Source organism: Silurus aristotelis (genome assembly GCF_946808225.1).
Source record: "Silurus aristotelis genome assembly, chromosome: 19".
Classification (NCBI taxonomy): domain Eukaryota; kingdom Metazoa; phylum Chordata; class Actinopteri; order Siluriformes; family Siluridae; genus Silurus; species Silurus aristotelis.
The window spans coordinates 5,804,506-5,876,594 of NC_139592.1; the positions used below are offsets into that span (position 1 = coordinate 5,804,506).

At 36.3% G+C, this 72,089-nt stretch overlaps 3 protein-coding genes across 6 annotated transcripts in view; 2 read left to right on the plus strand and 1 right to left on the minus strand.

Moving 5' to 3' along the window:
• Positions 1 to 400: 400 nt before the first annotated feature.
• On the plus strand, positions 401 to 29,731 carry b4galnt1a (beta-1,4-N-acetyl-galactosaminyl transferase 1a). The gene is made up of 22 exons (XM_083521160.1): positions 401 to 577; positions 1,217 to 1,416; positions 4,558 to 4,725; positions 5,658 to 5,764; positions 6,102 to 6,139; positions 6,770 to 6,950; positions 7,210 to 7,311; positions 7,418 to 7,605; positions 10,214 to 10,354; positions 11,071 to 11,308; positions 11,439 to 11,646; positions 17,591 to 17,690; positions 19,494 to 19,708; positions 22,041 to 22,208; positions 24,135 to 24,241; positions 24,831 to 24,868; positions 24,991 to 25,171; positions 25,411 to 25,512; positions 25,608 to 25,795; positions 25,935 to 26,075; positions 27,391 to 27,628; positions 27,744 to 29,731. The coding sequence occupies exons 2-22, from the start codon at positions 1,220 to 1,222 to the stop codon at positions 27,953 to 27,955; spliced, it is 3,258 nt and encodes a 1,085-aa protein (XP_083377286.1). The 5' UTR covers positions 401 to 577; positions 1,217 to 1,219; the 3' UTR covers positions 27,956 to 29,731.
• A 12-nt stretch (positions 29,732 to 29,743) lies between these two features.
• slc26a10 (solute carrier family 26 member 10) lies at positions 29,744 to 39,974 on the minus strand. Of its 2 annotated transcripts, XR_014538135.1 has the most exons (19): positions 38,723 to 39,956; positions 37,165 to 37,275; positions 36,644 to 36,801; positions 36,322 to 36,486; positions 35,750 to 35,902; positions 35,573 to 35,655; positions 35,310 to 35,457; positions 34,826 to 34,939; positions 34,644 to 34,721; positions 33,738 to 33,833; positions 33,532 to 33,638; positions 32,845 to 32,914; positions 32,052 to 32,231; positions 31,902 to 31,956; positions 31,722 to 31,810; positions 31,541 to 31,595; positions 30,403 to 30,509; positions 30,091 to 30,308; positions 29,744 to 30,046 (listed from the first exon to the last, which is right to left on the minus strand). XR_014538135.1 is itself a non-coding variant. In XM_083570598.1 (18 exons), the coding sequence occupies exons 1-18, from the start codon at positions 38,979 to 38,981 to the stop codon at positions 30,270 to 30,272; spliced, it is 2,067 nt and encodes a 688-aa protein (XP_083426724.1). In that variant the 5' UTR covers positions 38,982 to 39,974; the 3' UTR covers positions 29,744 to 30,269. The 2 variants fall into 2 exon arrangements, 1 of the variants encoding a protein (XP_083426724.1); XM_083570598.1 differs by having other exon boundaries at positions 29,744 to 30,308; positions 38,723 to 39,974.
• Positions 39,975 to 68,311: 28,337 nt separating this feature from the next.
• sp5l (Sp5 transcription factor-like) overlaps positions 68,312 to 72,089 on the plus strand; it is a 4,150-nt gene continuing 372 nt past the window's right edge. Inside the window, exons 1-3 of one of the 3 annotated variants that reach the window (XM_083570754.1) lie at positions 68,312 to 68,412; positions 70,084 to 70,256; positions 71,046 to 72,089. The exon at positions 71,046 to 72,089 is cut by the window's right edge and continues 372 nt beyond it. In XM_083570754.1, coding sequence (XP_083426880.1) covers positions 70,203 to 70,256; positions 71,046 to 72,089 — 1,098 coding nt within the window. In that variant the 5' untranslated portion in view covers positions 68,312 to 68,412; positions 70,084 to 70,202. Of the gene's footprint in view, positions 68,413 to 70,044; positions 70,257 to 70,798; positions 70,848 to 71,045 lie in introns of those variants that run through there. The other 2 variants (XM_083570753.1, XM_083570755.1) reach the window with 2 other exon arrangements.

Consider the following 72,089-nt stretch of genomic DNA (forward strand, 5'->3'; position numbering starts at 1 on the left):
TTTGTGTCAATTTTTTATCCTTATAGAAAAACCAATCAAAATAAACAACAAACCTATGCAGAAAGAAAGAAAGAAAGAAAGAAAGAAAGAAAGAAAGAAAGAAAGAAAGAAAGAAAGAAAGAAAGAAAGAAAGAAACAAACCGATCTGCAGATACCGATATGAAGGATGCCTTGACTTCTCTTTTACCTCAACTTAAGAATTTACTTTCTGTTTGTTTGATTTTTTCAGCTTATTTGACTCAATTGCAAAAAAAAAGAAGAAGAAAATATGCAAAGCTTCAAACTGGGGGAAAAAAACGTGATGCATGCAGCTTCGGCAACGTCAAGAGCGTTTTATGTCTTTTTTTTTTTTTTTATCATCTTTTGATAACGTAAAAGCCGTTCTGACCCGTCTTTACATCTGTTTTGACGGCGCCTACCACCCAATACCGTAAGTGCACGATTAGACGCGCAAAGCAAAAAAAAGAAGTGCAGCTGGCTAAACCTCAGTAACCTGCAGGACGCATCTGAATATTCTCATCTGAGCGATGTGGGGAATAAAGGTCAAAATTAATCGGGTGTCGGTATAAATATAAAGGTAAGAAAATACCGATGTCTTTTATTTAATGTATTTTTACTAGCCAACTTTTTTTTTTTTTTTTTATTCTAAGATTTGACCTAAGAGAATTCTGCCGAATCAGCCACTGATTGTGTTAAAGCGCAACGTGACTTCGCCTGAAACACGCATGTAGTCCATGCTTTTTTCTTACAATTAAAACTTAGTTAATCTTTACAAGAAATGTTTTTCCTCTTTGTGGTTGAATCTCATAACGACATTTTAAGGAGGGTTCCCGCTCGTTTAACCACAATCTTTCTTTTTTATATACATATAAATACTTAAAATCAAACAGACTAAAGTAACACAAGTAATGATACAGTATATAAATTATTTAGATACAGCTATTCCCAAAGTAAAAAAATGTTTTCCCCCCAAATAATGTACTTTTATATACATAAACTTTAACCAGTCAGTGTTTTTGTATTCAGGTTCAAGAGTTTCCCACATTTAACAAACATCAAAATGCAGTTTACCTGCACTGACAGGTTTGATGTTTTAATAAGTTGTAGAGCTGCAACATTTTTTGTGGTTTACAGAACACTGTTTTTTTTGTTTCTGTTTGCTGAATTTATAATCCTGCACAGACTCTTTATTCTTCCCTGTCTGTGTGATTTATAGGTCATGATGCGTGTACGGAGATTGAGACGAGTTTTGGTGGGTTTTGTGATATTCGGACTATTATGGGCTGTTTTTTATCACTGGAACCCAAACAGTACAAACAGTAAAAAAAACCTGGACTCGGCTATAAAGAAGATAATGGAGCGTAATGAACATTTCAAGAATAGTGACCGGATACCCTATCAAGACAGTACAGCAAGGTGAGTAAACTCAGCACTTGATAAACACCATTTGGTCAAATGGAGATGGTATCTACTTTTAAAAATATTTCAAAAACTTGTTGATGTTCAAGAATATGATAATGCACAAAATGATTAGTTACTAAACGCCTTAACCAGTATAAGTTGATGTCGAGGTGCAACTTGAGGTTGTTTGTTTATTATACTGTATGTTTACATATAATACATGCTTATGGTCATTTTCATTTTAAATGTTTGTATAATAAATATTATGTCAATAGAGTGTGGTGTTATGACAGAATCAGGGGTACATGATTCTTAGTACCACTGTGATTTTTGTGTTGTCTATAGAAGCAACATGTCTTAATGATGGGATTCTATGCTTTTTAGCTACATTATGTATTTGTATTTATTATAATGAATAATATTATTAACTATTAATTGAATTATGTTCAAACTTAATTTTGTTTTTTAAAAAAGTACTCATCGCTATTTTTGTTTTTTTTAACTGCTTGTCTCCATTTAGTTTTGTATTTCGCTTTATAGAAGCAAAGGTGCAAATTTTCACATCCTGCCTTATTTCTGCGAATTGGCTTTTCTAACCACTGTCTTATCCAAAAAATAAAGGCACAAAACCGTTTTCTCTCATATTGCTATGAAAACAGGTTTTAAAAAAATTGCCACTCCAGCCACTTTTTGGTGTAAAAAAAAATATATATTTCTTTACCATATACAGTACCAGTCAACACATTTTCATTCAGTAGCTTAAATGCAAATTTCACACCTGGGACTTCAGCGGTGTTCTATCTAGGCCTCATATATACACGTGGTGACCTATTTACAGAATAAGCTCACATCATTTACCAACGTTGTTATCAACATGTACAGTGTGGTTAAACATGAATACATTGAATGAGGAACACAAGACACTTTCTGTGCATTCTTATTATTATTATTTATTCACTTCTAAATGCTTATTAATATGAAGGCTTGTTTGTGATCAATATGTTATTCATAACGGGAGCAGCCAGAAGAAGAAGAAGAAGAAGAATTTTTTGTTATTAATGTGGTTTAAAAATTAGTTTTTCATAAATGTTCAAATCAATGGGCAACTTGATACAGTAACATAAATAACTGCTGAACACAAACCCAGGTTATTTAAAAATTTGTTGACCTCAAACCGTGGTCTCTTAATTTTTTTACAAAGTTAAAACCTGCAAATTAGCTTGAAGAGTCATTGATAGCAGATAATAAGAAATAATTCTGTGTAGGCCTCGCGGTCTCCTGACCTCAAGACGGTGTTACGTGCTTTGAGCAGAAGATAGACCTCCCGGTTGATCCAGGCTTCTGATTGGGGAACACTATGATGTTCTTTTGTGTGGTCACCCGATCCACACACTTGTTAATCCATTTAATTTGTGCCAATGTAATGATTACTCAATTTAAAAACATACAAAAAAAGGTTTTTGCATTATTTTGATTTGTGGCACTATCATCAACTTGGAGGAGTACATGTCAACAGTGACCAGCTACATCGGCAAGTGCATTGATGACGTGACTATCTTTAAGACCATCACCACACGCTCCAACCAGAAACCGTGGATGACCGCCAGAGTGTGTGCACTCAGAGCAGGGGACAAGGCGGCTTTAAAGACAGCGAGGTCTGACCTGTCCCCTGCCATCAGAGAGGCGAAGCGTGCAAATGCTAAGAGTATCCAGGACAGCGGAGACACCTGGCGCATGTGGCAGGGCAACCAGGCGATCACGAACTACAAGACAACTTCACCTGCTTGTGACCGTGACGCCTCCCTCCCAGATGCGCTGAACGCCTTCTACGCCCGGTTCGAGGTACAGAACAACATTGCGGCGAGGAAGGCCACCCATCTTCCCAGTGACCAGGTGCTTTGTCTAGCCACAGCTAAAGTGAGGAAAACTCTATGCAGAGTTAACCCCCCAGGAAGTCTGCTGTACCAGACATCATCTCTGGCAAAGTGCTCAGGGAATGTGCAGAACAGCTTGTGGATGTCTTCACCGACATCTTCTACATCTCCCTGAGCAGCGCCGTTGTTCCTACGTGCCTCAAGATGACGACAATCACTCCTGTGCCGAAGATGTCTACAGTCTCCTGCCTTAATGACTATCGCCCCGTTGCGCTCACACTCATCATGATGAAGTGCTTCGAGAGGCTCGTCATGAGGCACATCAAGACCCAGCTTCCACCCTCACTGGACTCCAGGTAGTTGGTGTATCTTCCAAACCGCTCCACAAATGATGCCATCTGAACGACCCTTTATCTGGCCCTCACCCACCTGGACAACAAGGACTCATATGTACAAATGCTGTTCATAGACTTTAGCTCTGCATTTAACACAATCATCCCTCAGCACCTGATTGAGGAGATGAGCCTACTGGGCCTAAAATCCATTTCTTCAGCACCACCCAAATTACATCACCTCATTATTACAAACTGTTTACATGCTGTTTTTGCACATCCTCTTGACTGCTGCTATTGTTTTTTTGCACAAACCATTTTGTTTACATTTTGTTTAATTACATGTACACTCCTGTACTCAGTTCTCTCTTACACACCAAACTTTGTAATATACAGTAGTTGCACTGTCTGTTTTGCGCTTTATGTGGCGAGGACACTTACTAGTAAATGTAGCACCAGGGCTCCTGGAGGACCGTTGTTTCATTTCACTATGTACTGGGGACATTACTCCATAAGTTTTGTGGTTTAGTCAGATGCAACTTTACAAACCGCACCCATGTCGCCATGTTTTTTGTCTGTTTGTTTTTGTAAGAGAGACTAGGCTTTTTCTGGCAACCCTTCTTTTACTAATTGTATTGTCATGAACTTTAACGTTTAGCATACTAACTGAAGCCTGTAGAGTCTGAGATGGCACTTGAGTTATTTGCAAATTTCATTACTATTTCATTACAGTCTGGTTACATCTGCACACCCTGTAGTGTTGCACCATGATCCTACACATGGAACCAGATAACTTGTGTAAAAATGGGGATGATTTAAGGCAAAATAAAAATCAGAAAACATAGGGATTTTATAAAGCTGTCTGGTTAACTCATTGAATGTGTTCTTTCTTTAAGCAGTATCAATTCAGTTTTTTTCTCTCTCATGTCAATATTTTCCATTTTACACAGCGGAAATGCATGTGTTTGTGAAGCTGAATCAGGGGGTCTTAATGTTCCCTTCATGCACCTTTTTTTTCCCCGTGTGGGGGCTGAGCAACTGCACTCTGCATTCAACATCTCTGAGCTGGATGGAGTTAAACAGCGGCGACAACACGAATACCAAAATTTCCAGCGAAGGTGAGGTGATGAGTAGATGTACAACATTTTTCGTGTTTTTTTTATTAAATTGCCATTTCACATATAAATAGATAAATGAAATGTTTTCAAAAAGACTATAAAATCATTATCTCTATGTCCCTCTTATTTATAGCCTAGTCTCTTCAACTGGTTCCTTATTTTGGGATCGTTGTAGAAAATGTAGGCATGTTTTTATAAATCAAATAAAAAATTGCTCCATTATTTTGCATAAATAGATCTGTTTTCTTAGTAGAGGCATCAGCGGGTGACAGAAACATTTTCCATTTTTTTCCCCAGAATACAGACACGGGTTTTGACTAAAAGCTTTTGTGATTGGATACAACAGCTGTGCGTTTAATTGACTTATTCATGTCAATCGATTTGTAGATTTCGTTCAATAGTTGTATTAGCCTTGCTAAGACAAAGGCACACACAAGTCTAAACTTTACTAAATGGCTCAGAGTAAGGATATTGCATCCATTTTTCAGTTTATTTAACAATCATGCAGCTCTTACTACATTTCACTATGTAGCAACCCTTTTTGTTTTTTCAAAATCTTATCCGTTATTGGCCAATGTGTTACTTGCATAAGATACACGAGTTTGCTTCCTTAGTAGGTTGTTAGATTTTTAGGTTTACGAATCAGATTTTGCCTTGCCTTCATACTCTGTGGTCATTTGTTTACTAGATCAAAAGGCTTTGCATGTTGCCAAGTTTAAGGGTCAGAGACTTACAATTGTACATGGGTATAAATCAGCATTCAAGCTTTTGTCTTTTCGTTTTCTATCCGATATTCAACAGATAGATCTTATAACTACCCTATATAAAGTGGTGACTAGTGTGAGAGGGTGGATGAGTGTGTAATTTGTTTCTTACAGTGAAAAGTGTGCTCCTATTCAGATTCCAAATGCTGTTGCTTTTTGGGCTTGCAGATCACATACAGCAGCAGACCTTCTTATTGTTGCAGAGGCAAACATTCCTCTTCAGTACCCCACCCAGGGTTTAGATGTCCGGCCTAAAATGTCAACTTTAATTCCTGGTAAGAGCTGCAATTTAAAAATATGCCTCTAAGTAGATAATTTAAGGTTAATTTGTATGTTATTTTATATTTACAGCTACATTACCAAGAATGTATAGACACTATTATAATGAAGTCCTTCCCTGATAGTTCAAAACTAACATTCATTAAGAGTGAGGAATAATAAAGACTTATTTCTGTTTCCTGCAAAGTGATTTAAGTGTGTTTAATGTTGCATATGTTTATTTACACTGTAGATACCTGCTTGCTTAGTAAAGGGTTTTGTTTGTGTTTTGTTTCTATTTTTTCCCCCTAATTGTCTCTTTGCAAATGTATTAAATTTTTTTCTTGTTCTAAGGTTTGGGTCTGAAACTTAATTCAAGGAGCCATTATGTAGTAAGTTTTCCAATTGTTCATCCACTGTTTTTGTAGTGGCACAATTGAATAATGCGTTTTTTTATTTACACTGATCAGACATAACTTTATGATCACTGACAGGTGAAGTGAATAACAGGGATTATAGCTTCATCATGGCACCTGATAGTGGATAGAATATATTAGGCAGCAAGTAAACATTTTGTCCTCAAAGTTAATGTGTTAGAAGCCAGAAATTGGGCAAGCGTAAGGATTTGACAGACTTTGACAAGGGCCAAATTGTGATGGCTAGACAACTGGGTCAGAGCATCTCCAAAACAGTAGCACTTGTGGAATGTTCCCGGTCTGCAGTGGCCAATATCTGTCATAAATGGTCCAAGAAAGGAAGAGGTAAATCGGCAACAGGAGCAAAGGGAGCAAAGGTTGGCTAGTCTGGTCCAATCCAACAGGCGAGCTTCTGTAGCTCAAATTGCTGAAGAAGTTAATGCTGTTAATGCTCGATGGGTCAGGACTGTTTTGGCAAAAAATACATTGTTAGGCAGGTAGTTATAATGTTATGTCTGGTTGGTGTAAGTAAGGTATTATAATTTAGACTAACATTTAACAATGCTGCAATAGTAACATTGACCTAACTGAACTTGTTTGCTGTAGGTAAATCTGACTGCTACCATGGGCACATTTGATGTAGCAGTCTTGTTGGATGAGGTGAAAATAAGCGAAAAAGGAAAAATGCAAATAAGCATCACCAGTCCAGTTTTAAGTGCACTTAACAGACAGCTGCAGTTTGTCACATATACAAATACCATTTTTCATCCTAATACTGCAGACATAGGTGAGCTGCCATGTTGAGGTTTTTAACCTTTTTTTATTATAATAATGATTAAATGATCAATTTATTTAAAGCAGATCTAAAAAATCTAAATCTACTCTCCTCTACTCATCTGTCTCAAAAAAATTTAAATAAAAATTTAAATACTTAGAATTTATTCCCAACATTGTCTGGTTTCACATTTAAATTGATTCTGAAAATTTTTGTCATCTTTAATAAATCCCATTTCTTTCGCTCTCCCTTTTTTTTTTTTATTATCCAGTGCAATTTGAGACTGATGGATTCCAGGCAACCTTCACCATTAAAATCCGACATGAACTCACTCCAAAACTCTATGATCCTGGACCTACTGGAGCTAAAGGAGGTAATTCTCACAGGTTTTGACATATCACAAAGCACATAGCAATTTTTTTCTAAAGCAACACGATGTTTGTTTTTTATACATTTTCTTTAACCTTCTTTGCTTCTAGAATACGACATAGGCTCACTGGTCACCATTGCCACAAAAGCATTCTTGCGTTATGACAAGCTTCAGGATTTGATTGACAGCATCCGAAAGTTCTATCCAACAGTCACGATAATTATAGCAGATGACAGCGAGCATCCTAAGCCTGTAACTGGCCCTTACATAGAGCATTACACCATGCCTTTCAAAAAGGTAAAGAGTTTTACTGTTGTATAATGTGAGAAAATTTTCAACTAAAAAAAATGACTTTCAAATGATTAAGACATTTAAAAATGAAAGTATTAATTATACCTACTGCTAATCCATGTCAATTTTCGCAAAATGTCCCATGCTTTATTTCATTTAAATCAATGTGTGTGTGTACAGTATCGCACAAAACTGAGTACACTCCCCACATTTTAGCAAGAATTTTATTATATCTTCTAACGGGACAATACTATGTGGATTAATTTAGAGATATGCATCATTTTTAATACACAATACTACAAAATAGTGCTATAATAAAGGGCACAGGCCAACAGATATGTGAAGTGTTTTACTTTATATATACTAGGGAATGTATACACTAATTATTGAATAAATTCACTTGTCTTTGATGTGTTGACTAAATATGGAATTTATCAACAAAAGGAAGAGTGAAACTTCAAATTTCCTTTAGTCATTGTAAATACCTAAACTTCTAAAATATGAGCCATATTAATCTGTAAGCTTAATCACACATGTTTTAGTGATAGTATTTATATGAAGCGGGATTGTAGGCAATGACTCAAATACACTATGCTGTATATAAAACCTTGAATACATTTTTAATTAAACCTTAACTAAATGTTCAATTTCAATTATTTGGGAGCTACAATGATGATAAATTGCATTGCATTTTGAGCAGAGAAGCCTCAGAAACTGTTGAACATAGTGAGCATGAGTGCTTTGTAGTTTTTGTGGTGCAATGGGGGATTTTTTTTTTTATTGGGGTGGGCAGGTGAAAGACATTTCGCAACTGAGCTAGAGCTCAAAATGGGTGACTTCCTGGTTTGTGCTAGGGTAGTGGTTTTTTTTTTTGTTTGTTTGTTTTTTGACAGCTAGCTACTTCCTGCAAACCTGTAGCTCAAGACTGCAGCCTGTGAGCTGAACTGTGTGTACTGTATTTTAACAATGCATCAACATCAGTTGCACCATCATCATCATCATCATCATCATCTTATCCGAGGCCGGGTCGCGGGGGCAGCAGTCTAAGCAGAGATGCCCAGACTTCCCTCTCCCTAGACACTTCTTCCAGCTCTTCCAGGGGGACACCGAGGCGTTCCCAGGCCAGCCGGGAGACATAGTCTCTCCAGCGTGTCCTAGGTCTTTCCCGGGGTCTCCTCCCAGTGGGACGCGCCCGGAACACCTTCCCAGGAAGGCGTCCAGGAGGCATCCGGAACAGATGCCCGAGCCACCTCAGCTGACCCCTCTCGATATGGAGGAGCAGCGGCTCTACTCTGAACTCCTCCCCCTATAGTTGGAACACACCCTCCGGTCCCCCTTCTTAAAAAGAGGGACCACCACCCCGGTCTGCCATTCCAGAGGCACTGTCCCCGACCGCCACGCGATGCTGCAGAGGCGTGTCAGCCAAGACAGCCCCACAACATCCAGAGACTTGAGGTACTCAGGGCGGATCTCATCCACCCCCGGTGCCCTGCCACTGAGAAGTTTCTTTACTACCTCGGTGACTTCAGCTTGGGTGATGGACGAGTCCACCTCTGAGCCCTCAGCCTCTGCTTCCTCAATGGAAGACGTGACGGCGGGATTGAGGAGATCCTCGAAGTATTCCTTTCACCGTCCAACGACATCCCCAGTTGAGGGCATTGGTAGGGCACTGCTTCCCTCTCCTGAGCCGCCGGACGGTTTGCCAGAATCTCTTCGAGGCCAGCCGATAGTCCTTCTCCATGGCCTCACCGAACTCCTCCCAGGCCCGAGTTTTTGCCTCCACAACCACCCAGGCTGCAGTTCGCTTGGCCTGCCAGGACCTGTCAGCTGCCCCAGGTGTCCCACAAGCCAACCAGGCCCGATAGGACTCCTTCTTTAGCTTGACGGCATCCCTTACTTCCGGTTTCCACCACCGGGTTCGGGGATTGCCGCCTCGACAGGCACCGGAGACCTTACGGCCACAGCTCCGAGAGTCCCCAGTCGGAGCTCTGTCCAGCACCCCTCCCAGAGACCCCAAGAAGGCCGGGTACTCTACACTGCCGTTTGGCCCGTAGGCACACACGACAGTAAGAGACCTATCCCCGACCCGTAGGCGCCGGGAAACGACCCTCTCATTCACCGGGGTAAACTCCAACACATGGCGGCTGAGCTGGGGGGCTATAAGTGCTTATCAGTTGCACCATTGTTCTTAAATAACCCTCATGCTGAATATTTCAATAATTTAAATTAGGGTGTTAATCATTTGCTTATGTCCTCTAAACTTTGAGTCAATATATTGGATTTCTAATGTCTTGAAACCATTGAAAATGTATACATTTTCTAGTACAAGTTTGCTAGTGTTTTTGAAAGTTTGCAACATTCACTCTTTCCATGCTTCCCCATTGCAGAACCACACAAACTGTCTTTGAATTAAAAGGAACTGATTTCAAATTATGTTTTTAATGAAATTAAGGATTTATGTTTAATTGGGCAGATTATTTAAAATTTATACATGCTAGTTTCTAGTTAGCTTATTTTCTGTAATTACTAGCCTGTAAGGTTTGCACTGTGGTTTGAATGAGTGGATATATCTCAAAGTTTACTGATAACCTTTACCACATAAACGTTACCACAGGGTTGGTTTGCTGGACGTAATCTCGCTGTGTCTCAGGTGACGACCAAGTACGTGCTTTGGGCGGATGATGACTTCATCTTCACCTCCAGCACAAAGTTGGAAAAAATGGTGGATGTGTTAGAGCGCACCAGTTTAGACCTGGTAAGAGAAACACTTTGACGTTTACTTTTCCCTTTTGCTTTCTGAGCTATTCTAGTAACTTATGCTAAACTAACTTATCTGATGCCAATTTGCTTACATTTGTGTACAACGAGCACCTGTTTTTCCTTCTTTTGACTGTGCTATTGAGTCTGTCTTTGTGCTGCCTCATAGTAAATTAGATCATTGATAAAATGACATTGAATCTTCAATCAATGAATTGAAATTAAATGCAGCAGGTATGTTTGCTAGTTGCAAGCATAGCTACATCAGGCCCTGTTCACCTAAACATGTAATGTCAAGAAAACAGAGAGATGATTACATGCCGCATGTCAAGCAGTTTAATATAATGTTATGGTTGTAAGATATATTTTTGTTGTCTTGCTCGTTGTCTTGAATGTGAAGTCCCTTATGTATGTCAATTATCAAATATTTTATGTTTTTTTATATTTAAAATTAATGTTTGCTAACCAGGGTGATATTTATGTGCTTTTTTGGCTGAAAAATTACCAAATTTACCAAGTGTCCAGAATGAATCATTATAATGTGACATAATTACAGTGCTGTTTACATACTTTAATTTTGGCTCAATGTAAATAGGATATTTTTGCAGGTTTGTTAATGTCATCATGTCTTACAAAGGCTTGTAAGATTGGGTGTCTCAAATGTCACCCATCTCTTTATTTCAGTGTGCTTTTTTTGTGTTTGCATGCACCCAGGTGGGAGGGGCAGTCAGGGAGGTAACAGGATATACTGCCACCTACCGCCATATGATCTCAACAGAAAAAGGAGGAGAAGATGGAGACTGTTTACACATCAGGAGGGGCTACCATCATGCTCTCGAAGGCTTTCCTAACTGTGTGGTCACAGATGCCGTCATAAACTTTTTCATGGCTCGCACTGAAAAGGTGCGACAAGTGGGATTTGACCCTCGACTGGCACGCGTCGCACACCTAGGTAAGCATCAAATATGATGTGGTTTTGATGTCCCATTTACTGATCGTCATGTATATCTGATGTCATGCTGTTGATAAAGTGACTGAAAAGAATTTACGTTTATGTTTGTGAATATCTCCTCCCAATTTAGAGTTTTTCATTGATGGCCTCGGTGTTCTTCATGTCGGTTCCTGTGACGATGTTATAATCAGCCATGCATCAAAGATCAAAGGGATGTTGCCATGGGGACAATCAGATACTGACAAGGCCTATTCCAAGTTTAGATATGTCAACTATTCAAGCAAACAAAATACACTTTTTTACTTTAAGAACTACTTCAAATGCCTAACTAGTAACTAATAACGAGTAACGGTTAATTGTGGGGCCTAAATCTTTTTGCACTATTCGGTATTCGAAGATTATTCTTATTCAATGTAAAATGCCTTTTACTTTAGATGCCCTGTCATGATCACTTTCTGTGCCGCGTTTCAAACACTCTTAATATGTTCATGAGAGTTTTTAAATATCTACGTATATTTGTTCACTTCCATCAAAGGCTCCAGATCATCCCAGGCACCTTTATAGTACATGTGTTAACTGTCAAAATGTGCAAAAAAAAAATTGCCTAATTTTGAGACATGGCCTAAACAGTGTCATTGTGCGTGTGTCACAATGTTTATCTTTTGTCTTATATGTGTCTAAAAGTTAATATCAAGATAAAATAACATTCTCGGAGGAATCAAAAGGGGTTATTAGTCAAGTCAATTGTTAAATAGAATTATTAGGAGTAGAGGTCGACCGATATGTGTTTTTCTCTGGCCCATGCCGATATTTAAAATTTAAAGATGCAGATTCTTTTGGCCGATATGTTTGACCAATTTTTCTTTTTTTTCCCCACCTTCATCTGTTTTTTTACTTGGTGCACTTTAGTTTTTCTGTGCGTTCAGCACTGTTGTTTCTTGTCGGACAGGGTCAGATTTTTTTGGCCGATTCTGCATGTAGCAGAGCTTGTCGGCGAGAAAGGGAACTCAGATTAAGCATATATGAAGTATATCAAAACAATTTACAGCAGCTTCGGGTATTTATAATAAGGTAGGTTTTACACTACCTGATCCGTACCGGAAATAGTTCTTTCCTAGTGATTCTCTTTCTATAAGTTCACATTTTTGTGAATGTAGACACATTTGTGCACATGCGCAGTACAAACAGAGTTTTAGGTACATATCGAGTAGCCACATTTCTTGCGTCTTGTCCTTGCAACTTCCAAACGGATTCAGACTACTGCCACCTGCTGTTATGGGAGATTTCTCTCAAGCAAGTGCAAAATGTACTAATAATCCAATAATCACCCTAAATTGCAGCACAATCGGCCGTCAATCTGTCAACCTCTAATTACTAAAATTAAAAAAAACATAAAAGCAACAATTTATGACAACAATTACAACAATGGAAAATGCCTTAAGTTTGGAAGAAGGATAATCTTGAAGCTCTCTTTCTTCAACACATTTTTGGGTAGCATTAGAAGTCTGTCTGGCTGTTAGATGTTCTAATGTCTGAACCACCTGGAAGATGCAATCCCTTTTAAGCAATCAATATATTAAAACTTTGCTTTCATGACATCATCAATCTCCATCAGGGTGCTATTGAAACTGACGGTTTACAAAATTAGCGTAATCCAGAGTTACCTATTTTTATCTCATTCATACAAATGAGCAGCTATGCGGTTAGGGTACTTGATCAGACGCACAGGAGTGGTAGCTTGGTGTGGCTGGGATTTGAACTCATGACCACCAGGTCTATAGGCCAATACCTTAACCACTAAGCTACTACTCTGCCATATTTAGCTGTGCAGTACAGTACAGTTATGGAGTAACAATGTGCTTCTGGGTCTAAATTTGGGCCCTAATGTGTGTAATGGTGTTTAGGTATTTTACTGGTGTTAAGTATTTTTTTTATATCGATTGTGTTATATGTTGTACATATCAACAATCATGTCTCTTTTGTACTGAAGTTATTTGAGGGGGCCCCCATACTGCCCCACCCATTCATTTATTAAAGGTTTAAAGGGTGTATTCAAACTCATTTTTATACCGCAGAGAAACATGCAATGAAAGTTATTTAAGACTGCATGCAAATGGATAATAATATATGCAATTAAACTTTAAAAAAGTATACAAAATACAATACCTTAATCTAACTTAATATAAAATGTGTTGCCATTCTATATTCTTAAGCACTTTTAATCAAAGGCCCAACTAACTAATAATATTAATAGTAAATAATATTATGCATTTATATATATATATATATATATATATATATATATATATATATATATATATATATATATATATATATATATATATATATATATATACAGTACAGACCAAAAGTTTGGACACACCTTCTCATTCAAAGAGTTTTCTTTATTTTCATGACTATGAAAATTGTAGATTCACACTGAAGTCATCAAAACTATGAATTAACACATGTGGAATTATATATGGAATTATATACATAACAAAAAAGTGTGAAACAATGTAAAATTCTAGGTTCTTCAAAGTAGCCACCTTTTGCTTTGATTACTGCTTTGCACACTCTTGGCATTCTCTTGATGAGCTTCAAGAGGTAGTCACCTGAAATGGTCTTCCAACAGTCTTGAAGGAGTTCCATGAGAGATGCTTGGCACTTGTTGGCCCTTTTGCCTTCACTCTGCGGTCCAGCTCACCCCTAAACCATCTCGATTGGGTTCAGGTCCGGTGACTGTGGAGGCCAGGTCATCTGGCGCAGCACCCCATCACTCTCCTTCTTAGTCAAATAGCCCTTGATGCCTTCAGTGTGACTCTACAATTTATATAGTCATGAAACTAAAGAAAACTCTTTGAATGAGAAGGTGTGTCCAAACTTTCTGTACTGTATGTATATGTATATACATATTGGGTCAAATTAATTTTTCTTACCAGACAGTTCTTTTGTCAGCCTTAGATCCCCCAGCCAGAGAAAGGTAGAATAACAATTGGGTGCCTAATTATTAGGGCCACTTTTGCTCAGATATACTGCTACTCTGATTCACACTTGCTCTTTTTCCAGATGAGAGGCTCACAGGTTTTCCACTGCTACTTTCTTCATTTGGGAGCAAGTTCAAATAAAATATTTTAATAATTACAAAATATTCTAATAATGATGCATTGTATAGCAAGCACCATTAATAATGCTGATATTTAATATTTTGACAGGGTTCAGAAATAGGGCTAATAATTGCCTTGCTCTAATGTGAAGGATTATATGTAAATCATATCTGGTAGGTAACAAATTTTGTTAGAATATAGGTGGGGGGGTTTTGTTTTTCTTTCCTCGTCATAAATAGACGTGATCTTAAAGTTCATGTGAATGTGCACAATGAGATTTTTTACTTCTTACATGTAAAAGGCCACAGTTGGGGAAAGCAGGAAGATTAGCTGCTATGGAGGTTGCTATCCCAAATGCATGGGTTTGCGGAACAGAATTACCAGTTAGCCTCAATTGAAATTGTTGCAAATTTGTTTCTAGGTACCTTCAATTTTGAACCATTAACACAAGTTACATGACTATATTGTAATTAAGCTAGCTAGACCCTGACATTCAGATTGGTATCAGGACAGTTCCTTGAAGGTTCTTATCACCTTTTTAAGTTTGAGAAAGATCAGATAAACTTTTATATCAGAGTAAAAAAGAGAAGGAAACTTTAAAAAACCAAAGGCAAGACTTCCCAGCCATTATCAAGTTTACTCTTTCTCATGCAGGCCTCATTAGCCAAATCAACTTTAATATTTCTTCTATTTACATGATCAGTTAGAATGATCAAGCTAGCTACCTAGTCATCAGCGGAAGCTAGTATTGACTAGCTACATATAAATAGTCTCATTAACTAAAAGGTGTCCAAACTTTTTTTTTCCTGAGGGCCATATACAGAAAAATACATGAAGGACTGGGCCACTCTACGTATACTGCTTTACTTTTAATGCACTAATATTGGTCAAATAAATCAGATTCAGGTCAATTACGTTTTATAATTGAACATGTTTGAAAAAAAAAAAAGCCTCCGTCACAGCTCTCCATTAGTAGATTTTCATTTTATTTTTTACAAAAAGTTTGGCAGGTAGTTCTCTCAGTGAAAAGCTCAGATTGGCACGTTTTTTATTTATTTATTTATTTATTTATTTATTTATTTATTTATTTATTTATTTATTTATTTATTTATTTATTTTATTGTTCGCCTTGTGGATGCGCTGCCTTGTTCAAGGCAGTATAGCTCCACCTAGTGTTGAAACTTAGAAGTACAATACATTTAAGCGCAAATATTATGAGGGCCATAGAGCATTATATTTTTAGACTTTGACGGATTAGACTTAGACTTCGGGCCAATTAAAAATAGATGATAGTAGTTTGGACACCCCTGCATTAACCTATAAAAGGTTTCCTAGTTGGTAAAAGGTTATTTGCTAGTGGTGGTTTCTGTCATGGTATATAGTCCCTTAAGTTGTTTTTTGATAGATTGCATGAGCTTGAGATCTTGGCTGGCCCTTCTTCAGGACAAGTGTTACAGTAGGTTTTTGAAGACATGAATTTGTGGTGTGTGATATGATGTCTCAAATGGGATACTTTGTGCTCTGTGTTAATTTCTAATAAAATAAGTAGATTTTTATTCCAAATATATAAAATGTTAATCTTGGTCTCAGTTAAATTACATTATAACAAATAACATATTTAGTCTAATCAGAGATGGCAAAAGTACACATGTCCTTTACTTAAGTAGAAGTACAGATACTCATGTTTTAAAATACTCTGGTAAAAGTTGAAGTACTGATTATACTTTTTTCCTCAAGTTCAAGTAAAGAAGTTTGGGCTCTGACGTACTTAAGTAAAAAGTAGCCATTATTACTACCTGTTTTAGTGTCTGGTAACTGGACCTCACATCATATTAATATTAGGGCTGTCAATCGCCTAATATTTAATCGTACATTTCAATCTGTTCTAAATGTACCATATATTAATACTTTGTTTTTAATACTCTAAGCAACATGACCATGCATACATATTATTTTATTATTAGTGAAACCATACTCAACATAGAGCATGAAAACAAAAAAATTATTGTAAATGTTTTAAAGTAATTATAGTGGTTTAAATTACGTAAATCATTAGGACACCAAACTGAACCTTTGCTGTTTCCACGCACCTTAATGAGGTGATACCAGAGCAACTGTATCTCTTTTATACCAATTACATAATCAGAAAACATTTGTTTTCAATGTGAACTGGTTTATGTAAAAGACATTTTGAGCTTTCTATACATATATTTATGATTGTGATGTTTGTGAAAGTAGATGAGCGCCCCCTGTCTGTTTTCTTTATTTTACAACAGGACAGTGTTTTGTTATTCTTATGAGTGTGTACAAGAGAAAGTAGACCTTTTACAGATTCAGATGATGTATTTCTCTTATCTGTATGTAGCGCCCCTAGCGTTACTGGCTATAATGGGGTGGCTAACCTGAGTTCTTTTTAATAAATATCTGTGCAGAGTACATGTGCATGTACAATCTTTTATAACAGTAATTTAAGTACATTTCGGCATTATGAAGAAAAATGCCACAAAAAACTTGCGTTTATTGACCCCAGAGGGTAAATTGTGTGAATCATGGCGGATTTTTTGTGCTGATTTGTCGCTTGGCCCATCAGTAACGAGTCTGGTTGGAAAATGTAAGAAGTAGAAAGTACAGATATTTGTGTAAAAAAGTAAAAAGTTGACCAAAATAATGAATGAAGTAAAGAATTAACACCAGAAAAATCGACTTAACTACAGTACCAAAGTATTTGCACTTCTTTATTTCCCACCTCTGTGTCTAATATATCTAAATCTAAGCTCTAATACACCTCTGGTTATTGCTTTTCAGTGTGGATAGCATGGGTTTTAATTCTGAAGATTTTCTTTATAGACTATATCAAGTTGGTGTTTTTAAAATGTTTTGACCAACTATCAAAGCACACATTGTTGTACCTCAATTAAAACGTATATATTTGTAAATTTTTTTGCAGCAGCATCTTCTTTTTTCTACGCTATATCTGTTGCAGTCAATTAACATTTCTTTTTTAATAATTGTTTTATACAATATGTGTCTCTTCTTTTGACATGCTTTCTATTTGTGTACCGTGAGAATGATCTCACTTAGGGCCTCATTAATTCACAGGCTGGCCCTGCTGCTGTACACATCAAATATTAACCAGGTCCAGCTGCTTTTTATAGTACTGATTCAGATCACTTAGCAGTGGATTACTTCCTTTTAACACACCTTGTTGCATTTTGTTCCTCGTGTGTCGTTCAAAGCTAATTTCATTGTTTAAGATTTCCCTGCGAACTGGACTTGTAAGTCATTTCTTTAATTTTCAGTTAGTTAAGTTAGACATTAGCTAGTGACATTTTATGCAGCACAGTAGAGTACATGTCTGGTGACGAAGGCTTGGGAGAATTCAGAGAGAATGCACCATATGTACATATCGAATTTACATTTCTATGCATTTGTTTGATGTTGTGGAAATATTTTTTAGAATTGAATTTCAAAGGTTTGAATTTCTGACATATTACTTACAAAGAAAACTGCATGGAAAAACATGCTTGGCCGAACAGGACACTAAAGCGATACAAAAATTATATATATGTCTATAGACTGTCATTGCATATATGTCTAGCACTGAAGAATGGCATGCATGGAAAATTACAAAACGGTTCAATTCTTTAATAGCAATGTGCTTTGTTAATTTATTAAACCTTTAGATTTTCGTTTTTGAAAAAATAAATCAAATGGGCTTTCATGATAACAACAGAAATACCAAGCACATATACAAAGCGAAGCCAGAGGTGTATTTTGGACCATGCACCAATATTTGACAACTGTAGTAAGAAGTTTGTTCCCTCCCAAACTCTTCCTGTTTGTTTAATCACAGTGTAAGTAATTCCAAGCTGGTTAAAGTTCAGCTGCAGCCATAAAACATGAATACACGCAATGTAAAGATAATTTTGCTTAAAGAAAAGTGTATATGTCAACGCCCAAAACTTCATGACCTTTGAAATTAAATGGTAAATATAGTAATAAATGGACTATTGCAGTGGGTGCATTACAACAAATATCAACATTCTACCTCATGTACCTCATTCTTTTTCTAATAACCTTTTGTGTTTAACTTTTTATCTGCACCTTATACTGTATTCTTTGTGTGTGTGTGTGTGTGTGTGTGTGTGTGTGTATATATATATATATATATATATATATATATATATATATATATATATATATATATATATATATATATATACACACACACACACACACACACACACACACACACACACACACACACACACTGAACAAAATTATAAGCGCAACACTTTTGCACAATATTGTTTACAAATCTGTCTAAATCTGTGTTAGTGAGCACTTCTCCTTTGCCGAGGAAATACATCCACCTCACAGGTGTGGCATATCAAGATGCTGATTATTGCACGGGTGTGCCTTCGGCTCGCCACAATAAACATTTGAGTGAAATAGGGCTTTTGTGTACAATTAAAAAGTCTTAGATCCTAGAGTTCAGCTCATGAAACATGAGGCAAAAACAAAAGTGTTGTGTTTATAATTTTGTTCAGTATATTCATATACATTGCTATTTGCACTTCTGTATTTGTACTCGGCACAATGACAAAGTTTAATCTAATCTAATCTTCACACATTTTTTGGGCACAAAATTAGCAACCATTTCATTCTATTATTATATTTCATTTATGTTTTGTGGATTAACACAAATAGATTTATTTTTATATAAATTATACATTTATTAGTTATTATATATTAACATCATTTAAAAAACATTTTTTTCCAAATAATGAGGCATTTAAACTTTGGAGTTGGGAACTTTACACATGGGCATGTGGGTGTTACTATGTTCAGTTTTAATATTCAGTCTGTTTAGCATCCCACAGATAAAAGGCTGGCATGAAACTGTGATGGTGCTTGGACAAAAATTGGGTCATGACATTAACAGATTTGCAACACGTTTTGTGAGAAACAGAATACTGACCCATTTTTTCGCTAGTCTGTACCCAACAAGAAAAGGTGAATGTTTGCTGAACTGTTAATTTACAATTCATCCACTCCATTATCTTTCTGATCTGTAGGTCATCATGCTTGTGCAGAAGATAAAGGTTTTGCTGGGATTTGTCACAGTTGGACTGTTAGTCACTGTTCTTTTTTATCACTGGAGCCCAAGTGCTTCAACTGTTATATACAGTCAGAAAAGATTGGATTCCTCTATTGAGAAGCTTCATGAACGTAATAAACAGTTGAAAAAGGATTTCCCTATTCCCTTCCACCTCAAAGACAATACAGAACGGTGAGTAAATGAATGCAGAATCCAGCATTTATTTTTTCTATCAAATATTAACATTGTAGGGTGGAACTCCATAAGGAAAGGTGGAATTTATGGTTGTCTATCAATCATAAATCTTTAGAGCCTATATAACATGTTAGGTCCCTAAGTATTTTGACAGCCACAGGATTCTCCTACTTTTTGTCCCTCTACATAATCACATAATCCTCCTTGTACTAATCGCCTACACCTTTCCCCCTACTACTAATCACCTACACCTCTCCCCCTTCTACTAATCACCTACACCTCTCCCCCTTCTACTAATCACCTACACCTGTTTCCCTCCTACTAATCACCTACACCTGCCCCCTCCTACTAATCACCTACACCTGTCCCCCTCCTACTAATCACCTACACCTGTCCCCCTCCTACTAATCACCTACACCTGTCCCCCTCCTACTAATCACCTACACCTGTCGCCCTCCTACTAATCACCTACACCTGCCCCCTCCTACTAATCACTTACACCTGTCCCCCTTCTACTAATCACCTACACCTGTTTCCCTTCTACTAATCACCTACACCTGCCCCCTCCTACTAATCACCTACACCTGTCCCCCTCTTACTAATCACCTACACCTGTCCCCCTCCTACTAATCACCTACACCTGTCCCCCTCCTACTAATCACCTACACCTGCCCCCTCCTACTAATCACCTACACCTGTCCCCCTCCTACTAATCACCTACACCTGTCCTCCATTTACCGGTGTCCCCTTTATAAGGTCCCTGTTCCTCTTCACTCACTGTCCAATCTACCAGTTACGACCATAGAGCACACGGACTTCCTACCTCTCTTGTTCCCTGTGCTTCCATGCTCCTGGCTACGTTCTCTTTAAGCACTCAGTTAAGTGTACAATTTGCTCCAGTCACTTTTCAATCTCTTCTGTGTGTATGTTTAAACTGAATAAAGACATTCCGTTTTACTCCCGGTTTCTGATGCCTGGTCTATTCATGACAAATTTTATGTGTCTGACCAAAAACAAATTACATACATTGTTCTTTTTCTTTTACATAGTTCCTGTTTGATTGGAAGTTTTTGGGCAAACTAAGCTAATCCGTGCATCCATGCATTAGCCTGGAACCCATGGACATTCCCAACTGCTGGGTTTCTTTAAAGGTCTTCTAATAGTATAATGTGATTATTCATTCTAATATTAATAATTCTAGATATTATGTTTTATTCTAACACCTGGCCCATACTCCGTTATACCAGACTGACCAGAGGTTTTTCTTACCTGAATTTGAACCACTTCTTTGTTTGATATTTCAATAAATCTTCCTTCGTTATTCTACTGTTCTACACAAAAACCCATATAGTCTAACACTATATAAAGTCTTACATTACTTTTATGCCTGGTCTTCCTTATAAGTTCATATAAGCTCAGCTTTGTTTCATAGACAGCTACTTTGTGTTTTTGTTTTGCTATTCTCTAGCAACTTTGTTGGCATCTGCCATTATTTCTTTTGATTTTGGCATGCTTTATTATGGGTGTATTTTGACAAGATGTTTGCTGATTGTGTATTTCCTCATAACAACCCTGCCTGTTTTTACCACAATTATTGTTTACAAATCTGATGCACTTGGATCAATACAACCTTGCCATAAATACTCAGTTACAATTACTTGTTATATTATGTTTTATAATCTTTTATTATCTATAAAAAATAAATAAAAAGCCTTATTTAATTACCTTGTTCAGAAAAGGGATGTGCACACAAACAAAGCAGTGTTGCTACAAATCGACCATCCTGAAATCGTATTTTCCTTTTGTCAAATTTGAAAATCCATTAACATAGAGCATTCTCAGAGGCTCACCTTGAACAATCAGGTTATGACATCTAACATTTTAGCTCATGTCAGTTTGAAAATTGGCTCAGGTATTAGCAAAATTACATTAGCAAAATAAAAATTTAACTACTGTATTTTAAAACATTTTATTTGAGCTAGAAATAAGGCAACTGGCTAGGTCGTCTCCTTGATATAAATCAGAAAGCAAAGATCTGCCATATGCTGATCTACAGTATGTATTTGCTGATGTCTGTCTAAACATCTGTTTTCCTATAATAATCTATCAGAACTAAAAAGATCACATCTACCTGTAAGTGTGCTTAGCAGACCTGCACAATGATGCTGCATTAGGAACATTGCAACCCCTTCACACATTTGATGTCATTGTTAATGATAAATGTCACATTAACACTTTATGTTGTGATTCAAGTCTTTAAATTGCATTTGTTGCTTTTTTTTTTTAATCCAAAACTATTTACAAATATATTTGATATTATATGATGCAGAAGAAATGGATGTGTTTGTGAAGAAGACGCAGGAAGGATTAATCTGCCCTTCAGTGACCTGTTTTTTCCTCGAGTGGGTGCTTCAGCTTTGCATTCTGCATTCAAAGAATCCGAGCTGGAGGAAATCAAAAAACGCAGACAACATGAATACAACAGCTTTTTGAGGAGGTGAGGGGGTTGTGTTTTTTTTTCTTCTATACCAAATCATTCATGCACATAGCATGTATAGGAGTTGTAGAGTCCTGTGAATTCACTTACATGGTATAATGTTGTAAAAGAATACTATATAATTTGAAAACTACATGTTTTCCTGAATAAAAAAAATAGCTTTCCTGTGCATGTGTCTCAAGCACATTTTAGTATTTTGAAATCAGGTTGTAAATAATTTGACAGTTTCTATGAAAGATTTAAAAATTATTAAAGTTTAAAAATAAAATCATATCACAACATATGGTTCATTCACAAACTGTTACCACAAAGTGTGAGGCACACAACTGTATAGGATGTATTTGGATGCTATAACATTAAATTGTATTATTTACTTTAATTAGGAGACACAAACCTGTATGACAATGCCCCAGTGTACAATTGCAGCTCCATGAAGATATGCTTTACATGGTTTGGAGTAGACGATTTTGAGTTGCCTGCTATAGAGCTCATCAGCTACGTCAGTGACTGACTTTAATAGTGCCTCTGTAACTGAACGGGCACAAATATCCACAAACACACTTAAGAATCCTGTACAATAAAGCCAACCATACCAACCTTATGGTCATACAGTGCATATAAAAACGCTACACAACCTTATGTAATTGCAGGTTTTAAAAACACAAAGACAGATTTAAGAGAGATGAGATGAGATGAGATGAGATGAGATGAGATGAGATGAGATGAGATGAAATGATGAGAATCAGTCCTCTGTAATCATCCATGTTCAGGCCGGTGACAGGTTGCTGAGCTAAACATAAAGTCTGCAGTGTAGACGGTAAAGAGGAATGGAGCCAGGACCGATCCGTGTGGGGCCCTGGTGTTGCAGACAACCATGTCGGACTCACAGTCAAGAGTCCTTTTGTGTCGGTTTGTGAGGTAATCCAGTATCCTGGATGGTGGATAGATGATGGTCCACCCCATCATGGTTCAAATAACAAATCTCATAAATGGCTTGTTGCATCTTTAATGTGATCTTCCAACAAACAAATATCCAGAGCAAAATATAAATATTGAATAATTGTGAACATTTTGAATTAAAAACGTACAATATGCTTAATGCATAAGTCTGCAGACCCCTTCATAATCTGGGGTGCAACTGTTCTCAGAGTTAACTAGTCACATTTAAAATCAGGCCTTTGGGTAAATGGCATCCACCTGCCAGCAATTAAAGTGATTCTAATTCACACCAGATAAAATTCAGCTGTTGCTGTAGTATTTGCTTGAATGTTTGGGGTTGCATTCTACTATGAGCCATGGGCCACAAAGAACTGAGAAATAAACTGTTGAAAAGTTCAGTAGAAAGCTATAAAATAATTTTGAAAGCACTTAATGTATGATGGAACCCTGTCAAAATCATCATCAATAAGTGGAGAAAATGTGGCACATAAAAACATTGCAAAGCTGCAGCTGACTCTCCAACATTGATGAGAAGGTGAGTAGAAAACTCATCAGGGAGGGTACTGGTTACTCCTTTTATGTGACTTCCATCTCCTGTAGTGTGGGCTGTGGGGTAGGCTGGCAAGATAGAAGCTGTTTCTTACAAAGATGTAAATGTGGTATGGTCTGACACCACCATGCTTTGGGGCTTCTCTTCAGCTGGGCCAGGGGCAGTGGTCAAAATAGATGGAAAAAATGTCAGAAGGCTAAAATGGAATTTCACATATCAACATGACAATGACCCAAAGTACACATAAAAATATAACATAACAATAACATGGTTTCAGAAATGGATAATCATAGTCATGGAATGGCTCAGCCAGAGTCCAGAACTCAATCAAATGAATAGATAAGAATTCAGTTGTAATCTTGTTGTAATGTGTTTTTATAAAGTGACCAGTGCTATAATAAATTTGATAGACATGCTTAACATTTTTGGTCATGCAGGTCAAAGACAGCATCAAACCTTCTAATCATTGCTGAGGCAAATGTTCCTCTTCAGTACCCCACCCAGGGTGTAGAGGTCCAGCCTACAAGGTCCACTTTAATTCCTGGTGAGAGCCACCAATATATACCTATCTATGAATAAATAGTTATTTGTGTATAAATGTGTACATAGAACAATGTTTACCTATGATTTTGTGCTATATTCAGAGAACCCAGTTTGCAGTTGTAATTTATGCTTCTTATTAAGGGAGACTGCTAAATTGCTAAAGTGTTGATACATCACAGGTTTATGTTAATGCACTCAAAACATAAGTGTTTCCATAATGACAGTTCATTTACAGGGATGTTTAGTGGATACACCACATAATGATGGATAATAAAAAAAATAAAAATAAAACATTTTATTATATTCATGGGTAAGCTTTCTGTAAGCAGTTTAAGCTTTCTGTAAACATGTTGCAAAGTTTGTTTTAGGGTAAGTTGTGAGGACAGAGGACAGAAAATTGACAAACTTATTTTAAGCTAAATTTAATTGACAAGCTGAATAAAAATTTATATATATATATATCAGCTTGTCAATTAAAATCTTTATTATTATTATTAACTAATAGTTGTAAGCTGTTGTAAGAGTACTAAACATTTTCCTAATGTACTAAACTAGTCCCAATGTGGTTTTTTTTATTTTCTTGTCCCCAGGGTTGCTTCTGAACCTTAAGTCAATGAAGGTTTATTCAGTAAGTTTTCCAATTCCTTTGCAGTTTTCCTTTACATTCCTTTGTATTTATTGAATTCATATATGCATATTTAGGCGACTGTAAAAGCAGCTACAGTTCTGTTGATTTCCCTATTGTTGTAGGTAAATCTGACTGCTAGCATGGGCACATTCAACGTTGCATCCTTGGTGGATGAGGTGAAAATAAGCGGAAAAGGAAAGATGCATATGAGCCTCTCCAGCCCGGTTCTAGCTGCGCTTAACAGACAGCTTCAGTTTGTCACTTATACAAATAACATTTTTCATCCCAATACTGCAGACATAGGTGAGCTACAAGACTTTTAAACAAACTGGTTTGGTTTATTAAATACTGTACCAGTGATATCATGCTGACTGAATCCAATTTAATCTTTCCACCCTTCTGTCATTTCACAAAAAAATAGTTTTATGTATTTTTTATGAGATTGAATAATACGTTTTCAAAAGTAAATTTGTGAAAAAATGTGTTGTCTTATAGTAATCCCATTTCTTTCGATATCCAATTGTTTTATTCTTATAATCCAGTGCAATTAAGAACTGGTAGATTTCAGGCAACCTTCACCATTAAAATCCGACATGAACTCACTCCTAAACTTTATGATCCTGGACCTACTGGACCTAAAGGAGGTAAGTCACACAGGTCCTGCTATAACATGTCATTTTTTACACAAACGTGAAGCAGATAAAAATGATTAATTTTTACATCTTTTCTATTCTTCTAGAATTCAACATAAGCCGGCTTGTCACTATTGCTACAAAAACGTTCCTGCGTTACGACAAGCTTCAAGTTTTGATTGACAGCATTCGACAGTTCTATCCAACGGTCACAATAATTATAGCTGATGACAGCGAACATCCCAAGCTTGTAACTGGTCCTTACATAGAACATTATATTATGCCTTTTAAAAAGGTAGTGTCATTGGTGTACTGTATAATATAAATAGTTACTTGATCTTTAATAGATTATTGCAAGAAAATTCATTTAAAGTTAATTGAATAGAAGAACCTTATAATTCATAAAAAATTTTTTAAACGAATCTTTTGAACAGGGTTGGTTTGCTGGGCGTAATCTCGCTGTGTCTCAGGTGACAACGAAGTATGTGCTGTGGGTGGATGATGACTTTATCTTCACCTCTAACACAAAGTTGGAGAAAATGGTGGCTGTATTAGAAAGCACCAGTTTAGACTTGGTAAGAGGAATGAGTTGATTGCTTTTTGATGTTTCTATGATATGATGTAGGTGGACAGTGCAGCTGTGGCTGCAGTGAAAGATGATGAATTGTGTTCATTGGTTTTCTTGCTTTAGTAATGGCATTCATTCTCACTGCATGAGATACCTTTCTGTTATGCAGCGCTCTGTTATACTGCATTTCTGTATAATATTAAAGGTATCTATATCTATAGCTTTATCTATATCTTTATCTATAGCCATGGCTTTATAATGATGTTATTAAAAGGTGGATTGACTCAGGTTGGACAACACTGAAGGACTGGGAGTGAAATGCATGGCTTGCAACTATTTTGTGGAGAAGTGAAATGTAGGCAAACAAAGAAAGACAGGAAAGCTTTGTTTAACATGGCTATATAAGTTCACTTTACTGGTTTTTATGCACTCATAAATAAAGAAGAACGACTGATTTCACAAAATGTAGTTGAGTAAAAAGTAAAATATTTGACTTGATGTAGTAACTTCAATTGTAGTGAAGTTGAAGTACAGATACGCGACGAAGCTACTTAAGTACATTAACCAATTACAATTACTTCATTACTGTCCACCACTGCATATATTAAATCATAAATGTAGTTGAGTAAAGGGTAAAAGTTACTCAGTAAAACTAGAAAGTAGCCAAAAAAATATAGTTGCAAAGTACATTTACTCAAATACTTTAAACTGGACACAGCACATCTGAGAGACATTTTATGAAATGAAGGAAATGGATTATTGGGAATAATTTAATACATATTCATAGAATAAATATATAAAAATGCAATTAGTGTGGGTTGGTTTTTTTTTTAATCAAATTTAGGCAGCAGAGAAGGCTTTGCTGGCCCTGATGGCTCACCACCACTATAAATTGGTGTAATTTAACCTGTTATCATGCTGCCTCATTTCCTGTGATTAAAACTCATTTCAGTGCTTTTTCTCTTCCGGATTTAGTTCAGCTGCATAAACTTACAGCTTGTTTCTTGCATTAACTTCAAACTATAAAGTGATGTTACATCATCAGTTACGTGCCTTTTGTCATGTAATGCGTCAAGGTGTTAATATACTGTATTTTTAAGACAATTTTGGCAAAAGAACATTTGCAGCTCCAACCAACAATTATGCCTAAAAGCCTTTTTTTATTTTTTATTTTTTTTACCTCAGTGTGACTCTTCTCAATGACTGTCAGTAGAAGACAGAGTATGAGTAGTACCCCTAATGTGAACAGCCAAAGAAGAAGTGTGACTCAATATTTCTTGCACTCTGTGTGATTTATTTTTTTTCTTTGTGTTTTCATGCAGGTAGGAGGGGCAGTAAGGGAGGTAACAGGATACACAGCCACCTACCGCCATATTATTTCAACAGCAAAAGGAGGAGAAGATGGAGACTGTTTACACATCAGAAAGGGCTTCCATCATGCTCTCGAAGGTTTTCCTAATTGTGTGGTGGCAGATGCCGTCATTAACTTCTTCATGGCACGTACTGAAAAGGTGCGACAAGTGGGTTTTGACCCTCGCCTGGCACGCGTCGCACACCTAGGTAAGCATTTTCATGTTACATGTTCATGTCGAAGATTTTTCTTCTGAATAAATGTGATGCATAATCCAGTCAGTTTAGTGACCTTTATGTTTGTAAATGTCTCCTCCCACTCCAGAATTTTTCGTTGATGGCCTCGGTGTTCTCCATGTGGGCTCCTGTGATGACGTTATAATCAACCATGCATCAAAGATCAAAGGGATGTTGCCATGGGGACAATCAGAAACTGACAAGACCTATTCTAAATTTCGTAACACTAACAGCTGGAGCAATCAAACTGCTCTCTTTTACTTCAAGAACCACTTTAAATGCTTAACCAGTAACAGTTAAAAGTGAGCTACAAAACTGACTTTGTACTGCTTTTTCTCATGCAGGACAGTTTTACAGAGCTGTCAATGAACCATATGAAAAAAAAAAAAACATGACTCCTAAACTTCTAAATCCTTAACATAGCCATGGCCAATTTCCACTCATCAGACATCTCTTCTCTATATCTAATCACACATCAGCTACCAAACAAATGCTTTTTTCTGAGGCACCCATGAGTGGTTAGAATTATTGTGAAGGCCAGGGAAGTGGGTATATCACACTTCCCTATCTGAGAGCATACACAGTTTGGCTTTCTTGGGCTCCCAGTCCGGAAATATTTTACTATCAGGATCTAAACTATCCACTATTTTGTAACTTCACCACTAAGCTGGCTTAGTTTTATTTTGTTATCTTTGTGTTATTTCAAAACTAAAGACTAAAGCATGGCACTGTAATTTTGTAACACCATGATCTTTTTTTTTTATTTACTTATTTATGGTACTTTTCTTATATGTATGGATATTTTCATAATACAATATGTGAGAATGTGTGAGTTGCAGGAAGTTGCATATATATATAGTTCTGTTACACATGGCCTAAACATAAATTGTGTTTTTGGGTCAGACTTATGAAGTATTTGTTGTAAAGTTAAAAGTACTGCCTTGGGTGAAAAGGTTGCTCCTGGGATCATTTGCAAATGCAATGGTTTTATATATAGAATAATGAAAATTTCAGAGAAACATTTGACTGCTTAAATTCAGGGGTTTTTTTATAGCACTTTTAGCAATAGACATTGTTCCAAAGACATTGTACACTGTACAGTGTGATTAGGGTAACAAAGACGAGGGATCTCTGGTATAAAAGATGACCCACCACACCACTGTCCAATTATTTTTTGGCAGGTCAGGAAATGGTTCCTAAATTTTGTAATGCAAAATGTTTGTAGTTTCATTCCATTTATTGTTTCATTTATTTGGCTTAAGAAACTTTTGGGTTTTCCTTGGATCACGGACCTTCGATTTCTTTTCTATGAAATAAAGAGGAAGCAGGCAACATCTAGGTTTTAAAGTTCTTATCAGTAAAATTATTTATTAATTTAATTATTTGACCTGTTAAATTGGAAGGATCACTTAATTATATTTAAAGAATGACTGTAACTCTTAAATCGACTAATGCAAAATCTTTTTTTAATTGTTTAAAATCTGTTTTAGTTTCATACAGCAAAATGCATTCAACATCAAACAGGAAAAGCATTCTTTTTGAGACTCTATATTCACTTTAACAAGGTCAAGGTGCTGTTAAGTGATGAATAAATAGTGATCCTGAATAATGGGTTAGTAATGATGGTAATGAGACACTAGAGGGCAGTGTATCATTTTCGTGTGTGAAGTGCAACATGTGGCATTTTAATTGAACACAAGGAGGGTGCTGCATTTTCCTTTATCATGAGTAAACCTATTTAGATAACTGCAAGAAAGAATTTGCTTTGCTAAAAGTATATAAATACATAAATATTAAGCAAAAAATTGTGGGACAAACGTGGCATAGCCAAGTAAAACCTTTATAACTGTAAGCTGTAACACACACAAAGACAATGAGACGTGCATCACTTTCATTCAAATTTCATAGAAAAGTTTTTATATAAAAATGTTGTGCTTTTTTATTACAAATGGGGAAAAAAATTAAACCATTTAAAACTTGGTTTTGTTGAAAACACTTAGTTAGTCCATGTTTTATCAGTGTTGGCTTATATTTGTATTATATAGTGAAAGGTGATTTTTATTATTATTATTATTATTATTATTATTATTATTATTATTAAAATACATTATGGGCATTCAGTGCATCCTCCTTAAGGAGAAATTATACAATTATATAGTTAATTAAAAATCATACTAGAAAAAGGGAAATAAATAAATACTTGTAATGAATGGTCACAAGTTTGCAGCATACAAATATACTAAAGTAGCATAATTAAAGGAGAAGTAATTACTGATTCATTCATCTTATACAGAAGAAGGCACAGACTGGACAAGAGAGAGAAGAATATGTTTGTGTGTGTGTGTGTGTGTGTGTGTGTGTGTGTGTGCATAGTCTATGTGCACCTAAACCCTTAGAACATTTTTATATGTACAGTAATTGTGCTTTCATATGACTCAGGAGTAGTGTAAGCTTGGCCCACTCTGCAAAAACTGAATAAACGATCACATGTGACTCTTCAACAAATATGCAAAGGTAGAGAAATCCTCTACAAAAGATTTTTGGAGCGGCCGTGTCCATGCCCAGTGTTCTCATAAAACTACACAAGCTTTTTTTTAATGATGCTGTTGGATATTCACACCCAAATCATTGTGTTTTCGGAACCTGGCTTCTCCTGTAAAACAGAAATTAAAACCAGTCACTATAATGTCAATATATAGTACAGAGTTCTGGTGAGAGGAAAAAACCTACAAATCAAGTCACTATACCCTTTGCTGCTGGATGTAGACGACGGCATCATGGACTGTGATGAAGATGTGTTGTGGGTTTATGTAGTTCATCAATCCACTTGCTGTAAGAATCTCCAATACACTCTCTACAAAATATTACCAAAATATCGGTTCAAAAGTAGCTTCGTTCCAAGATTCAGGCTACAGGCTTAGACTGTTAAGTGTTTGACAAAGCCAACATTCTGTTTTGTTGTTTGAGTTTATTATTATTAGTAGTAGTAGTATTACTACTCCACCGTTTCTAAATGTTACTCTTTAAACAGCTTACAAGTTACAAGCACCAAAAAAAAATCCCAAACGTTCCTAGTGACGTCCATCAAGAGAATGTTTAGAGCCTGGCTTGGAATGTTCATGATTCCAACTCCAACTTACACACACCTTCATGCTCCTGGCCTTAAAACCCCTATTTACTCCCACTCACTCTTTTACTGAACCTGTAGCACACACTTTGACTTCATCCATCTCTCTAGAAATGGCACACGCTTTCTCTATGCATTTCTCTATCAATCTACCAGTAGCTCTCTCTCTCTCTCCCGTTCTCCATATATCTTCCTATATATCTCACCTATATCTCTCACTCTCTCACTTCATCTGGTTTTCCACTTGTATCACTTTTTTCTATGAGTCTTTCTTTCTTTCTTTTTCTTTCTTTCTTTCTTTCTTTCTTTCTTTCTTTCTTTCTTTCTTTCTTTCTTTCTTTCTTTCTTTCTTTCTTTCTTTCTTTCTTTCTCTTTCTCTCCCTCTTTCTCAAACTTTAGAATCACTTTGTTAAGCCAGCTCCAGAGTTTGCCATGATGAACTGTACTTATCTAGTTTAATGTATTCAACTATATTCAGACTGATTTTCTACAACAGGAGCTCAGACAGTGTGTTCACGGAAATATTTATTTTTCATAGAATTTGTACTGAAAATGATATGACAGTGTATGGTATCACAATTTGAATTTTAATTCATTAAAGATTTTACTTTTGACAAACTGCTGTGGTATAAACTGAGTTAATACTACAATATTATTACAAAGACATTACAAAACCCCAGGATGTTGATTATTTTGTTTATCACAACATACCCTGAAACAGATACTATACCTACAGAACACGCTTACATAAAACTTACCATTACAGTTGGCCAAGAATATCCGTACTCCCATCTTCTGACAATCAATACACATCTATAACAAACAATATTATCAATATATAATCAGCAATATTATTATGTTATTATTATATATCATTAGTGATATATACTCCATTTATTTTAGATATACTGAATAATATAAAGAAGTCACACAGTATACCTGTATAAAGAGCTTGGCTCCTGCAATATCCATGAAGATAACACTGCTGCAATCGATTAATACCATCTGGACTTCATTCTCTGCTGTTTCTGCAGTAATTCCAATCCAACATACAGAATTTGTATATGCATATAAAGTGTGCACCAAGCCTTGCAGTTTTTTTGATAAAAAAATAATTACCTGATTTGAAGAATTCATTCTCGGAGGAAAATGAAGCGTTTGCTAGTCTCTGGTCCTAAAAAACCAAAAGACCACCATGAATCTAAATGCACTGTAAGCATTTGTGTGACTGGTAGTTTAGCACCGATTGCTAACGGTCCGCTAACTGACCACAGTGTTGATGGATTCCTTTTCCCTCTTTTCCAGCACCTTCCTGGCCTTCTCACGGCTGCGGATACGCTCAGGTGTGAGGCCGAGCAGCTGGTTCACATCTGCCTTAAAGAAACTGCGATTGCCATAGTAGATGGGCCCATTGTAGGTCAGAATTTTCAATCCAGGGACTTCATAGCACTTTGTTTTTTGACAAGGAAAAAGTAGATTAGTGGCGAAGTGTTCACACACAAATTGATTACTTAAAAAATGAAAAAACATCCCATTGAATACATTGATGTCTGTTTGTGTAAAATAAATACTGATAATATGAAAAAGTGCATGTTGATATAATATTTCACAATATTACACTGTCTAATACCTAGTCCTGTCCAATCCATTTAGTCATCTAATTAGTCAAAGACTTGATTCGTTTTCACAAGGTACAAGCAAGCAACAACTTTCTACAAGCAAGGTAAAATATTTTATATGAATGTCCTAATCTGTTATTGTTTTACAAACACATTTAATTAACAAGGACTTGTATGGCAGACACTCCACATAATCCAATATTTCTTTGTTTCTTTTGTCTTATTACCTTTAAAATAGTCTGAGGCTGATAATGGAATGACTGTTTATAGCTACTATAAGATGCTCAAATAAATTAATAAAACCTGGCATTGCAAGTACTGTCTACAAGAAGATTATGATGCATCTGGATATTTTTGGAACATTATTGTGTGATGACTGATTGTGAAGTCGTGGAGTTCGCAGACAAAAATGTGATTTGCTGTCAGTTTTATGACTAAATTACCTTATTGTGCTTGTTGATAGGCCGGTAGATCTCTGTATTGGAGGCTCTTCCTAACACTGTGCAGTTAGCTCTGGAGAAACAGAGTATATTAAGAAATCATGTGCATATTCAAATGTTTTTGCATCTACTTCTCTTTATGCGAAAATAATTGTTATATCCTTCCGGAAAGAGATGTGCTTTGCAATGCATAATAATATGGCAATTTCCCAGGCTGCTCCTAAGCTATGGCAGGCATTAGTCGCAAATGTAGTTAACATAATTATTATATCTGATAAATGCACAAATATATTAAAAAAAAGCTCCTTTTTACATTGCCAATATTACTGCATGTGCTTAATATTGCTCTTCACTGGGACTGCTCTAGTTGGAGAGCTTATGTGATCATCCCCTGATGCCAAGAAGGACTCAACAACTTCTAAAGTAGCTTTTAGAGTAAGTGTGTCTATTTTACTATAGTATTTTTACTTCTTGTATGTTTTAGTTTACATATTTAATAATGCTTTTGTAGATATAATTTCAAATCATGGAACACTCCAGGAACGTTATGAAAGTTTCAGGAAATAGCAAAATATTGCTATGATTCGAGAAAGTCAAACTTAATTGTGAAGGGTACTGATCAAAATGCTCCTTTCGAATGATTAACACATTTTTTACAAATTGATTACAAATTGAATTGATTGTACTCACCTCTGTGTGCGACAAATGACGGTCATCATAGAGAAAACCACTCCAATGGCCAGACCCAAATCCACATTTAGCACAACTACTGAAAGCCAGGTTACCAGCCACACCATCTGAACACACATTTTGCGGTATTTCATATATATATATATATATAGATATACTGTTGATGCATGTTTACATTGCATATCTAGTGGTGCTGCAACCCTTACAAAGTCGAGCTTGCTGGCCCTCCATAGATCTGGCAGGTCCTGAAACTGCAAGAACATTTGCCGCAAACTGGTCACATTTATACATGCCAGGACAGCCTGGAAAAAGAGACAAAAGAAAACTTATATAAAGATTATTATATTAAAATAAAATAAACACCTGTTCGCACTGGTATGCTATTGAGGCATATTTCTCTTTTATGAATAGGTGCACATGGAAATGTAAAATTATTTTATTTTCCTTTACTTTCTAATATGCTTAAAATCTGTTTTATTCTCTTCCTGCTGGTTCGTGATTATTTGTGAGTATATTTTGTGCCAGGTCGTTCTGACCTGTTCTGTTCTGTGTCGCTATAAGATAAGTGGATGGAATGTACGTAAGGAGATAGATAAGTGGTACACGATGTCATGCGAAGACTCTTTTATCATACAATGAGCTAAGCCTTTTAATCTGTTATCACCTAAATGATGAGGTATACGGAGTGTCCCGAAAGTGTGCAAACAAAGTGAAAATACACATTTTTTCAAGTTTTAAAGACTGATATGCCGATGTAACATCCTATCCTAAGGTCCTATGATGTAACATTTTTAACCTGAAGGGCACACTAAATTGTTTGATGAGGATACAATTGATTTTAACAATATTTGATGGCTTTCTAAGTCATCTGTAAATGCCTGTGTTACATGATGCACTCTCCACTGTCATCAAAACACAGGATATCCTTTGGAAAAACAGAGCTCCATTCATCCAGTACAGCTCAAATCAGCCAAATCAGTGCTAAGGTGCATTGCTTGTGGTGGCACCTTATGGATACATATCTTTACTTTAATTCGTAACTGCTGCCTTAGTGCTCACAACAACATTCACAATTTGCACAGGCTTTTTTGTGGCATCAAGCCACCACTTACTTTAGGTAAGAAGTAGAACAGAGGGCCAATGAGAAGCAGCACAATCAGGACCACCAGACTTGTGAACAAACCTGAGAGCTTGTAAATGAAACAAACTTACAGATTAGTGACAATCTTTATGTGCAGAAATGAATACACACAAGCAGTATGATGTCTGTAGTGTGAAAGATATTACTGGTTACCTGTGTGTATCCACCAGCACTTTCCAAAATGTTAGTAGTGGCCAGTGTAGCTGAACTGGGAAAGCAATTAAACAGGGAAGATACTGTATTGGAAATGCCATGTGCAAACAGCTCCTGTAAAACAAAGAAAGGCAAAAAATGAGGCCAAAAACGAGCCATATTATTATATTGCATAGTGCATGCGCTCAATAATCAAAAAGTCAGAACCACTTATTATTTCAGTAATAAGATTATTCAATATTTTGAAGGATCAGTAAATGGTTCTTTTTTTTTGGACTATTTTTTTTATTATTATTACATTAACAATCCAAAAATGTTTTGCTTTGATCTCACTAAATAATAAACAGTTTAAAAGCCCAGAATCTGACACAAACCTGGGTTTAAGGGGTTAAAGACAGTCATTCAAATACTGTTTTATACTAAATATACTACTTTATATGTAATATTATGTATTCAGTATATTATTTCAGGAGAACAGCTTTACCTGATTAGGTTGAATAGAATAGCCATGTTTATCAGCATATATCATTGCTAGTGACACAGACACAGCATAGCCTACAAATGTGATAGCAACTGTGTCACCAGCTATGGCTGGCACTGTGTGTAACGCAGGCAACCGAGGCTTTGGAAACCTTCAATACACAACCAGAGAAAAGGAATTTGTAAGCTTTAGTACTCATTTTAAAACAATGTGATCAGTTTCATACAATTAATATTCAGATATCATAAACAAAATCAGGGCTATACCCTGCTGGAATGTAACCGACTATCTGGACATCATATGTGGAATCCAGAGAGGAGGCATAAGCAACTCCAGTAGCAATGATCACCTGTGGAGAAATGAAATAAAGCACTGAACAATACAAAGAATAATCAAAAAACATTAACATATACATAAAGACATATAAAGGTCTGATCGCATACAGTGAGAATTTCCACAGGAATGGGAGTGCACAGACGCTGACGAAATCGCGTGTTCACTTCCTTAATGGGAACAAGTACAACTAAGCAGAGCAGCGAGATCAGAAGCTCGGTGAGGTTGGTATGGGGCAAGTTCTCCATCACCGAGGCCAGAGTCTGTGGGATAGAGTCAACATGTCGTACATCATTAGTGTTTACTTCAGTCCAAATTAACAGTGTAAACATATTTTGTTGACTTAACTGGAACATTTTCACTCAATTCTAAATGATTTCTTATTTCTTTGATTAAAAAAAAAACAAAAAACAGGGAGCTGCTATAAATAGGCTAGCAGGGCCTAATCACACAATGATCAAAGTAACGACAGAAAAGGAAAAATAGAAGAACAGAAATTCAGATAAAACAAAGCATGAACCCAGGACCAGAACTGACCCAAATTATTCTTATTATACTACCCATGAAATCACATGATAAAGTGTATTGTTTAGTCAAATGGTTTCATCATTGATATCAAATTCCCCAATTGCTGATACAATTATAATAAGCATTCTAATATGCCTCAATGCCTCTAACAAACCTTGAAGAGGGAAAAGGTGCCAGTGTGGCGAGGAAGCCGCAATCCCAGCATGTTCTGCAGCTGAGAGACTGTCACGTGAAATGCAGCTGCACTGGTGAAAGCCTTAACAATGGGCTCGGATAGGTATGTGGAGAGGAAACCCAACTGCAGACCAAACATACAAAGCTGAAACGAAATCATAGAAAAAGGTGATATGAGCATTCCATAACACAATCAAGCTCATCAAAAACGAACACAATACACAAGTGAAATCTGGTTTAACTTTTTTCCACATGTATGAAATATCAGATTTATCAGGTTTTTTTTTTTTTTTTTTTTTTACCATCATCACTCCTGACAGGAATGCTATAGCTGAAGCCACACCGATCCTCTGATCCTCAATCTCAGTGGCTTCTGGACCACTGCAGTTCAGATCTGCAGGAGTCGGCACCAACTGCTCCACCACTGTGCCAGTCATCAGACTTACTACTGCAAAAGTACCTTTAATGGTCCGTACACAGACAACAGTCAACTGAGGATATAGAGTGAGGAATACATACAGCACATATACCGGAGGAAAAAGTGAATATATTGTACACAATACATTTTATGTACCGATACAAATCTCACATTAGAATAACTAAAATGTCAGATCTATTATGATAAATGACAAGCATTTCACTTCAATACCTGATTTATATGTACAGTTCAGACTGTTCATTCATATCAGTAAGTACATATTAGTTTTAGTGTCTATGCCTGATTTGTGCATTTTATAGTGCAAACTGTTACCTCAATACAGGCAAACCATGTCATTGTTATGGTTAACATAGTCTAACTCTCTGCTTTGTTGTTTTTGTTTACCTGTAGAGACATGACGGCCCGTCCCGAACAGCATGTACAGGATTACAGGGAAAAACGAGGTGTACAGCCCGTAGATCGGAGCCACTGACGTCAACAATGCAAAAGCCATTCCTGTTGCATGAAACCTCTGGAGTGAGTAATATTCATCTCGCATTTACAGTAGAATAATGCTTCTGCTTTGTGCAAACATTAGGTTTTTTCCACATACATCAAACAACTTGTCAGACTTACAGGTAGTTTCAGTCTATAAAAAAATCACATAATATAGGACAAAAGATAATATTAAGAGCTCCATGGAATGCTACTGGAAATCTTTTCTGCCAACTTTAATTAGACTTTACAATAACTCTGTGTCAGGACAAGACTGCGTGACTGCTTCTCTAACATCATTATGATTAGGGACATATATATATTCTGTTCTATTCTGTATTTATTACCATAATGTAAATCTGTTAAGAACTCATCAATGCACCTTAATCTATAGTCTCTTGGGTTGTCCACCTGATGGCACTGATATGATCATCTACACAATTCTCTCTTTTTTATTTATAATGCCAATTGCCAGTGCGACTAATGCACAGATACATACATTCCCACATGTATGTACAATCATCATGTACATAGAAACAGTATTATATTATTTTGCATAGATTTACATTGTTAATGCACTTTAATGTGCAGTTTTCAGATTGAAAACAATGTATCATAGGCTTTTTTTAAATATAATAATAATTTTACCATTTTTCTCATTGAGATCTTTTAAGTCTATCTATCTATCTATCTATCTATCTATCTATCTATCTATCTATCTATCTATCTATCTAGTGAAATGAATGGGGTAATTATTTATTTTTTTTGTCACAGTAATAGAAATCAGAATATTATTATAGGTTTTGATGTTGTTAACTGGTTTCACTGGTCTGTTGAATTCAGTTGAACTTTGTTAACTCAAAAACAAGTGCATCTATTTGGAATAATAATGCCAATGTCTCCTTAAACTGTTCTGATGGTGCAACGTTTGGTGACAAAACACATGCACAATAAATTGCTAGAACATTACTGTACATCTTGAAATAATGACCTTCATGTCTGCTTAGCTGGAAAAGACTAGGTTCAAGAAAATACCTCTGTTCTGTAGGGACTTGAATTTACTGTTAATTCCCATAGTAAAGACAAATGTAAATGCATGGCAAATTATTCGAAGTGAGCTGAGGGATTTATTTCATGTATAAGGATTAATGGAATATTATTATTCAGTGTTATAACTTGATGAGCACCTGGGTACCACGTGACTACTTGACGTCTCTTCTTTCTGCCCCACTTTAACACCTGAAGTGGCTTAAGAGTGGCGTTACTGCTTCACTAGTATGGAAAATCTTAATTAGAAATACATTTACATTATTTTCAAAAAAAAAATAAAAATAACATGGACAAATTTTGTGCCAACATTTAACCGTCTAATCACCTTTGACTCGTGCTGTTAAATGCCTACAGGTGTTATGCATCAGTTATATAGAAATAGACCCATCTTCTGTTCTGCTGTAAGAGGTAACTCTACCTTGGGGAATGTGTAAGATCCCGACCGTCAGCCCCGCTACTGTGTCTCCTAAAATCCATTTCCTGAGTCTGTATTTCGGCAGCCAGCTGAAAATCGGAATCCGCTGCTTGAGTAGGTGAAGACATTGGAGCTGAGAGCAGCGGCTGCGCGCGCACAGTCTCTCCCGGAGGCGCTCGCGCGGTTTGGCCTCTGTACCGTAAGTCTGTCTGAAACGGTCCTCTGTGTAAATGTTCCTGTACACTGCTACAGACGCGCTCATCCTCTCCGTCCTCTCAGTCTGCTCCTTTCAGTTTATTCTTCTCAGTCTGTTCCTTTCAGTGCTCCTCTCAGTGTTCTCTCTGTGTTCTCCTTAGTGCTCTTCTCTTAATCTGCTCTTCTTAGTGCTCTTCTCTTAATCTGCTCTTCTCAGTGCTCTTCTCTTAATCTGCTCTTCACAGTGCTCATCTCTTAATCTGCTCTTCACAGTGCTCCTCTCTTAATCTGCTCTTCACAGTGCTCCTCTCTTAATCTGCTCCTCTCAGTGCTCTTCTCTTAATCTGCTCTTCACAGTGCTCCTCTTTTAATCTGCTCTTAGCAGTGCTCCTCTCTTAATCTGCTCCTCTCAGTGCTCCTCTCTTAATCTGCTCCTCTTAGTGCTCCTCTCTTAATCTGATCCCTTATAATCTGCTCCTCTCAGTGCTCTTCTCTTAATCTGCTCCTCTCAGTGCTCTTCTCTTAATCTGCTCCTCTCAGTGCTTTTGTCAGTGCTCTTCTCTCAATCTGCTCCTCTAATTGCTCTTCTCTCAGTGTGTCAACTTTCCACAAGTTCCCAAAACACTGTTCTACTTTCAGTGTTCTCTTAATGCTCTCCTCTCAGTGTTCTTGTATTAGTGCTCCAATCTCAGTCTGCTCCTCTCAGTGCTCTTCTCTTAATCTGCTCCTCTCATTGCCCTCCTCTTAGTGTGTCAGCTTTCCACCTTTTCCAAAACCCCTGCAATGCTACTCTGGAGCCTTCAAAATGCTTTACCTGTCCAGGAGCATTCCTTATATACACTTATTACAAGTTTGACAGCAGGGACCATTGTGTTTTTCCTGTCAAGTGCTTTGAGCCAATTGACAGCCTCAAAGCGGAAGGGTATTTTTTTTTTCTTTTTCTTTTTTTCTTTTTTTTTTTTTTTTTGCTCAGTAGAATCTCTTTGCCTTTTTTATTTGTTGGATTCACATAAAGGTGTACTTGTCCAACTTGGGTGATGATGAAGCCTCTGGGTCCTACTGCAACACAATTTACAAGGAAATTTGTGAGACATGTCTCCTCATCTTAAACAGTGAAGAACAATATAATATAATATAATAATATAATATAATATAATATAATATACTGTAATATAATATACTGTAATATAATATACTGTAATATAATATACTGTAATACAACAATACTGTACACTATAACATTGCAATATAATATTAATGAATACAATATAAAATAATATAATTTAATAAAAAGCCCTTAACACTAACTACACTACACTAATTACACTACTCTACTAATATTAAATTCAAATAACTCGGAGTCACTCTGGAAAAGACTGTCTATGAAGTATTTTACAGATATTAATAATATTGTAACTACCTACACACATCCTTGTAATCTTCACAGACTTTAACTCTTGAGTGCCATGTTCTTGTTGCTTGTGTGACATACAGGAAAAGAAGTGTACAATGTGTACCTGTGTTTGAGGCCCACACTGGGATCAAAGTGCTATTGTTTACAGAATAAAGGTGTAACTTCAAACCATGTGCATTTAGCAGCTATTAGAGTCACTCATTTCCTGAGGGGGATAGATTTCTCTCTGTTTGCGTACTATGCCGCTCTGAATCAAAGCAGGGTTTAAAGATGTAATCATCTAGACTGTTCTTGCCTCACCGATCAAACTGCAATTTGACTCTGATCAGTTTGAATTGTCCGAGTTTTTCTTTCACATTTAACATCACAGAGAAGGCTATGCAAAAAGTTGCACAAGAAATGGCACTTTTCTCATTTTGAATGTCTCTAGTGGAAACTTTAATTTAAATCACAGAACAAAAATATACACCTTGACCTTGACTGAAGTTCACTACAAACCTTAATTGTTTTTTAATAAGTCCTGAAGTGTTTTATTCTTTTTGAACCACAGCAATGTGCCAGTGATTATTTCTTTTAATTATTGAATATTATGCTATACCTTTTATATAATGTTTTTTTTATATTGAAGTTTAAAAGCTTCAGCTTTTCATTTAACTGCAGGAAGAAATCTTATTGAGTTCTGAAACTGGTTACTAATTCCATAAATGTTAATTAAATGTTTAGTGGTCAGAGCACAGCCATGTTATAGGGCCCTTGAATCGCAGAGGGTTAAGGGCCTTGCTCAAGGGGCCCAAGAGTGGCAGGTTGGTAATGCCAAGGTTTGAATCCCCTACCACTAAGCTACCACCTCCCAAACTGGTGTCAAAAGTGGGATATGAACCCACACATGGAGAGCAGAACACTGAGCTTTCTGGAAGGTGTGGGACCTTGAGTCTGGAGCCTTAGACTCCTTGGCCATTTTCAAGTCAAGTCAAGTCAAGGGGACATTTATAGGACATTATTGTTCCACCTATTGTACAAAAATGGCATGAGACTGGAATTTCTGTTGACATTATTTTCAAAGGAAATGAAGGAAACTGCAACATGAACTTCGGGGTGAACGTGATGAAGCTCACTAGACTCCATCTCAGCCAACAAATCCAGCTGCCTGTATAATCTACATTTGAACAATGTCAGCAATGTGTGCTGGAGATCACAATCTCACACATACACCAACCTGGTATGAAACAAAGAGTGAATGCATAACATATTTTGGTGAAAGCCCAATGTTATGTTTCATGAACAAACTCCTCCCATTTATTGTGCTTTGTGCAGAAGACCATGCTTTCAGGCTGGAAAATACATGGCTGGCAGCTCATTGACAATCTATCAGAGCAACCTGAAAGGGCTGTCAGATGTAAAATATTTTTTTACTATAGCTGCAATATGAGTTTCCGATAATTATATAACATACTATAACAGTATGCATGTATTATAGTTTATCTAAAAAGTATGAAAATAATAAGAATTTTACTTTCTTTAACAATACACAAATGTTCCTCTGTAACTTGAAAACATTTGAAAAATAATATTGGTTCTTACTAAGGAAATATTATCATATATTAATAAAAACTTTTAGAACAATGTACACTGACCAGCCATAACAATAAAATCATCTGCCTGATATTGTAATGGTCCCCTTTGTGCCACCAATACAGCTTTGACCCCTCAAGACTTCACAAGGTGTACTGTAGTATCTGGCACTAAGACTTTAGCAGCGAATCTTGTACATTGTAAGTTTGGGCCTCCATGGTTCGTACTTGTTTGTTTTCACACATCCCACAAGAAGCTCAATCAGTTGTAATCTGAGGAATTTGCAAGCTAATAACTCTTTACATTTCCAAAAACGGTTCCTGGACAGGGGACGTGGCAGGGAACATTATCTGCACCTCTGGAGCACAGAGGGTTAAGGGCCTTGCTCATAGGTCCATAAGTGGCAGCTTGGCAATAGCGAGGCTTGAACCCCCGACCTTCCGATCAGTAACCCAGCACCTTCACTACTAAGCTACCACTCCCCCTCATGATTCACCAAACCAGGCCACATGCCCATTGTACAAACTTTTGTCAGCGTGGGCAGTTTGATCCACTTGTGGCTATGCACAATAGGCTGTGATGCATTTTATGTTTTGTCCAAGGCATCAAACCATCACAATTTGCTGTTTCCTGTCAAAAACACTCCTTACACTTACCCATTTTTCCTGCTTCCAGCACATCAGCTTTGAGAACTCACTGTTCACTTGTCTACTATTTGGCATGTGTTGTTGTAACAAGTTATTTATTTTACATCTCATGGTTATAATGTTATGGCTGATTGGCAGATATTGAATGGTATGGGATAGTATATATTCTTATACCATGGTATCACTCATTTTATTAAATATTCTACTATAATATAAATGTACACCTATTTAACCCAAATGCCTTGATCATACAACAGGTATTCTTTAGTCTCAGTGAAGAACTGATATTAAAATGTGACATCTGAGTTGGCCTTGAAGTGACTGCTGTATAACAGTGCTATCGGTGATGTTCTGTTTTTCATACTCATTACGTTTTAAAAATCACAATGGAGTTTTCTGGGAATTCTAAACATAGATTTGTTAACAGAAGTTGCACAAGTATTACATTTATTACATCTATTTTTGTCAGTTAATTTATTTGACAGTGGTGCCACACTGATTTAATGTGCTGATTATGTTTTAAACATGCCCTTGGAGAAACTTGAGATCTTGATGTTATGGGGATGCTGTACAATATGAAGCTCTGTGTTTAAGAATGCAGCTATTGTGTTGATCAGCTCTAAAGAATTTATGGACACACTGGTGGTGTGTTGCGTCTGGTGGCTGTTTAAACAAGATATTAATCAGCGGTAAAGCGAACAATGTGCCGAATAGAAGAGGATATGGAGCATTAAGCCGGGCTAGCAAGACAAAGTCCAAGCATTCCAATATGGTTTCTAAAACTTTAGCAAACACATGAACAGACTGACAGCCTGATTTGCTTTGCAGTTTATCTACAGTCTGATTTAGATCTTTGTTTGTTTGCAATAATATGTTTTTGAAAAGAAAATTCTTACACATTTTTTCTTTAGAATTTGGATGTATTGCTCAAATGCATTTAATTTAACATTTTTCTATTTTTGCAGCTACAAATGATCACATCATCACATATACTAACAGCATGTTCATGTGTGTTAACACACTTAAAGGAATGGATTTGTGTGCACAAAAGCCAAAGTTAATTATGAGCTTTCTCCATGCCATTGTGTCTTATCACTCTTCTTCTTACATAAACATTTATTCCTTTACCAAAATATCTAGTTGGCTCCAATGTCTACCACATGCTGAGCGTGTGTCCTGGTCCCCTGGGTCACGAGTCAGTGTTTGCTTCATCACTCTATTCTTCTCTATGAGGGAGGGGTCATGGGGATCTTTTAATACTGTAGTTCCTTTCATTGTTCTTAATCTTTTTATTTTTTTTTTATGGGGTGCTGGTGCTGACCAACCGTGGTATGTCCTTTATTTTTGACCTCGTCTAGGAGATTTGTGCTCGCCTTCTCCGTCTGTCTCCATCTTAACCACCTCTCCCTTCCTGTTCTGTCAAGTGGGTGTCTCTTCATCTCTTTTTATGGCCTCTCAAGATGAATTATTTTCTCAGGAGTTTATTAGTTTTCGCTTTATGGTTTCACGCTAGGGTATTGTTATCGGCACAAACATTTCCTTAACTGTGTTACTGTCTATTTTATTGTTGTTGTTTTTTCCTCAAGTTGTGCTACTGAGTAAAGTTCACCGTCCCCGTGACTGTCAGATGGTATAGCTCTGTATAGACTAATACAGATATTAGTTTACACTCAAGAATTATTTGAGAGCTTGAACAAAAATTATTTCTTTAAGTAATTGAAAATACAGTTCTTTGTATTAGACATTATCTCCATGGATTTGAATATATACCTGAATATTCAGCTGAATGTGTTTGAATGGATTGCTTGTTAGTAAATTCCTTTTATCAGTTCTGCATTTATGTATGTGGATTACAGTAATTCTGTAAAGGCTGTTTACACAGTGCTGGGAGGGAATGTGAAATTCAGTGTGTTCAAGTAAAACGTACTGTATTCTCAGATGCTAGGATTTACACAAAGAAAAAGTCTTACAAACCAAAAATACAATGTGTTGTGAATAGAACAGTCCAGTTCATGACTCAGCATGTTTGAATTAAAGTAAACAACAAATGGATAAGATGCAGTCTTGAGGTCATCCTTAATTCATCCTTTGAAAAAAAGATGCTTAGTAGAGGTCAAGGTGTGGTCCATCAACATTTATCCATTCTTACAGAACAAAAGGTCACGCGACACATCCTCCCTCCTCTTCCTGTCCGTGCTGCTGTTTAGACGCCAGTGTCACTCCTATTACTGTCATGCTGTTTCAATGAAAAGGACTGTAACTACTGACACAACACTAACTGTTTTAATGCGTGTTCGTTCACAGATGTGTGATTTCAAACAAGGAGAGCAGTAAAATGTCTGGTTTCTGTGTAATGCTAATGCGTTTTCAATTTACTGGACCGTTTCCTGGGAGGAGACAATCGTTTCCTTTTTTTTTTTAAGAAGGAAAGTAAACAGATTAAATGTAAGTTTAAAATGTATGTAGAAATATGTTCTAGTAAGTTGTTCTCACTTAAAAGAAGGCCTCAATATGCTATGAAACAAAAATCTGATGCAAAATTATATGCACCTTTGACTGGTGGGTGGGCAAGGTTAGAAATAAATTAAGACCTAACATGAATTTTAAGGTTAGAAACTGAGCACTGGTGACTGAGAATAAGTACGACAATATGAACAGCAATAGCAGTAATGGCTCAATATCTTCAGTAATAGTACCTCCACTAATCTCATTATACCTAAATAAACTTACATCAATTGTATTATATCAACACTACTAATGTATTGCAAAGTTTGTTAAAGGTATAACGTTGTACAGCTTTTTTTATTTATCTCCCAATCTAATATTTTACTTACACTTGTAATACTATGCATTACCAGTATTATACTGTATCTACAATATTAGTACTCTACTACAGGTAGACCTGCACTTATATGAATGTATTATTGTTTATACTACTGTACCGTATCATACTACTGTACCTACACTATCACACTAAATGGACGATAGCTATACTAAAAGGAATATATCTACAATAATATTCATTTACTTACACACTACTATAACTACACTTATAGTACTCTATATATATATATATATATATATATATATATATATATATATATATATATATATATATATATATATATATATATATATATATATATATATATATACAGTACAGACCAAAAGTTTGTATATATTATATACACAGTACAGACCAAAAGTTTGGACACACCTGCTCATTCAAAGAGTTTTCTTTATTTTCATGACTATGAAAACACAAAAGTGAACTGAAAATATGTCATATTGTAGGTTCTTCAAAGTAGGCATCAAGAGAATGCCAAGAGTGTGCAAAGCAGTAATCTAAGCAAAAGGTGGCTACTTTGAAGAACCTACAATATGACATATTTTTAGTTGTTTCACACTTTTCTGTTATGTATATAATTCCATATATAATTCCACATGTGTTAATTCATAGTTTTGATGCCTTCAGTGTAACTCTACAATTTTCATAGTCATGAAAATAAAGAAAACTCATTGAAGGAGAAGGTGTGTCCAAACTTTTGGTCTGTACTGTGTAATATATATATAATACACAGTACAGACCAAAAGTTTGGACACACCTTCTCCTTCAAAGAGTTTTCTTTATTTTCATGACTATGAAAATTGTAGAGTTACACTCTCCATATCCATACCAGAAATGCTGTAAATACACTAATATTATACCCTAATATGACTCTAACTACATTAATAGTACAATACCCATATTAGTAGTATTGAACCCTAATAAGCCTAACAGTACTATAATAGCAGTTCATACATAGTACAATATTCAGAATTCTTAATTTGTGCAAATAAGTTACTGCAAAGTAACACAGTACTTATTACAGTATTACATTCAATTCTTGTGTATGAGTAAGTACAGTAGTATTATGTAAGTACAAATATTTATGTCACTTGAAGATAATTCATATACAGACCCCTGAATGTCATGGGAATTTTTTGTAGACATAAAGATTATGCTTAGTCTTTATAATTTTTATGGTGAACTGTATATGAAGGACTGTGGCAGACGTTTTTAGGTTGCACTAGGATCAGCTTTTTGGCATTTACCTCAGTATTGTGATGCACTTAAGCACTGCAGCCTTGAACAACACTGGGGGGAAAAAACTGCTTCATTGTCTGTGTCTCCATCGTTTACTGTGCCCTCCACCCATGTGACCTTGACACTCCACACCGCCTTTCAACTCAACCCCAGAGACCCTTGGTGAGGACTGATGATGGCTATTTGCAATATGGTGGCCGAGACACACATACACTCACACACAAACACACACACACAACCACACCTAGCTTTTGAGTAAAGAGGACACAGTGCTTAAAGGACTCTTGGCTTGAAGAGACTCTAGTGCTGACATTAGTGATTTCTAAATATGCTGGGCTCATATGATTAACATTTGCTGACACGAAAAAACTGTGTGAAAATTTTGTTGTACTTGATGAATGTGTATTACAAAAAAGAACGCCACAACCTCTCCAAACCATTCATGAGCATTGTGCATGTAAGGATTTAATGAAGGGTGTACTTGATATTAATGCTTTCATGATTAGGGATTATGCTAGGTCATGTTCATCCTTTAAAGTCATATTTTGTCATTTTCTGTCTGTAGAACATTTAAAGATGTAGGATCAGGATTTGGGTATTTAGAATTTAGAAGCTTTTTTTGGAGCTACTTGCTACTCGCAGAACTTATTAAATATGTTTATGTTGCCCTTTTTTTTTACAGATCTGATGGCTAACAAGCTAATACATAACTTTAGCGAGCTAAACCACACTGTGGAGCAGGAAAGATACCCATTAGCTTGTGAAGGTTCTAATTTTTGTATTTCATCTCTGTTTTTTGTTTATCCAATCTGTATTCTTCAGCTTTTAGCTAACTAGCCAATTTGTGAAGCTAATTAGCTATGCGGAAAGACAATTGTCCAAGGTAAGGATAAAGTATTAATCAATGAACATCATATTTCTTGAATTAACACCAAAACAAATATCAAATGCATTACAGAAATTCTCAGGAGTCTTGTTACTCGTTGCATTATGCTCTTGCATACTGTAATGTGTACAGTACAAGTGACTATTTTTTCAAAGAATCACAAAACGATTCACCATAATGTGCTGGTGTGGTTTAACTGACCTCTTTTTTTGTGTGTAAATGAACAGGTTCAGGGTTTACAATATTTGAACTACATGTTGATGGTTGGTGAGAGAAAATTCTGTTTTGTGCTTATCTCTGAACTTCACAATATACTGATCATTTTTAACATACAGCTTATATATACTATATAATGCATTTCTAAGTAAAAATAGAAAGTAGTTAAGGGTTACTGATCAGAAAGCCAGAGTTTCAAATCCACAGGACCGCCGAGCTGCAACTGTATAGCCCTTTAAGCCCTATATGTTCCTGGTGTAAAGCATTATGGTTGACCTTCCACTCTCATCTGGGATATGTCAGAGAAAGAATTTCACTGTAGTATGTTGAATAGAATATATTGCAAATAAACATTAATTTATTCAAAATCCAAAATAACCCAGAAGAGGATGGGTTCCCTTTGAATCGTGTTCCTCTCAAGTCTTCTTAAACATTATAATTTAAACGAATAAAAATTTTCTCCAGCCTGCTTAACTGGTATCTAAATATACATCCAGTTTTCTGTAATACTTATGTAGGTATTTCTTTCTTTCTCTCTCATTCTCTCTCTCTCTCCGTCTCTCTCTCTCTCTTCTTCTCTGTAGAGATAGTCAACGGATGTTGGGAATGCTTTCTACAATTCAAATGACAAATTCTTAATTTTTGACTTGTATTCAGTTCAATGTTCACTACCATCACAACTGATACTGAAGTCAATAGCTATTATTGTCCATGCATTACCGAGAGAGAGAGAGAGAGAGAGAGAGAGAGAGAGAGAGAGAGAGAGAGAGCAGCATTATGAAAGGATCCTCAACAGGACCCAGTAACTTGGCAGGACACACAGAAATCTCCCCTCTCCTGTCCTCCATCATCTCCCTCTGCACCTGCCCTCAACCTTAACCCCTCTGATTTCAGCATCAAAGAGCACTTGTGGCTCTGGCTGGGTGGCCCTTAGTCTCTCATTTCCTCCCTGACACAGGCCCCATCAGGGCTGAGTGGGCCCCAGAGAGCCAGCCAGCAGGGCCGCTCATAAGCGCTTCCTGGTCATTTAAGAAGAAGAGAACAGAATGGGGCTCTATTGTCCATTTTGTTATCTGATGGCCTAGGCCAAAAGGTAGACAAAGCCAAGCGCCTTTGGACTTCTCCTCCCGCCTTGCTGACTACACTGAGGTTTTCTTTTTCTTTTTTTTTTTTTTTTTTTTTTTTTTTAGAAGCATGTCTACAATTGAATTAAGGAAGTCAGACAGATCAAAAAAGATAAGTACACAGACGCTCTACATTATCCAAATAAAAATAATTTATAGAAAAGCTCAAAATGTGTTGATTGTAATTATTCACTTATTTGTTTACTAATTTAACTTATTTACTTATATATGTCTCTCTTAGTAGTGACTTCTACTAATGCAAAGTTGAAGTCCTGGCTTTTTACAGTGACTTTTAGCAATTGACTGCCTTTTATTCCAACTCCCAACCTAAGCATTTCCTCTTTTTTAGCTGAATGCCATTTTTGGCAATATTCGATATACTTTCGCAAGCAGCTGTGCAGCAATATCAATGAAGATTCAGATAAAACGAGTTGATGAGTTAGTCAGAGCTGAAATGGCAAGGAAAAGGTCCCTGGGACAACCTTAGTAGTAAACCTTTACAGGAAGCAGGCATATGCCCATGCTTTTCTGGGTAAAACACTGAATAATTGGATTCAAATGTGTCAATTTACTACAATTGCACACTTGGAAGTCAAAGAGTATTGTATGTTGAAACAGTGATTGGTGTGTTTGGCATGTTGTGAGTCCTGAGAGGTGTCTTTACAATTATATGTATGTCATTTGGTAGAGACCTTTATACAAACTGACTTAGTTATCTCATTCATATAGCTGAGCTGTTTAGTGCTAAGGGCCTTGCTCAAGGGCATGGAAATGGTAGCTTGGTGGTGCTGGGATTTGAACTCATGACCTGTGGGTCAGAAATATATCTTCTTTACCCACTGAAAAAACACTTCCTTATGATTACAGCAGTTTCTGGGTAAATTCTACAGTGTCCAAGTGAGATTGACCTTGAAGCAAAAATAAGATTTGGGTAGTAACTGTTTTTGGGAAGTGTACAATAAATCCTTAGGCCATGCATGTAAGACCATCCACACCAGAGATTGAAGCACAGGTGGATTCAAGCAGTTCAGATGCTTCTTAATGCTCCATATTCATTTTAACATTCTCACTAAAAGTGCTTCTAAATTCTCAAATAAATGTCAGATTTCCACAGTCATATAAAAGAGCTGACTTGTCCACAATTGACACATCACCAACAAAAAAGTGCAGCTGACGTAAACACACTGCTCCAATTTAATGAACACACAAGAGCATGTGAAGTTAATGGAGTCATGGAGTACTGACACTGCTATCCTGCTCAAACTCAGCTGCCTGAATAGGTTTTAAGAGCTAGGGCTAAAGAATAGTCCTTTTCCACTGTTACTGTGCTTCTTAGAGAAGCTTAAAAAAAACCTCTACATGGATTTTAGATGCTCAAATGTTAGTGTATTCAAGGATCACTACAAGCTGCGAAAACAGACAGAGACAGTCTTGCCAGCTGGTAAGTAGTGGTAACAAGAAGCTGATTATTCTGGATACTGATGTTACATCACATTTAAGTTCAAGTTAAGAAACTACAGAGCAGTAAAGCAAATAATTATTTGACAGAAAGCACAGGTCAGGAATTACTTCGATGTGGAGCATATACCAGAATTACTCCCTTAAAATTACAGAGGACTATGCACACACATCCATACCTAAAAGCAATTGAACGCAGGCAACCCAATTTCCACCATGTTTTAAAGACAATCTCGAAGCTTAGAAGTGGGAAGGCTGAGATTTCAAGTTTGTCATTTTATTCCTGAGTGGAAGTTTCTAAGTGGTGGGAAGAAAATAGGCAGAAAAAACAAGCCTCCATGTTTGTCTTGTATTAGCAACGATTGTTATATTTGCCTCATCAAATAGCAAAATGTAGAGTCAATTTAATAATATAAACAAGCTAAATTGAGTATATGTTGATTGAGATAAATACATTTCAGGTATTTCTGCAGATGATCTCATACAGAACCGTTTAAAATAGTGGAAAATCGACATTTATCTGTTTAAAAAAAAATTTTAATCGACATTTATCTGTTTTATACAAAAGAGAAGCAAGGGTTATCGTTGAGCTCTGAATTTACAAACTTTCAAGCAGTAGTCCAATGCCCTAACTACAAAAGATACTATACACACAATATCCAAATACTTTAAAATACAGCATGACTCATTTTAAAAAAAATGTGTTTACTGCTGATGCCGTGAGCCTCCGTGTTGACTTGGCATCACTTGGAAATTCAGGTTGGTGCAGGGGTAGATTAGAAATACAAGTTGCAATACAGCATATACTCACTTAGAAATGTAAAGAATGTGTGAAACTCCACATAGACAGGAATCTAAGGATCCAAACAGAGATCTTAGATCTGTGTGGCAATCAGAAAATCTCAATTTATATACAATTGATATACCAGTAGGTCTAGTTAAAATGTTAGTTAGCATTTAATTTAGCAGAGACATTAAATGTTTTAATGCCCAGGTCTTGACATGTACATGGACAGGGTGACTAATTCCAGGTCATACTCTTAAAACAAACTGTGCACATGTGTAACCTGGATAAGTTTTTGCTATTTGTGTTTTTCATCAGCATAGATCAGAACGGTCATGCTGTGAACAGTGTCTCCTACTGGAGAGGTGAATAAAAGACAAGCTCAGGTAGCCATATTTCTGCCAAGCTCTTTGAACGCTCTCCATGACTGATCACTCTGTTGGTTTTCCAGAACCCAGTGCATCCAGAGCTTTTCCCACAGGAAGACAGGTGACAGCTTACACACAGAGTGTATTGTGTGCATTCTATCAAAGAGAGACTTGTTGAATATCATCCACATCAGTGCAGGTGTAGGAAAAGGAGGGGGTGGAAGCTAAACAGCTCCTGTTTCAAACACTCTTTACCTCAGAGATTTAAACTTGAGATGTTGTTAGGAATTAGGTAATAATGGTGTTTTATTTACATTATGAAGCAAAAATTTGAAACGTGTACACATTTCAATAAGAAAAAACTGTTCGTTATTGCTTTGTCTTTTCTAAAATCTGTCTGACTCACTACTGCCACCTGGTGGTGAAGCAGTTACAGAACATGCGAATAAAAAGCGATGAAAACATAAGTAAACATTATTTATATCTATATCTACTTATTTATATTTGTATGTCCTTATAGATAGAAAAAAAAATTATATTCCATAACTTTCCACTAACAAAACACTTTTAACATTATTTAAAAGCTTCGGAATGAATCTATTCAATGCCAGAGAGGTCCAATTATATATTAAAATAGTTTTATATATATAAATGTTATCCTATGCTAAGCCTAATAATAGATTTTGGATGGATGGATGGATGGATGGATGGATGGATGGATGGATGGATGGATGGATGGATGGATGGAGACAGACAGACAGAAGACAGACAGACAGACAGACAGACAGACAGACAGACAGACAGACAGACAGACAGACAGACAGACAGATAGATAGATAGATAGATAGATAGATAGATAGATAGATAGATAGATAGATAGATAACTTTGTCATCCCAAGTATTACAGCAGCACACAGAATAAGAGGTATACAAAAAGCAGCTTGCAGTGTAGATGAAAGATAACAGGGAATACTAAATATATAGATATACTGTACATAAATAAGTATATAAGTGTAAATAAATAAAAGAAACAGCAACAATGTGTACAGATAAAGTGAGAGTGTAATGTAGTAATGTTGCATTGTGTTTAAACATGGTAAACATTGCTGATGTACCAGCAGACTTGAGGTGACTTTAAGTGATTGTTCATGTTCTCCCAGTGTCCATGTCATTTTCCTTCGGGATCTCTGGTTTCCATCTTGCAAAAACATGCCAGAAATTGCCTTTAGGTTTAAAACATGGTGGCCTCCAGAGTGTATTCCTGCCTCACACCCAGTATTCCTGGGATAGACTCCATATCTAATATGACCATGACCACAATAAGACAGTTACTAAAAACATTTGTTGATGATTATGATTATAAGTTCACGATGCTGGTGTTTATATAAAGAATTCTCTTGTGTTGATGTTCCACAACAATAAATGAAATTATGCATAGATAAAAGTATGACATTAAAAAACGGTTCTGTTTGACAATTTTTTTATTAAAAATATACATAAATAAATATCAAAGAGGCGAAATTGAAACCTTAGAAAAATAATTTTTAAATCAGTAAACATTTGTTTGGTGCCAATGTTTAATTCAAGCACCAAAATCCGCCATGGTGCACACATCTGGCAATTAAAAACCATCCTTGTGAAAACTGATGGTGTCCTGATAATTTATGTAATTTAAAACACCATAATTACTTTAAAACATTTACAATAATGTTTTTTGTGTTCATGCTTTATGTTAAGTATGGTTTCACTAATAATAAGAATACATTTGCATAAAGCATCCATATTTGTCCATGCCCACATTGATTAACTTAATAATATATATATATAATATAACATATTATATAATATATTATTTTAAGAAAATGTTAATAAAGGGATTCTATTTCATGATTCGTTTATTCCCACACTATGATAAAATCTAAAACACTCAAGTATGACATAAAAAACAGCATGAGTTTTAAGGCAGTGAAACAAACACAGTGTCATCCAACTCTGATCCATCCATCTCTGTCCCCTAGTTTTTTTCTTTTATTTTTGAAGATCAAGCAATAGCAAAAAAAATTAAAAATTTTTTGAATAATTCCATGTTCTTTTGATCTACGCACAGAAGTATGGGTTCATTTCCATTTTTAATTTTTTTTTTTCCTCCTTGCTTTCTGTAAGAGTGCCAGCATCAAGACTTACCTTGGTGTGCAAATGTGCTGGAATAGGTTAAAAGCAAATCTCCCGGCTCTCTCCAAGCTGAAGTGCAGATGTTATGAAGTTAATTAAAAATTTAGCAATTCGTTTCTTCTGTACCAATTTGGGTTGCATCAAATGGAAGAAAACCGACAAGACATGATTGCGAGAGGAGCGTGCGCGTAACCTGTCACCTTAGATGTGTGAATTGTTGACGAAAATAAGAGACTGGGTATTTTTTTTAGAGCCTTAACTGAACTGAAATTTACATTTATGGCATTTGGCAGACACCCTTATCCAGAGTGACTTACAACTGAGCAGCGGAGAGTTATGGGCCTTGCTCAAGGGCCCAGCAGTGAAACTTGTAATCGTCCGATTCAAAATTCAATACCTTAACCACTGAGGTACCACCTTAAATATGCTGTATTGATCTCGATTACTTTTTTTCACCCTTTTTTTAAACCAATACATGCAGAACATGAATGTTTTATACAGAGAATTACCTATATTCATCAAAAGGTTGAGTTTTTTTTATATTAATTTACAACCTGTTGGGCCACCACATTTCATAATCAACATGATGATGGATTGAAAATACAGCAGCAGTGGGCATTTCCCACAACCCCCAAAACCGCTGTACACTAGCACAAGACTTCATAAATAATCATCATTGTTTACTGATATTGCGTCAGATGTAGACACTGACATTCCCCCCATCATCTGCTGGCAGAGATGAGAAAGGTGCTGTAAAGAAAGCGTGTCATGTCTCCAGGTGCCTGCTGACACGAGCAAGGGTTTGATTCTGTGCACAGGTGTTGCAGAACTCTTGGCACCGGCCTCCCATGCCTGCACACAGCACAGTGTTAAGCGCTAGCTTCTGGCACTTCCCAACGGACCTGTATTTCCACTGAGGGATATTACAAGCGGCAGGCACATGCCTCTGATCTGCATGCGCCAGGCACATGCCAGGTCCTGGGTGAATAATGCTTGACTTGTTCAATTTGTTTAGAAGCCTCATTCAGGGCTTTGAAGCCACGCATCTTAGCATAAATCATAACCTGTCTCTGTCTTTCATGAGTGCTTTCAAATGCAACATCTGCTTTTTGAGTCACCGCTTTAGAATTAAATAAGCAACATCAATAGATGGGCCAAATTCTGTATAATGGCAAGTTTTTGGATATCTTTTCCGTTTTTCTTTTAATATGTCTGGAAAATTAAATGCCTGGCCACAGTGCTGTAACAGGAAAACATGCAAATTATGTTATTGGTAGTGTAACCTACTTAGGAAAGCATTAGGGCTGGAGGGTATGCAGATTGTGTTTGCTCTGTCATCATGATGCTATGGGTTTGTTCATTTGTTTTGCTAAAGCAGAACCTTCTGTTCATCTATCGAATATGCCTGGGGATGGAGCGTCATGTATTGAGCTTAACAGTTAATAACATGAACTTATACCACTTATAGTATTAATGAACTCTCAAATCTGATTGGTCATTCTACTATGTTATTGTAGGTGCAGAAAGATCCAATTCCTATTCAGCTATTACCAGAGATTTTAATTAATGAAGTACAAAGACTTTGTTACTGTACTTAAGTAGATTTTTCTGGTATCAGTACTTAACGTTAGTATTTATTTTTCTTTTAATTTCACTCAAAATAATTTCCAAAATATCTGTACTTTCTTACATTTTCAAACCAGGCTCGTTATTTTAGTTTTAATTTATTTTCTGACATGATCAATATTTTTTCTTCTCATCACACCTTTTCAGCCCATCAATCTATTTCCTGTCATTTTTCAACCTATCACTGGTGTATCATTTCCTGGCTATCATGCACAACAGACGTAGGCTAGGCTACGAGGCTAACAACAAACAAGGCAGAAGTCAGCAATAAGTATGGCTGACGTGGATGAGACAGAGGAAGTCAGCGATGTAAACATGACTGAGAACAGAGACATTCTTGATCAGCTTATAATCATAATCTTTGATTTGCCTGTGTTCTATATGGTGGATGTTCTGACTGGATACATTCATTAGATAACAAAATGTAAAGTTTTTTTTCTATTAATATATTAAGAAGATGTGAGGTCCAGTTACCAGCATGGCACTAAAACATTTTATAGTAATGGCTACTTTTTACTTAAGTATATTTCAGAGCCCAACCTTCTTTACTTTAACTTGAGTGAAAAAGTGTAGTCAGTACTTCAACTTTTACCAGAGTCTTTTAAAACATGAGTATCTGTACTTCTACTTTAATGATGTGTGTTCTTCTCTGGATATTACAGTGAAAATGTCATCATGTGAGACTAATAAATTGAAAAATAACATGGTGTTATTTTTTATGAAGGTGTTCAACATTTTAGAGGATTTATCCAACAACTGTCTAATATTTATGGAAAAAATCACCAGTGTCATGTAACTATCATTAACTTGTTGATGATTAAGAGCATTTTTCATGAAGCTGTTCTCTTTCTTAGTATGATCATTTTGGGAAATTTCTATCATCAAATCACAACAAATTATTATACATTATGTTTTACTGTTTTGCTCTCACTACCACTTATCAGTGCTTTCATTGGAGTCATATTTAAGCAGGGGATTCATATTTCACTGAAGTAAAGGAATGATGTAATGTGCCCTCCACGGAAAGTTCCCCTCTACAGGATTGTCACTATCATGACAAAGCTGCATTTTGTTGTCTTATTACCATAAAAACAAAGGCTGAAACGAGGAAGTTGGTGAGGAACAACTGTTTATAGCTGCTATAACTGAAAAGAGGAACTAACTTTTTGAGGACACAGAATTAAACATAAATTGGACAGTTAAGAATATGGCACGCTATTGTTTAATTAATAAATTTCAATTGCATTCATTGCCACGTTTGCTGTTTTTAATGTAAAGGACATTAAGACCTTATAAAAAAAACAAACCTGTTTCTTTGTAGTCAGAGTAAATCAGCCTGGCACTGGGCTGCATTACTAACTGGTCCTTAAATATTTTCAAATAATGGTACGCCCTGTTGTGTTTAATCATCCACTCAATGGGAGGATCTGACTTGTACTATCTAACCAGAAGTAAATGGAAAACACCACAATGATAAGTGTTTCTGTGCAGTCTTTCTGTCAGTTCAGGAATATTTAAGATTATTTAATTTTATTATAATCCAGTTGATTATTTCTTTATAATTCGTTTCATTCAAAGTCCATAATAATCAACTGCACAAGGTACTGTATAAGAGGTTATTCCATTAATAATAATTTAATTTGAAATGTAAGCCTTGACTTCACATCACCTCCTCTTTCAATTAAGGCAAAGATCAAACAAAAAAAAAACTAAATTCCTCTCCATCATAATGCGCGTCTCTCCTCCATATGCAGCATTAAGAATTCTTTTTGCACATCGAGCAAGGAGCGAGGGAAAAACATTCATGTTTAAGATTAATTTTCCAAAGGCAGTTATTTGATGAGTAGTCGTCAATTAACAGTAAGAACACTTTATACCAGGAGAATTAGATGAAAGCACATCCCTGTCACATGGTGCCACTGGCTCTACGCTCCACAGCACATCTGTCTATAGGATGACACTTCTCCATATGATCCAGGTGCTGACGGAGAAGAGCGAACAGATGCTAATGGAGCAGAAAAAGTAGATAAAGCTGTAAGCAGCTCCTTGTTGCCTCATCATTATTGCAGTGGGAGAAGCAGGCCTCTCCTGGCCTAAAGGGTGAACTGCAGAAGAAGTGTGTTTGTAATCAAAGATTTGCACAATTTTTTGGAAAGCTTTACCACATAACACAACAAGATTCTGTGTTTATTTTGGAAGAGGTTTAATATGGAGGAAAGAAGACATTTTGCGTGCATTATAGCTCCTAAAATGCAAATATGAAAACATTTTAAGAATGTTTGAGGTAAAGTTTATAAAACTTTCTTACAACTTTACTGCACTATTAAAGATTGAGTTATATTCATATAAACACTAGTTTTTGTCTAAAATCCCACAGAGGACAGGGTAAAAAACAATGGAAAATGTATTATTATTTTGGCTGTTCCCATTAGGGGTCGTCTTAGCGGATCATCTGTCTCCATACTTCTCTGTTCTCTACATCTGCCTCTTTCAAACCAACTACCTGCATGTCTTCCCTCACCACATCCATAAACCTCCTCCTTGGCCTTCCTTGTTTCCTCCTTCCTGGTGGCTCCATCCACAGCATTCTCCTACCGACATACACCATGTCCCTTCGCTGCACATGAACAAAGCATCTCAATTGAGCCTCCCTCACCTTGTCACCAAAACGACCTTCATGCGCTGTCCCTCTAATAAACTCTGCTACCTCCAGCTCCACCTCCTGTGTTTTAGTCAATGCCACTCTCTCTAAACCATACAACATCACAGGTCTCACCACAGTCCTATAAACTTTCCCTCTCACTCTCACAGATACCCTACTATCACAAATCACTCCTGCCACTTTTCTCCACACACTCCACCCTGCCTGCACTCTTTTCTTCATTTCTCTAACACAGTCTCCATTACTTTAGCACTGTTGAACCCAAGTATCTGAACTCCTCCACCTTCTCCACCTCTTCTCCCTGCAACCGCACCACTCCACTGCCCTCCCTCTAATTCAAACACATGTAATCTGTCTTACTCCCACTTTCATTCCCCTTCTCTTCAGCGCATACCTCCACCTCTCCAGGCTCTTCTCAATCTGCTCCCGTCTCTCACCACAAATCACAATATCATCTGCGAACATCATAGTCCATGGAGACTCTTGTCTGACCTAATTTGTCAACCTGTCCATCACCACTGCAAACAGGAAAGGGCTCAGAGCTGATCCATGATGCAAACCCACCTCCACCTTGAACCAGTCTGTCATTCCTACTGCACACTTCACTGCTATCACACTGTCCTCATACATGTCCTGCACCACCCTTACATACTTCTCTGACACAACTGACTTCCTCCTATAATACCACAACTCCTCTTAAGTAATAATTCAATAATTTCCACTTGCAAAAAGTGCTCACACTTAGAAACAGTGCTTATACATTGAAATTTCTATCTTCATAGCATATAATTTAGACCTTCTTTAGTTGTTTCATAGTTATGTTATAGAATGTCAAAAATAGTTTGTTTCTGTTATCACTAACAAATAGCAACTATAAATAAATGTCCACTAATTTTTATTACTTTTGTTCTTTCTAATAAACACTTACAAAGCATTTAAACTGAGGATTAATTTAGAAATATGTTAAACAAGGTCTTACAAAAACAATCATATCAATACTTATAGTAAAGTTATTATAACAGAAAAAAAAATTTTTTTGTTCGACTAAATACTTTCACATCCTGTACTTTAAGAACAGACTTATAAATTCAGATTCATGAGTTTTCCTGAACATAAGTATCTTTTTTAGTCATTAGGCATTACATGAGCTGTTGCAATGTATTACACACTTTTCAGAAAAAATAAGGCTTTCTGAAGACATCGCCTGGGGTTCACATGAGCTACAATCCCCATATTTACTTGCTGCTTGTAACAATGACAAAGGTGTGTGTGTGTGTGTGTGTGTACACTAATTCTTTTTGTCTGTTCCGAAATATGGTCTTGTGTAATTGATAAATCATTGCAGTTTGTTTCTGTTGCTTTATCCTGAGAGCTATTATAGGGAATTTATCCTACAGGACTTAGCTAACATAATCCATAAATAAACAATTTTGCTCCATTTGTAAATTAGAACCCATTAATAAATTAATAGCATACAAGCATTAGATACCTGATAAATATAATACTCAAAGCAGCATTAATATTTTATATATTAGGGAATTTGATTTGCAAACTTTATATACTGCGTGTGTTTCTAAAACCTAGTTACAGATTAGCATATCTTACATAAATAGACTTTCTTGTCTTCGGGAACAACTGGATATTGGACACACATTCTTATTCCCATACTGTATTAGTAAAATGCTACATACAAACATACAGTACATGTCAAAAGATTGAAAACACCTAGTCTTTTAGTCATTTTTGAGAGACCCATGCATGCTCCTTTTGCTTATATGCAATAAACTAGGTAATTGAATAGTATGAAGATTTACTTTGACCAAGCAAATAAATAAATGTATGTTTAACTTTATTTTCATTGAAAAATTCTCAATTAGCATGAATTACAGCTTTACACACTGTTAGCGTCCAGACAATTTGTTTCTCTGAACATTCGGCTGAAATGCCATGCCTCTTGTAAAACTTGCCAAAGGTTCTCTTCACTAGTTGGATATTCCTTTCTTACCTTGTGATAACAGAAAGGTTCAATAGGATTTAGGTGCAGTGACTGTGCAGGCCATTCCATGATAGATAACACTCCAGCAGGCTTTCTGCTCTTTAAATAATGCCTAAAGAACCCGGACATATAATTCAGGTCATTGTCTTGTTGTATGGTGAAGTCTGTTAGTTTTTGTTTTATTTCCCTTTTGAATCAGAGGAGACCGAAAGCAAGGCACCTCACCAACCTTACCTGCTCCAAAACAACCCAAAACCATTACACTTTCACCTTTTGGTGTGAGGCAGTCTTGTATCATCTTTTCCCCTGGGTTCTATTTTACATAGGTTTAGAGCCAGAAATGTCACATTTTGATTCATCTGTCCACAGATACTTCTTCCATTAATTTACTGCCCAATTCTTGTGTTTTTGTCTTTTACTTGGTTTGTTGTATAAAAAGAATCATAGGTTTTTAAAAAATTATAAAAGACTAGGTGTTTCCAAACTTTTGACAAGAGTTCTACACAGTCCACTTAAAGTATTTGAATGTGTAACTCTTATAGTAAGAGAGTGACTCATTACAATTCATTATGTCATGTTAAAAGTGTCCATTTCCTCTTGTTTACTCAGACAAGAAAAACAGCTAACCTGAAAGAATTTACACAGGACCTTGTAATCCACCTGCAATAGTGTACACGTTCTTGCAATTCCATACTTGTGTACAAGTCCCCTTAAATATTAGTGCTTAAATATTACTCGAGTAAGAGTAAAGGTACTGCATTTCTACTCAAGTAAAAATAAAAACTGATTTCTGAATGTACTTGAGTATTAAAATTGCTAATTTTGGAGTCCTATATATTTTATATTTTATGCAGTTTAATATTCAATTATTTATTTTTTTACCTACTTATTGTCATGTGCCAAGTAAAAACACTAGTTTAAACTGTACAATTCTTACTTTGCCTGGCTCACTGACCACAAATAAAAAAATATATAAATTATTAAATGGATTAAATTAATTTAAATTATTCATTTAAAAATATATACATTTTTAATTATTATTGTAATATTCCAATAAACTTTTCTATTGTTACAGATAGACAGTGTGAGCACTCTTCACTCCTCAAAGGATTCTAATATAATGCAATTTATGTGTTCACTTTCAAGTAGTGAGGATCGGCATGAGGTATTACAGAAAAAAGAGACTCTGATGAGGGAATGACTTTTTTACAGCTGCTATAATACAAGTGATAATTGTGTTGGGATATCTAACAACATTGACTGTAATTAAAATGCAAAAACTCAAAGTACATTTCTTTAATAAACATAATCAATGTCAAATTAAATTGATTGCTTTGTTGGTAGAGCAATAAAGCACAACTGAACATGTTATAGAATAATAATAAAAAAAACTTCAGGTTAATATTTAAAACCAACACTATCTGATTGTTTTCCCAAAACTGTACCCCTCATAGTGTTTTATTGCTTACAACTCTGAATCTAGTTTTGGTACAATTTTCTGATTCCAACACAGCAGAACAATTTCTGGTGAACTCATCCAGAGTGAATCGAATTCTTATCTTGATCCTGGTGTAACTTTCAAGTCTTTAACTTTCTCTTCAAACAGTGTCTCCTTCTCAGCAGGTTCAAAGTACAAAGATACTCTTCAAAGCTTAACACCAAGCCAAATTCTTTTAGATGCCAGAAAAACAAAAGGTTGATATCACTTTCTTTTATTATAGAGACTTCTGAATGATCCTGTTATGGTCTGAACAGCCAGCGTGTCTTTTAATATCACTAAGAGCAGTTTATATTGCAGTGAACAGGAGTTGTGCTATGCAGCATAAACTCAAATTCCTTTACTATCAAGTACTAGACACAGCACCCCCCCACCCACACACACACACACTTTTTCCTTCCGTCTCAGAGAGTGTGGGTACATGTCAAGTGATCGCTGAATTGAAATATTGATGTGGAGTATCAAAGCATGGCGTATAGCTCCTGTGTTTCCTGAACTCACCAAAAAGCGCTTTGATCACAGGCTCCTGTGATCTGACTTCTGAAGTTGTTAAGAGTACTGGAAAACAAAATGCAAACAAACTTCAAGTGCCCCTGGTAGTGATAAAAGTTTTTTCTGACAAGTATAAATATGTGCTTTTCTGTATGTGTGCCTAAGCTGTAAAACTCAATCTTTAATAAATGTAAGCAGACTTTATTTATTTATTTTATTTGTTTTTTTGGTTTTTTTTTTTTAGAAAAGTTTTCTTTGTAAACAATGCTAGCCAAAGACTTCACTTTACTAATCAGTTTCTCAGCACATTTATTTTATATTTGCATATGTCAATATGTTATTATTATTAACACCGTGTCACTGCAGTGTCTTCACTGTCCAAAGTAGGACCATATGAAAACATTTTCATTTTTCTTTTTTCTTTTTATTTAGTTACAGCAGTGCAAACTCAAAAATTATTATTAAATATGCCATATTTATAAAAAAAATTTGAATAGTCTCTTCAGTTAAATGAACTTTAATCTTATCCTTAATCATTTAAAAACAAGTAGGCCTTGGACCATAATGTTTGGAAGGACCATAATGTGTGGAAAGACTAGGAATTAAAAAAAAATATATGGTTCTAATGACTAGAAAAAATATTATTTTACACTCTTATAGATTATATTCAAAGAGAACATTACTTATATATATATATATATATATATATATATATATATATATATATATATATATATATATATATATATATATATATATATACTCAATTCATCCTGTAATCATTTTTACAGGAGTAAAATTTTAACTGACATCTTCCTCCCAAATAATGGAAATTGCTTTGCCACATAGCATCACACACAGATACAGGCACACACACACACACACACACACACACACACACACACACACACACACACAAAAAGAAATTTACAAAATTTTTCAAAGCATGTGATTAAATCAGTACTGTTTCACCTTTTGTGCCCTTTCTCTTTCCTACAATGTCAGTCACAGTGATTAAGAGCGGTGCTGTCACAGTCTGGACTGATTAGTGCTTAAAACAGGTCAGATCCAGGGAACAGCAGGCTCTATGTTGCACTGAGGGTCATTTAGTCAATGTGAGGCTGTAAAAGTGGCGTTTGGAAAAGGCCACCAGTACAAAGGCTTGTGGCTGGCTGTTTGGAGTGCAGATGGTCAAGACAGCTGGGACAATTTAGTGATCTAAGGCTCTTAAACTGCCCCCAGACATGGTAAAAAAAAAAAACAGCTTGAAAACATGCCTGCTTATTCTGGCATTGTTCAAGCACGTTTATGAGGACAGTCAGTTTAAAACGAATGGATTTGTCAATATTGATAGAAATTGTCCGGCTCAATGATTTGATTCGATTGATGAAGTTTCTTGTTTGAAGTTTATTAATCATTCGAATGTCTTGTGGGTGGACTTCAATAAAAGGATTTCTATAATTTACTATGGTAACTGATGATGAACATTTTTTATAATTTAATATATCTACCATATTTGCAGTTGTTGTCATTCCTGATGGGGGCATCAATCATGTCAAATTCAATACATAATTATACATACATTCAATAAAATTGTACAAATAATATACATTAAACAGAATATATAATAGTTAATTAATAGTTAACACTTAAACTTACAGGTTCTATCAGCAGGTCCAGTCTTACATTTGTAACCACATACATTTCCTATTCATCAACTATGGATAGATTCAAGTTTTATAAGTATAATACATGTAAATGTTTAAAAAAGTGTACAAAAAAAAAGTTTTCAGAAGCAATAACACAGTGTAATTCCTTACTGCATCATGAATCATAAAAAGGCATAAAAATATAATATGCCATAAAAATGAATCAAATCACTTTCAAAATGTATTAATCTGTAGCTTAAGTTCACTTGCTGATCATCTCTATAAATCCCTCCTTCATTTATTTAAGGAGTTGCCATCGTTTTTTAAATAAAAAGTTTATTCAGACTAGGGACTAGATTGAGTAAAATCTCTGATTTAAGTGATGTAAGTGGACAGCGAGAGGAATGTCAGTGCATTGAGAGAATTTCCTATTTCAGGCCAGCTTGTGTAAACAGCCTGCTATCTCTACAACTGCCTAATGACGGCTGGGATCTCTGCTTGCTCTGGAAATGAGTTTTCCCTTGAAAACGGTGCATGCCCTATCCAGGTCTATTTAAATGAGGCAACATGGGGAAGGTAAGCACGACCACAGGAGCATTGTTTTCACAGTTCAAAGTAAGGCGAACATGCTTTGCACTTCAAAGCCACTCATCTGGGAGGCAGTAATGGTGGGGGATGGAGGAGAGGGGGGTTGAAGGATGGAGGGGGGATTTTAGGGACAGGAAATAAGAATCAGGGTAATTAACAACTTCTGCTCAGTAATGAAGCCCAGAGAAAGAGACATGGGCGGCCTCTCATCTTAACACCACCAAATATTTGACATGTTTTACTAATGTCCTGTATCTCTTTTTTTGTATTTAAATGTTGTTTTTTTTTGTTTTTGTGTTTGCAGTACACACTTTAATTGCCATGAGAACACTGTTCTGCTCGTGATGTTACAATCATGTTCCAGCATTTTCTAACCTGCTTCTTTTTTTTTGTTTCTTTTTTTTTTTAGACAGTAATTTTGCACTACATCCATTTTGAACGTGTTAATGATTTGTTCCTACAAGTTCTTTGGGTTAACCAGATGAACAGAGGCTAATGAATTATGCAGCATTTAGTAACAAACATCAATCAGTGTGTCACTGGTACAAGTGTCAGTTTCAGGACAGATGTATTGAGAATCAATCTTTACACAAGACACCTAATGAGCAAGGATGCTCATTCATTATTGTATTGTCTAATTGGTTTCATCCGAATAAAAATCATTGTATTAGTCCTGTTTTGTTAAATAGCATTAAAAAAATAGTGAATTTACAATTTTTTAAAAGACTACTGAAAGGCATATTATAATAATAAAAAATAATATCCAAACTGTGCTATAAGTGTTTCGTAATAGATCCTAACCCTGAAGCTTGTGGTCACAAATAACTCTCTCACCCCAGCTTTCAAGACACATCTGGCGATGTGTAATGTATAATGGCCTAAAAACAGAGCTTCATGTCAAGCCACCTCTATAATCAAGCAATAATTCTATACTGAAAGATTGATATACTTATATAAACAATGTGTGTAATCATTATTTCTTTTAATCTGTATGCATTCACCTTTGACTGATAAACAGATGGCACAGAAGTTGCCTTGTGTGTAACAGCAGCTTAGCATCATATTACTTTTGTTTAATGCTCTAGTTCTTTACAGTTTTCTTTTAATATTCTAGTGTAAGGTGTATCTTTCCTGACAAATTCTATTAGAATAGCAATAAGTTGATGATGATGATTCTGATTCTTATTTTAATAGATTCCAAAAGAAATCATGTATGCATTCCTTATTCGTCCTGGTATATATTAATAGCTTTCATTAAATTAATATACAATTATGTGAATATTTGTGCTTTTGTGGATATTTAAAGTGAGTGGATGTCTAGGTCTTAATTTAATATGTTTATCAGTGTTGGCCTCATATATATGATATAAACATCAATATCTGTAAATCAGTTAACTGGTGTTAGTAATTTTATTGGAATATTGTTTGTGGACCAATATTCAGTATATGAGTCTTTAAGAGTAATTACATTAATCCCTGAGCTTTGCAAAGTGTTTGATAAATGCAAAGTCGTGCATCCAAAAATAATGAAAATGAAATATTTCTATATATAAGAGCTGTAAACCATGAGGCAGTTTTGTAAAATGCATTGTTTGTCTAACAATCATTTGATTTTCAAGAATGCATCAGTAATGTCAGATTGTTAGTGCAGTTTTATAGCAGGAAAATTAGACTGTGCTGTTCAGAGAGTCTACAGCTGTTCTTCTGGGGTCTGTTCTTCTAACTGTCACAATTGTGTCTGCTTTTTTGCAGGTAAAACTATGTTATGGAGCTGGTCTAAATAAACTTGTATTTTTCTTTAACTGTCTATTATTCAATATAGTACTTTTTTACTAGCTTAAAATTATTTTTGTTAGTGTTGAAAAGGTAAAGGTAATGTTGACAAAAATAGGAAATCTGTGGCAAAATTAGAAGAAAAGAATGAGCAGTGACATTCCTGAAAAGAGAATGTCTAACCCTAACCCTAACCCTAGAAACTTAATATGATTGTATTTTTGGTAGTACAATATAATCTGGATAAGTTTATACATGAAAGAGGGTTAATCATTACCAATAATGTTAAACCAGAATCAAACTTTCAGGATCCATCAGTGGCTCCAGACTTTTTACACTTCCGTTTTTAATTCAGTGTACACTAAGGAAAAAAACAGGATTTAGGGGTTTAGTAAATGTGACAAAAACCAATGTGATTTTTACTCACAAACAAAAAAAATGGCTGGGATTAATTAATTGCTGTTAATTCTGTAATAAATTAATTAATCTAAACATTTGGCTGAAAGAGAAAATGTATAACAATAATATAATATAATATATAATATAATATAATATAATATAATATAATATAATATAATATAATATAATATAATTTATAACATTAATAATAATAGCAATAATAAATGTTATTATTATTAATTATTAATTTGATTTTAAATAGCTGCTCAAAGCACATAAAACACACATATCTGTACATTGTATCTGCAATTGTAAATATATATATATATATATATATATATATATATATATATATATATATATATATATATATATATATATATATATATAATTACAATAACATGCTTTTTAGAAATTTTTTGTGGAAACTGTTGCCTTACTTTTCTAATTCACTCTTTACTCTATTTTTTCTCTTCGGAATCATACTGATGTATATTAAGACTGAGAAGTGAATGGAAAGCTGGGCTGCTGTGTCAAAACGAAAAGTTGCACTGAAGAATAAATTGAATTGCGGTGAGATTTCTGCATTTTAGCGCCCAAAGCAAGCCGCTAAAGCAAAGCAGAGGCATGCATGTGCACAGACAAAGGCTGATTGTTATGCGGTGTGAGGTAAAAGATCTGCGCCTGAATGAGAATCCAGCGCATGTTTACACTCGGTCCCCGGCACAATGAAGCGCTCTTTCTCTGTTTATTAAGATGTTAAACGCCTCTGAAGCTGACCTGTAAGCTTTTCCCATGCACTGAAGACACAGAGCTGAATGTGGCTCCTCGGGCCTCCGTGAGCCCGGGTGAAATCCGCGGGATGTGATGGCGCCCTTAACTTGAACCCGGAGTGTGAATGTGTCCCGCAGAGCCGCTCATGTGGTCGCGCGCTTAACACCCGGCTTTGATCGGGTGTGATTCCATTTAACCCGCGGGTTTGTTAGTCAGATGTCCTTCGGGGAAATCTCCTGCACGTGTGACACAACTTATAAGAAGTGATCATGCAAAAAAGCAGCAGCCTTCACTGCATATCAAAGTATCAAAGCCTCGACTAGAATCTGCCTAAATGTAACCTTTATGATCTATTGTGTGTGATATGCAATACATATGCTGGAAACATGCACACACACACACACACACACACACACACACACACACACACACACACACACACACACACACACACACACACACACACAGCATGCTTTTTCTGTACAATTACAGGTTGTACTCCTTCATCCAAAAAAATGACAATAAACCAATTGTGTTTGTGTGCTTGTTTGGAGTCTTGGGTGTATTTTGAATATAATTCTCGAATTCCCTCATAAATACACGTAATATGTTAAACTGAACACTACATGCAAAACTGTTAGAGCATTTGCTGACAAATATCTTTATTTCTGCTCGCAGGTCTGATTGTAACACTGATTCAGCTAAATTGAACGAAAATGTTATATATATGGGTGGGTATGTGTGTGTGGGTGTGTGTAAGATGGGTATATCAGAATCAGAATCAGAAATATTGGCCAAGTGTGTTGACACAAACAAGGAATTTGGTTCCAGCTGTTAGTGACTCTCAAAAGTACAGACATAAATAACACTATACATTTAGTTTGGACCAAAGACCAAAACAGACAAGACAAAACAGACAATGTGAGACAATATAGACAGTACAAGTATTAAATAGGGATACAGATTATATGACAGATAGTAATGTACATAAAGTGTGAGAGTGCATTGTAGTGCAAATATCAGTATTGTGCGTCAGGTAGGATAAAGAGGTTACTTTTAAACTTTTGTACAATATACAGCAGCAATAGTGTGTAACCTATACAGATGATGTTATAACTGAGAGTTCTGATAATGCAGTACTTATAGATATAAAGCAGGGAATATGATTATGGTGACATTTTCTGCTGTTGTAACTGTTTGCTGCAGTCTGTTCCTGTCGTGTTTTGTTGCTGCTCCAAACCAGATGGTGCTGGATTTGTACAGGACCGATTCAATGACTGCAGTGTCGAACTGCATCAACAGCTCCTGTGGCAGTATGTATTCCCATGTTATATAAATACATTTTTATTCTTTAACATGATCGAAATTTTCAAATCTGAGACTTTGCAGAGCCAAAAAGCGTTCTGTTTCTGGACTTTTCACCAAGAGAACACAAGGTCCAGGCTGAAACTATTATTCATTACATTTTGAGTCATGTAAACTGGACTGCTATCTGGTTAAATCGAGATGTTTCACTACTCATACAGGCTGCTTCTTCAGTTCTTCAGTCAGTGACTGAGGGAGCAGCTCGGATGATCCGTGAAACATTTCAATCCAACCAGATAGAAGTCCAGTTGTCATATTCATTATATATATATTTTGTATACTTTTTATTTATTTATTCGTACTATTATTTTGTACTTTGGATAAAATATACACTATAATAACTGCATTATAATTCAAATACCTTGGGAGTCCACAGGCGTACAAATTGAGATAATGAATGGTTATTGTTTTATTAGAATGGTTAAAATCTCAACACAATCTACAATTAACAAGACCTTTGACCTGGTTAAGACCTTGTACTAAGAACTTGTACTAAGACTTTGTAATAAATGCATGAATAGCATTTATAGATGTTATATGACACCATAATAGAGACATCATTCAGATTAACCAAAGTAGCCATGCAGGCACATTTGGCCATCAGTGCTCAAAAGTAGCAGGGAAGCACTGTATCCTCAAAGTGTTTGTGTTTTGGTTGTGGATGGTCCAATAGACATTCAAACATAAATGCTCAAAAAAATTCCTTAAAAACACATCTTTTGGAAACCTACACTGTGTTTATGTTTTAGGTTTAGACACGAAAATGTATTAAATTCAATTCAAACTCTCAGATTTTTTACATTCCAGTTTCCAATTCAGTGTACATTATAACATTTCCCTACACTCAACTCTACACATTCCAATATGGAAACTCAAAACATTTCTTTGTGCCTTCTACAATTGGGGAATTATGGATACACTCATCTGGATATTGTAAATTAAGAGTAAAAGAGCTCCTTTTGCAGTTATCATAAATATTATGTGCTCATACTAGTTCTTTTTATCACAATGCGCTCAAACTGAGCATCTGGTAAACTTTTCTTTGCTTTATAACACACAATTGTGAGTCTAATGGTATATACTGACACTATCCCAAAAAGTGGAAAAGTTTCTTTCCTCTCTTATTAACTCTAAATTGCTGATTATAGACCTAAATCTGTATATGGGTTTAAACTGTAAATACAGTTTTCAGATAAGCTGAAATGATGAGATGGTCAGTGGAGGCTGGTCAGAACATCTGATCAAGTAAAATCACTGACATAATAAAAAGGATGGTGATCGTCTCCACACACACACACACACACACACACACACACACACCACTCCCCGGGTTTACCCCTCTATTCAGTGGCTCTTTAAGAGACCCCTGGTGTGAGGATCTTCTACTCCATAAAGAGAAGATGCGCAATCGAAGATTCGCCATAAGCTTCGGGCTCAGACTTCAAACGGTGTTTGATGCGCGAGCGCTTTGAGAAAGGGACCAAGACTTCGGAAAAGTCATTGAGCTTCACGGGTTCAGAAAGTGCGGATGAGTCCTGGACGAGTCGAACCTTACCTCGAGGATTTACCGCGTCTTTTTTTTTTTTTTGCATTCATCCCCGCTTCCGTTGCTTTTGTAGAAAGCGGATGACTGCCTGATCTCAGCCGCTCGCGCTCTCATTTCCTGGTCACCGAGTTCGCGCGCGCTCTCTGCTCGCACATTAACGCTGATCCGCCGGTGCTGACAGGGAAAGTGCACATGGCTGCACTGACGCTCTCCAGATCCGACAATTTACTCCATAACTTCTTACAGGTATGATTACAGTTGTTTTTTTTGTTTTTTTATGATTAGATGATTAGATAAAAAGGAACACACTAAATGTTTTGTTCTCAAATGAAGTAGTTGTAGTCCTGCTTTGAAAACAGGTACTTTAATGCAGGCTGATCAGAAAGTGACACAACAATTGCAAACTTTCTACAAAAACTATGTAGATCAATATTGTGACTTTTCCAGAATCCAGGAAAAGGCTTTTTCAGGACACATTTTATTTAAAAAAAACAATCAGGTATCACCATTTTGTTCACATTAAACACTGCAGCTTTTTACCCCTGAACCTTCCACTAATTTATTTTGTGGATGAAGATTTAAACAATGTGTATCATTGGTAAAGCACTTCCTGTTTATTTAAATTTAAATGGTTTAAGTTAAGAAACTGGTCAATTATGGATACAATGATGAAATCCCTATTATATAATAAATATAATTATCTAAACACTAGTTAAGTGTATGCTCTATCATCATCATTGTCATTTCTTAAATATTAGCAATACACTTGAGGATCCACTGAATATACATCATGGAGCTTTGATGGTCTGGTCCCCAGACCCTTCTGCAATCCAGGGTGTAAATAATGTTGTTTACTTGTAGTTTAAACCTGAAGTCTGAAAACATTATCAACAAAAAAAGGATAACTATAAATAACCATTATTATTGACCACAGCTTAATGTTGCAAATATCTAAACAGATTTTATGAGTAAATAATGTTACAATAATTAACATTTTGGTTAGTGTGGCTTATAACATGTTTATGTGCCCGTCAGGACCGAACACCAAGCTCCTCTCCAGAAAATGGCCCCAATCCGCTGACTTTCCTGGCCACAACGTGCAGCCAGGCTTGGCAGGTGAACGGCAGCGTGGGCACTGACGGGGCTCAGTTCCCCTATGAGGGTACTGTAGGGACCACGTCTAGCATGTTTCAGCTCTGGAGCAATGACGTGGCCCCCAACACCAATCTGAGTGCCCATCATATGGCCTTCACCGTGCCCAAGATGCAGTTCCCTGGCCATGTGCAGGGTAGCCTGGGCTCACACTCACACCACCACCATCACCACCATCACCACCACCATCACCACGAGCTACCTCTTACCCCTCCAGCTGAACCCCCTGCTTCATACTCCTTCGAGGTCTCGCCGGTCAAAATGCTCTCGTCACAGACGCAAGGAAGCACTCAATACTATCCACAGCACAACACTGTTGGCCAGAACTTTCCCAGCTTCTTGCAAAACAATTCAGCCAGACCGCACCTGCCTGGAGGGCACATGGAAGATAACCAGCAGTGGTGGAGCCTTCCTCAAAACAACCCCACCACTTCCAGTCATCCATTCTCCCTGGGAAGGCAGTTGGTTTTAGGTCACCAGCCTCAGATTGCTGCTTTGCTACAAGGCACATCCAAGAGCCTGCTGAGCTCCACACGCCGATGCCGCCGCTGTAAGTGCCCGAACTGCCAATCTACAGGAAACACAGTCGGCAGCTTGGAGTTTGGCAAAAAAAGACTGCACATCTGCCACATCCCGGAATGCGGCAAGGTATATAAGAAGACGTCGCACCTAAAAGCACACTTGCGCTGGCATGCAGGTGAGAGACCCTTCATTTGCAACTGGCTCTTCTGCGGCAAGAGCTTCACACGTTCAGATGAGCTTCAGAGGCACCTGCGCACACACACCGGCGAGAAGCGATTTGGCTGCACGCAGTGTGGCAAGAGGTTCATGCGAAGCGATCACCTCTCCAAGCATGTCAAGACTCATCAGAGCAGGAAGGGTCGATCCAGCCAGGCCTCTCACGCTGACACACAGATGAGCAACATT

Excerpts from the sequence above, each read along its gene's own strand:
- b4galnt1a (XM_083521160.1), top strand. The coding sequence starts at position 1,220 with ATGATGCGTGTACGGAGATTGAGACGAGTTTTGGTGGGTTTTGTGATA. Across the intron at positions 17,691-19,493 it reads TTTCCCTGCGAACTGGACTT|GTCATCATGCTTGTGCAGAA; the intron begins GTAAGTCATTTC and ends TCTGATCTGTAG. Across the intron at positions 24,869-24,990 it reads AGTCAATGAAGGTTTATTCA|GTAAATCTGACTGCTAGCAT; the intron begins GTAAGTTTTCCA and ends CTATTGTTGTAG.
- slc26a10 (XM_083570598.1), bottom strand. The coding sequence starts at position 38,981 with ATGAGCGCGTCTGTAGCAGTGTACAGGAACATTTACACAGAGGACCGT. Across the intron at positions 36,487-36,643 it reads TCCTGTCAGGAGTGATGATG|CTTTGTATGTTTGGTCTGCA; the intron begins GTAAAAAAAAAA and ends ATTTCGTTTCAG. Across the intron at positions 34,722-34,825 it reads GTGCTGGTGGATACACACAG|CTCTCAGGTTTGTTCACAAG; the intron begins GTAACCAGTAAT and ends TTCATTTACAAG.